The sequence below is a fragment of the Hippocampus bargibanti genome, linkage group LG08, assembly GCF_051943395.1.
Source record: "Hippocampus bargibanti isolate YZ-2025 linkage group LG08, ASM5194339v1, whole genome shotgun sequence".
Taxonomy (NCBI): Eukaryota; Metazoa; Chordata; class Actinopteri; order Syngnathiformes; family Syngnathidae; genus Hippocampus; species Hippocampus bargibanti.
This window is the reverse complement of record NC_142741.1, coordinates 9,395,774-9,453,050: the sequence shown is the minus strand read 5'-3', so window position 1 is coordinate 9,453,050 and position 57,277 is coordinate 9,395,774. Positions and strand designations below refer to the sequence as shown.

The window sequence follows — 57,277 nt, the reverse complement described above, 5'->3', positions numbered from 1 at the left end:
GGGAACAGGAATCCGCCGTCATTCGAACCTAGTAGCGACAACATTTTGTCCATCAGGTCCACTGCTGTTCCGTCGCCGAGTCCGGGAAGAGAAAGAAGCCTGTCTGCTCTCTCAGAGGCCGATAACGTGAACCGTCGGAGCAGCAGGTGTTTGAGCGCTGCGTATTTTTCGCTCGGTGGAGGGCACGCAAGAGAGGCAGCACACGACGAGTCTCTGGCGTCTCTTCGTTGAGTGACGCCATGACCAGATAATATTTCGGCTCATCTGTCGTGACGCCTCGTAGGTGGAAAAGCGCTTCCATGTTGGAACCACGAAGCCGGGTCGCTATTCCAAAACTCGGGCAGCTTTGCGGCGTAGGCGGCAGCTGCGAGCTGAGGCGCCGGTCGTGGCGGCATGGCCGTGAAAGATATCTCTTCGTCTGCTGCCATGAAGATTTCGAACGTCGGGGTCACCAGTGTAGCAGTTAAGGAATGAGAACACACGGTCGATTGGAGTATGTCTTTATTCCAACTGCTAACAAGTAGAAAGAGAGCCAAAACGGAAACTGCAGTGAAATATATGTGATATAAACCCGCCCCCTCCCGTACACCTGCTGGGTGAGATGTCTGGTCCTAGTGCCCGCCACAAAACAATGAATAAGACATTAAGTTCAGAAAACGTGTTTCTCTTCCTCTGAAAATGCGTTTCAGGCAATAAAAAGTTCATATGATCCTCACAGCTAAACAAAAGGCTGAATCTTCATGTTTTCACTTGTATAAGTGTCAGGTGAGCACTCTGCAGCCTATATAGACACTAATTTCATCAAAAAAAGTTAAAACAATGAATAAAACATTAAGTTCAGAAAACGTGTTTCTCTTGCTCTGAAAATGCGTTTAAAGCAATAAAAAGTTCAGATGATCCTCACAGCTAAACAAAAGGCTGAATATTCATGTTTTCACTTGTATAAGTGTCAGATTAGCACCCTTCAGCCAAAATAGAGACTAATTTCATCATAAAAATTAAAACCATTAAGAAAACATTAAGTTCATAAAACGTGTTTCTCTTGCTCTGAAAATGCGTTTAAGGCAATCAAAAGTTCATATGATCCTCACAGCTAAACAAAAGGCTGAATCTTGATGTTTTCACTTGTATAAGTGTCAGATGAGCACTCTGCAGCCGATATAGACACTAATTTCATCAAAAAAAAGTTAAAACGATGAATAAAACAATAAGTTCAGAAAAAATGTTTCTCTTCCTCTGAAAATGCGTTTAAGGCAATAAAAAGTTCATATGATCCTCACAGCTAAAAAAAAGCTGAATCTTCATGTTTCACTTGTATAAGTGTCAGATGAGCACTCGCAGCCTATATAGACACTAATTTCATCAAAAAAGTTAAAACAATGAATAAAACATTAAGTTCAGAAAATGTGCTTCTCTTGCTCTGAAAATGCGTTTAAGGCAATAAAAAGTTTCATCATAAAAATTAAAACCATTAAGAAAACATTAAGTTCATAAAACGTGTTTCTCTTGCTCTGAAATTAAGGCAATAAAAAGTTCATATGATCCTCACAGCTAAACAAAAGGCTGAATCTTCATGTTTTCACTTGTATAAGTGTCAGATGAGCACTCTGCAGCCTATATACACACTAATTTCATCATAAAAATTAAAACCATTAAGAAAACATGAAGTTCCGCAAACGTGTTTCTCTTGGTCTGAAAATGCGTTTAAGGCAATAAAAAGTTCATATGATCCTCACAGCTAAACAAAAGGCTGAATCTTCATCTTTTCATTGGTATAAGTGTCAGATTAGAACTCTGCAGCCTAAACAGGCACCAATTTATTCATAAAACTTAAAATCATGAAGAAAACATTAAGTTCAGAAAACGTGTTTCTCTTCCTCTGAAAATGCGTTTAAGGCAATGAAAAGTTCATATGATCCTCACAGCTAAACAAAAGGCTGAAAATTCATGTTTTCACTTGTATATGTAGGGGGTTAGAAACGACCTCCGTTACTGTTTGTTATTCGGTTAGACTACCGAGTCAGGAGAGGGCGTCACTACTCACTCATCCCATGGCCTAGAAGGCCGTAGGCGGACATGATGGACGTCTGGGCAGTCAGAGATCTCCAGCGCTCTCGGTCTTCAGCAATTTGTAGCAGGGTGTGGAAGCTGCAGCCTGTCCATTCCTTAATGTTGTCCATCCAGCACTTCCTCTGTCTTCCTCTTCTCCGCTTCCCTTCCACTGTCCACTCCAGGATGGTTTTGGATAGTGAGGTATGCTTATAACGTGGCCAAACAGGCCATTTTACGACGTTTCACCATTGACAGTACAGGCTCTTGTTCTCCAGAAAGGGTGGTGACTAGCTGTCTGACGTAGTTATTTGTCCGGTGTTCCCTGTAGGATAAATTGAGCATTCTTCTGTAGCTCTTATACTCAAACGCCTTGATCCTGCGCTCCATATCTGCTGTAAGTGTCCAGCTCTCACAGCCGTATAACAAGGTGGAGAGTACTAAAGACTTGTACAGCCTGACCTTTACTGCAAAACCGATCGTAATGCTCCTCCAAATTCTGGCCAGTCTTGTCATGGCTGATGTTGCTACTGCAATTCGTGATTTAATCTCCTTTGTGGAGCTGCCATCCTCACTCACAAAGAACCCAAGGTATTTGAAATCCTTCACCACTTCTACGGTTTGCCCGTTCATTGTGATTTTTGTTGGTGTTGTTTTATTGTAGCTATTGACCAGTATCTTGCTTTTCTCTGCGCTTATTTGCATATCGTAACCCCTCGCTACCTTTTCCAGTCTGGTGGTAAGCTCCTGGAGTTCGGCTTCACTTTTTCCCATCAGAATTATGTCATCAGCGAACCGGAGGTTACAGATGGGTCTTCCTCCAATGGATATGGAGGTGTGAAACTCTTCCAGGGCCTCATCCATGATGTTTTCCAGAAAGATGTTGAATAGGACGGGGGACAGAAGACAGCCTTGTCGGACACCAATAGATGTTTTGACAAGTTCCCCCATAGTGTTGTTCGTGAGAACTGCACTGCTTGAGTTGATGTAGAGTGACTGAATGACCTGGATGAGATTCTTGTTGAATCAGAATCAGAATCATAATACCTTTATTCGTCCCGCAATGGGGAAATTTGAAGTTGTAGTTTCGGAGCACTTGCCACTTCCCCTCATGGCACACCCTGTCAAAGGCTTTTTTAAAGTCGATGAAGTTGTGGAACAGGTCATGTTGATGCTGGAGGTGTTTCTCGATAAGTAATCTGATGTTAAAAATCTGCTCTGTGGTACTCATTTTTTGTCGGAATCCTGCTTGCTCATCTTCGATAATTTCCTCTGCCCTACTCTTTAGTCTGTTCAGGATGATCCTTAGCAGCACTTTGGTTGTGTGGCAGATCAGACTGATGGTCCTGTAGTTCTGACACTGCCTTGAGTTCCCCTTCTTAGGGATAGGGATAACCAGAGATTGTGTCCATTTTTGGGGCCATTGCTAGGTTCTCCAAATATTTTGACAAATGTGTGTGAGTGCTTTAATTGTCTCGTGTCCTCCGTGTTTCCAAAATTCAGCCGGGATGTTGTCGATGCCAGGTGACTTGCCGATCTTCAGGTTCCTTACTGCTTCCTCCTCTTCTGCTTGGAGTATCGGCACGTCGTCATCTTCGCTGGTGACCTTTGCGGTGTCAGTGATTACGTTCCAGTTGGGTTTTCTTTTGAGGTTGTAGAGTTCCTGGCAGTACTCTGTCCATCTTCTGATTACTGCTGTCTTTTCGGTTAGCAGAGCACCGTCCGCATCTTCTATTATTCTTGCAGTGTGTTGCTGCGTCTTTGTCAAAGCCTTCAATGTGGCTACGGGCGTGTGAATGGAACAGAGGAAGTTGATGTAGGCTAAGCTCACGCATGTACGAATGTGGAGGATATATACAATGTATAGATGTTGAATGTATAGATCTACACATGAATGTATTCTGATATTAAAATTGCTGAATTGATGTTTTGATGAGTAAATGAGTTAGTCATAAATGCCGCTGTGTGAAGCTGATTAGAGATATTCACATATGAACACTTGGGTCATCCATCATACCAGCCCTGGAGACCTGGGGCAAATGTCTTGTATACTTGCATGCCTTACCCCACGACTCATTATCTAGTGCGACCTGAACCCTATTACTACCCTACCCCGACGGTATAGACTTATTAGACAGCAGACTTGCATTTGAATGTGACTGACACCACCCTTGGGAGACCAGACAGATGACTGTGCTTCTACGGGTACTTGACTACTTGTTGTTGGTATAGTCAAGATGTCGGGGGACATCTTTTAAAGCAGGGGAGAGGGTAGGGGGTTAGAAACGACCTCCGTTACTGTATGGTATTCGATTAGACTACCAAGTCAGGAGAGGGCGCTACGCGCCTGTGAATGGAACAGAGGAGGACGATGTAGGCTCAGCTCACGCATGCGCAGTTAGTCATAAATGCCGCTGTGTGAAGCTGATTAACACGGTTGTCTCGTGTCGTCTTTTCCTCGTCGTTCACAGGTATTCAAAATAATAAGTGTTAGACATCCTCAAGATGTTAAAGTAATTGGGGACTTGTTGGGCGATGCTATATATGAAACCTTGTGTTGTGGCTTTGATGAATGTTTTGTGGCTTTGATGAATTTGGATTTTTGGATTTCAATTGTAGTTCCCAGTACAACACCATGCGCGTGCAGACGTGCATAAGCATGTACGAATGTGGAGGATATATACAATGTATAGACGTTGAATGTATAGATCTACACATGAATGTATTCTGATATTGAAATTGCTCAATTGATGTTTTGATGAGTAAATGAGTTAGTCATAAATGCCGCTGTGTGAAGCTGATTAACACGGTTGTCTCGTGTCATCTTTTCCTCGTCGTTCACAGTTCTACCTGCCTGTGACGCCTTTGGACCGACCCAGGTATCCCCTAGGCCTGAGGCCGGTTACAATTGGGCGTCACAGGCAGGTAGCACTTTGAACGACGAGGAAAAGACGACACGAGACAACCGTGTTAGAGGTATCTGCAGCGAATGGCACAGCGGTTCCCTTTGATGGATTAATGTTGGGTTGCAGATACGGAGTGGAAACCATGGACATGCTGACATACAAGTTCCAATACTAATCAGTACGAGTTGTGTTAACTATCCTCTTGTAGGAAGCAATGTGATTGCAGAAATGATCAAAGAGAACAATGAACAGGTGGACATTGTAGCTTCTTCATTCTGCTTCTTTGTCTGTCTGTCTAGCTGTTTTTTCTGTTTATTTGGCTGTTCAACTGGCAAATCATTGACAGACATTAGGAGATTACGGTGCAACACACGGGTAGTTTTGTCTCCGTTTTCTGCCTGAACCTTGTACACTGGTCCATCTCCCACTCTTTCAGTGACCCTGTGGACTTTTTCCTCCCAGTAAGCCCGGAGCTTGCCAGGTCCTCCCCTCTCAGATAGGTTCCTGACAAGTACACAATCCCCTGGCTGGAGTGCAATACCTTTAACACCACGGTCATAGTATTTCTTCCTTTTTTCAGAGATCTTTTGACTGTTCTCGGAGGCAATTCTGTAAGTATCTTGCATTCGACAGGCCCACTTACGTGCATATTCCTGTCGGCTTTTTACTTCTTCGTCCGCTGTCAGACCAAAAACTAAGTCAATGGGCAACCGGGGAGACCTTCCATAGAGAAGGAAGAACGGTGAATAGCCAGTGGACTCATGTCTTGTACAGTTGTACGCATGAACTACATGAGGCAAATAGTCTTTCCACTCAGCTTTCCTTTCTTCTTGGAGAGTGCGTAGCATCTGTAACAATGTTCTATTCAGACGTTCTACAGGGTTGCTCTGCGGATAGTATGGGGTGGTTCGGGAATGCGCAATGCCAGGCAACTGTTGAAGCCGCTGGAATAGACTGTTTTCAAACGCCCGACCTTGATCATGATGTAGTCTCTCTGGATAAGCGAACCGTGGAATAAAATCACTAAAGATTTTCTTAGCAGCAACCTTGCCTGACTTACTCTTAATCGGGTAGGCTTGTGCAAAACGAGTAAAGTGGTCTACCAGGACTAGAATATACTCATAGCCTCCTTTACTTGGCTCCAGATGGAGATAATCAATCGAAATGAGCTCAAATGGGGCACTAGTAGTGATGTTGCCTATGGGTGCTTTTTCCGGAATGGTGGGGCGTTTCTGTTTAATGCAGGAACACTGGCGAATGACGTAGTTTTCTATTTCGTGCTGCATGAATGGCCAATAGAACCTCTGCCTTGCAAGGTTGATCACCTTGTCAGCTCCAACATGACCCATGTCATCATGCAGGTGTTTAAGCACCGTCGACTTCAGCTTACTAGGGAGAACGAGCTGTTTCCATTTCCCCGCCTGTCTGTATAAAATCCCCTTGTCCAGTTTCAGTCTATTCCATTCGTGTACTAGTCTCCTTGCCTCTGGTCCCATTTGTCTTTTATCTTTGTCATTGGGGTTCCATCCCCTCCTCTTCAGTGTCATTACCTCATAGATTGACACATCCTCTTCCTGAGCAGCTCTGATATCATCTTGAGTGATAACGGGGACTGTCACCGGAAGAAAATCCTCACCATCAGAGGTGAGTTGCAACGCCGCCATCCATGGCACATCCTCCTCAGCCACAGCCTTGTCCCCCTGCCATATGGTGGAAACCACGTCTGGGGGCAAAGTTTCAGTGTACTCCTCTTTGTGTCCCTCCAGCTTAACTGGATAACGCGACAGTGTGTCGGCGTCAGCATTCGCCTTGCCTGGCCTGTACTTTATTGTGAAGTGGAAATCCGCCAATTCACCCACCCAGCGATGTCCGGCAGCATTGAGTTTGGCCGTGCTTAGAACGTACGCGAGAGGGTTATTGTCCGTGTACACAGTGAATGTGGGTGCATAGTAGAGATAATCTCGAAATTTGTCGCAGATTGCCCACTTCAACGCCAGAAACTCAAGCTTTCCAGAATGGAGATGATAATTTTTCTCTGAAGGTGAGAGTGTTCTGGATCCATAAGCAACAACGCGAAGTTTATCTCCCTGCTGCTGATAAAGCATCGCCCCCAGACCTTCATTGGATGCGTCCATATTTACACAAAGGACAGATTAAAGTCTGGGTAGGCTAAAATAGGTGGACCAGTCAATACATCTACCAGGCGGGAGACCACAGCACTGTGTTCGGGGCCCCACTGAACAGGGTTACCAGAGGGAAGCTGGCCTAACTTGGTGACTTTCCTTTGGCGTGCAGCGGTGTTGTGAACTGGCCTCTGGTCAGGCTGAGTGGCCCCCTCTACCAGTTTAAACAGCGGCCGTGCAATCCTGGCAAAGTCCTGTACGAAGGATCTATAGTAGCCCAAGAACCCCAATAGAGCTCTGACTTCCCCTACATTGCGTGGTTCTCTCTCTTTTAACTGCAAAATGGCTTCCAGGTCTTTAGGGTCTATGCGGACACCATCACTTGACACAAGACGACCCAAGTACCTCACTTGTCGTCTGAACAGTTCACATTTATTCGGACGTAGCTTTATGCCATGCTCCCGCAGCCGGTTAAGCACTTTCCTCAGGTCCTCTACGTGTTCATGAAATGATTTTGAAAAGCAGAGCACGTCATCCAGATAAGGAGAGCAGCATTCGTCCCTCAGGCCATCAAGAACGTCCTCCATACATCTTTGAAAGGCTGCTGGCGCATTAGTTAGGCCAAATGGGAGGCGGAGCCACTCGTACAGCCCCCAAGGGGTGCTGAAAGCCGTTAGATGCCTGGAACTGTCATCAACAAAGCCCTGGTGGTAAGCGCTGCCTTGGTCAAGTATTGAGAACCAAGAGTAGCCCCCCAGGTTATCTAGCAGATCTTGAATGCGTGGGAGTGGGTGACGATCAGGGACAGTTTTGCGATTTAGCTCCCTAAAGTCAACGCACAGGCGCAAGCTTTTATCTTTTTTCCTAACACAGGCGACAGGAGATGAGTATGCTGAAGTGGATTTTCTTATCCAACCATGGTGAAGTAGGTTTTGCACATAGTCTTTCACCTCTTGATAAAGGGGTTTTGGAATGGCATTGTAACGCTTTTGCACCGGCGTGTTGTCAGTGAGTTGGATCTTGAGTTGCAGGTTTGGAATGAAACCTATATCAGCATCACCTCTTGCAAAGACATCTGACTCTTCATACAGCATGTCTCTGGCAATCCCCTGTTCTTCCTCTTTAAGATGTGACAAGTCAACCGGAGGATGCCACTTGTCTGTGGTCAGAGCCGCGCAGCTTTGAACGGTGGGACTGTTTAGTGGCTTTGGATTGTCAGAGCACTCCTTAAAGGGCACGACCCCAGTAACTTCCTCAATTGAGCCGAGAACAGTTCTCTGTGGAAGATAAATGTCATGTTTACTAACATTCTGAATGGGAATTTTTACCATTTTTGTCGGCCTACTGGGTACATGTACTAACGAGGAGACCGGCTCTAGCCCCTCAGGGCAGCTGTTCCCTATACTGGGCTCAAATAGCATTGTTCCCCCCTTGGCCCATGCTCTTACTCTGCACTTCACCTCCCATACCTTGCCCGCAGGAATAATGAGTCCCTTCTTCCCAACACACACAGGGTACTGGAGGAATGTCTGATCAGGGCCCGACTTCTGAAGCACAGAAATCAAGGTCTCTACTGTGCGTTCACTGACACTCATGGCTTCTTTCAGTATGGCTCCAATGTCCACCTGTTCATTATTCTCTTTGATCATTTCTGCAATCACATTGCTTCCTAAGAGAGGACAATTCACACAACTCGTACTGATTAGTATGGGCACTTGTATGTCAGCATGTCCATGGCTTCCACTCCGTATCTGCAACCCCACATTTACCCATCCATCAAAGGGAACCGCTGTGCCATTCGCTGCAGATACCCCAAACGGTTGGTCCGGAAATAGGGATGAAAGTGGCTGAATGGTTACGTTGGGCAGTGCTTCCTCTACCCACGCCCTACTCACCACGGTCACTTGAGACCCTGAGTCAAGCAGCATTTGGAGTGGGACCCCTTTGAGTGCACAGGAGACCATACATCGCTTGCCAATTAGTTGTGCTACATGTTTTTTTGATGTTGACTGACACTGCGTCGTCAGACTTATGGATGTTACTGGTTCAACCAAGTTGCTTTGTACTGGAGGCTTATCATTGGCATTGATCACTGGAAGCCTCACTCCAGTGACCTTTCCTCGTTTCCCAGTGCCTTTCTTCGCAGACAGCCCACAGCTCTATGTCCTTCCTGACCACAAATGAAACAGTGAGGGCAGCTCTTAATGTTCTTCCGCACACAGGCCTGACACCTGCCCCTCGTCTCATTCGTTGGTGTCTGGGGTCGCGTCGAGGATCGAGTCAGGGACGGACCTGGATCTACCTGAGGCGCCGATTCTGTAGGTTTAACAACTTGGGCAAAGTGTTTGGTCAGTGCGGTCACTTGTGCCGTCAGCTCGAGAATGGCAGCACGGTTAGCCTGTAATTCAGAGTCAACTTTGGTCTGGTTAATCTGGTCAGCTTGATTAGTTTGAGCAGAATGGACATTCACAAATCGATTTTTAGTCCCCTTGATAGAGTGTGTGCAGAAATGTACCTTGGACAAGTTTTTGATCGTAACCAAAATCTGCACCTGGTTGTTGTGACTCAAACATAATTATTTGCTTCAAACCAATCAGTCTATATAAAAATTGCTGTGGGGACTCACTGTCTCGCTGCTGAGTGGTACTGAGTTCGTTGAAGAGCTCAGAGCTGCTCTTATCTCTGATATGTGATCGTAAAATTGTTTTTAACTGTGACATTGTAAGACCCTCTGTATCACTTAGCATGTCTCGGAATGTTCCAGGTTTAGTTATCTTCGACACAGTGCGGATAACCTCAGACTCGCTAAACCCTTCTTGTAGTCCCTCATCCATTTGTCTACACAGGCTATGGTATGACAGTTCAGACCCGGTGTCAGAAATCTGACCACCATAAATTTTGAACTCCCTCCGTGGAAACAGAGCAGCTACATCTGTGTACTTCACCACCTGCTCCCCCATACCGGAGGATAAACCGGCATGTTCAGGAGGTGCACCACCTGAACTGTTGGCGATGATCCTGCCTGGTGTGTGGATGTCTCTCGGTGGAAGATATGGAACCTCAACTTGTCCTCTCAGGTCAGCTCCTTCCCCAGTAGGTTCCTCCGGGGCATCTAGGAGCTCGCTGATCATGTCATCGAGGTGAAGGAGTTGAGACATGCCTTCATCTTCTATGTGTCTTAATTTGTCACCTCTGACATAGTCAATAATCACATCAAACAGTTCTGGTTCACTAAGGGCCGCAAGGTCCTCAGTATCACTCTCATCCACTGCGCCGGCAACAGTTAGTAGCTGATTGACATTCAAAGCCAACAGTCTCTTTTGGATCTTGAAAATCAATACCCGTCGTGGAGTTGTGGGAGCCATCGTTAGCCCCTGAAGCCTCTACTCTCTGGAGAACGGACAGCACTACAGTCTTCCCTGAAGCTTTAGGCACAGGTTCTCTTCGTAGCAGCTCCCACTCTGCCCACAATCCCGGACGAGCCCCCAATTGTAACCGACCTCAGGCCTAGGGGATACCTGGGTCGGTCCAAAGCGCTTCACAGGCAGGTAGCACTGTGAACGACGAGGAAAGACGACACGAGACAACCGTGTTAATCAGCTTCACACAACGGCATTTATGACCACTTACTCATCAAAACATCAATTTCAATATCAGAATACATTCATGTGTAGATCTATACATTCAACATCTATACATTGTATATATCCTCCACATTCGCACATGCTTATGCACGTCTGCCCGCTCGTGTGTGTTGTACTGGGAACTACAATTGACATCCAAAAATCCAAATACATCAAAGCCACAAAATATTCATCAAAGCCACAAAACAAGGTTTCATATCTAGCATCGCCCAATAAGTCCCCAATTACTTTAACATCTTGAGAATGTCTAACACTTATTATTTTGAATACCTGTAAACGACGAGGAAAGACGACACAAGACAACCGTGTTAATCAGCTTCACACAACGGCATTTATGACAACTGCGCATGCGTGAGCTGAGCCTACATCGCCTTCCTCTGTTCCACTCACAGGCGCGTAGCGCCCTCTCCTGACTTGGTAGTCTAATCGACTAACATACAATAACAGAGGTCGTTTCTAACCCCCTACATTTGCACCGTAATCTCCTACTGTCTGTCAATGATTTGCCAGCTGAACAGCCCCGTAGGGTGAAAAATAAACAGAAAAAACAACTAGACAGTCAGGCTTATTGGGAAGCAGTTAGGCATTAGTCTCGATATTCAGATGAAGAGGAGGGATGTTCATACAATCTCCGAGGGTTACCTGTGTTTACAAGGAAGACAGTCAGTCATCAGGCGTCTCAACCTGAACCTCACAATTTCAGAGCTGTAGCATCAGAATTCCACCCCCAGGCGCAAACTACGGAACCAGAGGCTGCGCAGCAGCTAGAGGAAGCTTTTCCATTGGTCGTACCAGCATCATTACCAAAACCAACACCCTGACACCCTGCCTGCTGAGGGAAGCCCGGAACAACCTGTAATGGATGATAACTACACGTTTTTTTTTATGTTGACTGACACTGCGTCGTCAGACTTATGGATGTTACTGGTTCAACCGGGTTGATTTGTACTGGAGGCTTGTCATTCCCATTGATCACTGGAAGCCTCACTCCAGGACCTTACCCCGTTTCCCGGTGCCTTTCTTCGCAGACAGCCCACAGCTCTATGTCCTTCCTCACCACAAATGAAACAGTGAGGGCAGCTCTTAATGTTCTTTCGCACACAGACCTGACACCTGCCCCTAGTATTATTCGTTGGTGTCTGGGGTCGCGTTGAGGATCGAGTCAGGGACGGACATGGTTCTACCTGAGGCGCCGATTCTGTAGGTTTAACAACTTGGGCAAAGTGTGTGGTCAGTGCGGTCACGTGCAGTCAGCTCGAGAATGGCAGCATAGTTAGCCTGTAATTCAGAGTCAATTTTGTTCTGGTTAATCTGGTCAGTTTGATTAGTTTGAGCAGCATGGACATTCACAGATCGATTTTTAGTGACAGTACCGAGGCGTTTCACCCTCTCAGCCTCTTCACTTGTGGACTTTGTAAATTGTTCTAACATGACATCATCACGAACCTGTAAGGTAAGGAATGGTTTGAGATCACATCTGACATGATAATTCTTCTCATTTAGCCCTTGATAGAGTGTTTGCAGAAATGTACCTTGGACAAGTTCTTGATCGTAACCAAAATATGCACCTGGTTTTTGTGACTGTCTCGGAATATCCCAGGTTTAGTTATCTTCGACACAGAATTGTATAGTGCCTCTTTGCAATGTTTTTGCTGATGATACTAGTGCAGCGTGTTCGACCGGAAACCAATTCCTTGTGTGTTCTACATACTTGGCAATAAAGATGATTCTGATTCTGATTCTGATTCTGACAGTGCGGGTAACCTCAGACTCGCTAAACCCTTCTTGTAGTCCCTCATCCATTTGTCTACACAGGCTACGGTATGACAGTTCAGACCCGGTGTCAGAAATCTGACCACCATAAATTTTGAACTCCCTCCGTGGAAACAGTGCAGCTACATCTGTGTACTTCACCACCTGCTCCCCCATACCGGAGGATAAGCCGGCATGTTCAGGAGGAGCACCACCCAAACTGTTGGTGATGATCCTGAATGGCGATGGAGTGCAGAAGTTCCTGACCGGTGTGGGGATGTCTCTCGATGGAAGAGGTGTGACCTCAACTCCTCCTCTCATGTCAGCTCCTTCCCCAGAGTTCCTCCAGGGCATCTAGGAGCTCACTGATCATGTCATCGAGGTGAAGGAGTTGAGACATGCCTTCATCTTCTATGTGTCTTAATTTGTCACCTCTGACATAGTCAATAATCACATCAAACAGTTCTGGTTCACTAAGGGCCGCAAGGTCCTCAGTGTCACTCTCATACACTGCGCTGGCAACAGTTAGTAGCTAATTGACATCCAAGGCTAATAGTCTCTTTTGGATCTTGACAATCAATACCTGTCGTGGAGTTGTGGGAGCCATCGTTAGCCCCTGAAGCCTCTACTCTCTGGAGAAAGGACATCACGGCACGGATCCCGGACGAGCCCCCAATTGTAACCGGCCTCAGGCCTAGGGTATACCTGGGTGCACTGTAGCACTGTGAACGACGAGGAAAAGACGACACGTGACAAAAGTGTTAACCAGCTTCACACAACGACATTTATGACTGAATGCGTGAGCTGAGCCTACATTGTCTTCCTCTGTTCCATTCACAGGCGTGTAGCGCCCTCTCCTTACTTGGTAGTCTAATCGAATAACATACAGTAACGTAGTTCGTTTCTCACCCCCTACCTCTAGGCTGCATAGTGCTAATCTGACTCTTAAACAAGTGAAAACATGAATATTCAGCCTTTTGTTTAGCGGTGAGGATCATATGAACTATATACTGTCTTAACACATTTACCAGAGCAAGAGAATCCCGTTTTATTAATTTAATGTTTTCTTCATGGTTTTGGGTTTTATGATGAAATAAGCATCTATTTAGGCTGCAGAGTGCTAATCTGACACTTATACATGAAGATTCCTCCTTTTGTTTAGCTGTGAGGATCATATGAACTTTTTGTTGCCTTAAACGCATTTTCAGAGCAAGAGAAACACGTTTTCTGAACAAAATGTTTTCTTCGTGGTTTTAATTTTTATGATGAAGTTAGTGTCTATTTAGGCTGCAGAGTGCTACTATGACTCTTATACAAGTGAAAACATGAAGATTCAGCCTTTTGTTTAGCTGTGAGGATCATATGAACTTTTTATTGCCTTAAACGCATTTTAAGAGCAAGAGAAACATGTTTTCTGAACTTAATGTTTTCTTCATGGTTTGAGGTTTTATGATGAAATTTGTGTGTATTTAGGCTGCAGAGTGCTAATCTGACACTTATACAAGTGAAAAACATGAAGATTCACCCTTCTGTTTAGCTGTGATGATCATGTGAACTTTTTATTGCCTTAAACCAGGGGTCGGGAACCTTTTTGACTAAGAGAGCCATAAAAGTAAAATATTTAGAAATGTTTTTCAGCGAGAGCCACACGCACGCGCGCGAGCACATACAAGCGCTCGCGTGCATACGTGCACGCGCATACGTGCACGCGCGGACACTTTTCAACAAAATATAGAATGCATTATTTAAAATAACTTTGTGATAGTACTCACCGTTAACATGAATGGTTTTCCGTTCCTCGTGTTTGGTAAAATTCCAGGAAAACGATCGGAATGAAATTCAATTTCCCGGTCCAGAGGCGAAGTTACTGCTAGTTAGCCTGCACACGGCTCATAAGCTTCCACACTTGCTATCTGCAATCAACTTCTTGCAGAAGTATGTCGATGCCAACGTTAACATGGGGCTTGTTAAAATGTCACTGACATTCGACTGTTTCATCGATAGTATTTTTTCATTGCAAATTAGAACATTTTCTCTCCTCGCCGTCTTGCTGCAGCTCAAACACTTTGAAAATATTTCAAAAGGAACAGGCCGAGATTCGGTGATCGAAAGCCGGCTTGAAGACCTCCGCAGACGCCCGCTGTCACACTTCCAGGGAGTCTGCGTCACCCCCCAGCTCACTCCCACTCGATGCGGTTCCCCGCACACACACCGGTGTATTCACGCTGAAGTGCACTCGTTGGGCTCAGTTAAAGGGGCGTTTACCTGTTTCAACATGACGGCCACTATCATCCAATCAACATGGCGCTTTCGGCCATTCTAGGTCAGTGTCATCCAATCAAAATTGCGCTTTCTGCCAACTGCAGCCCCAACGGGAAATGAACGGCGAAAAAAAAACGACGAAACGAAAAAGTAAATACATATTTTAGTTTTATCGGCGAGCCATATGCAATCATCAAAAGAGACATAGAAGGCTCGCGAGCCATAGGTTCCCGACCCCTGGTATAGAACAACGTGAGGATTTTGCATTGGTTGCATTTTTGAAAGGAAATAGTCATTAATAAGTGTAAAGACATTTTTATTTTATTCCTAAGTTTACTTTTCACTTCACAACTATACAAAAAGCATTCTAGATACACAATCCATGAACCCAATGATAAAATTAAATGCCATATCAAAGATCCCGCATTTACGTATTGCCCGCCTACCTTTATGCAGTTCGGTGCAGGACGGATATATCGAGAGTACGGTTATATCGACATTTAGTCCGACTCCCGACAATATCGATATAATGAGACTTTACTGTTTTACTTTTTTTTTTTCATTTGATATTTCCACGTGAGGAACGGCTTCACCTGCCTCCCTTGACTGCACGTCACTGTTCATGACGAGGAAAAAATAGGCGGGAGCAACACTCTGGACATGGTATACAATTCCAAATCACAACACAGGGTCCCCTTCACGTATCTGTTGGTACAATTTTTTTTGCATCATTAACATGGGAATTGTTGATCATATAGACCACCATTGTACGTAAACAAGGCATAATACAGCCAATGACAAAGAAAATAAGTAAAAGCACGATCACAACAGTTATGAACAGTCTAAGTAAGGGCGTGTACCAGGACCCCCAAAGAGCATACCAAGACTCCACGGGTGATCAGGCCGTCGATCCTTGGCCATAGCATCTCTGAGATCCCTGATACCAGAAAAGCCATTAATCATTATAGAATTTGCTTCTTTGGGTATATACGTACAACAAGAGTCACCCACCATAGCACAGACACCTCCTTGTGGGGCTGTCAAAAGGTCTAAAACCATTCTATTATGCAACACCATTTGCCTAATTGCTGCAATTTCGGTGTTCTGCATTTCATCCACTTTCAAGTTGGCATTTACAAACTATTTACTATTTACGAAACTATTCCTGCAGCATGTAGCATGCAGGATGTAGGGGAAGGTAGGCCACAGGATGTGCCATGTTTTGGCCTTTATCTGATGTAGCTGGATATATAGTAAGATATATAATTGTGGAGTTTGGCAATCGGGAGGACTAGGGGGGATTTACGTGTGTCATCTGGATGGCCCCCACGAGTCCATACTGGAAGATAATGTTGACCCAGCACATAGCTAGTGAGTAGGATCAAAACTTGCTTCTTCTGTGGGTACGGGTTTGGCACCGTGAACGACCTTGCAATGACTTTGGTGCACCCAGGTGGCCCTTCCGCGATTTTTATGGCAGTTGGCGTTGTGATCAGCACTGTAAATGGCCCCTCCCATTTCGGCGCCGACCATGTCTTTCGCATGATCGTCTTGATCAGGACCTTGTCTCCTGGTCTTAACCTCTCCCGTGGGAGCAAAGAGGACTGTGGCAGTATACATGTGGAATGTACTTCTCTTGTTGTAAACATTTGGCACAAACATTTTGCTCATCGAGCACCTGAATCTGATTCATTTTCTGCCCAAGGTTCACCTTCCCATAATGGGAGGATGAATGGTCTGCCATGCCATATCTCGAATGGTGTTAATCCGTTATTAGTGGGTGTTATTCTCATCTATAATTTTACCAGAAACAGACATTCGGGCCATGGTTTGCCTGTTGTTTCAATCTTTCAAGTCTATTTTTAATTGTCACATTCATTCATTCAACTAGCGCAGTTTTTTTTTTGTGTAATACCTAAATGCTTGGAAATTTGAGTTATGACATACAGTAAAGTCTCGTTATATTGATATCCAAGGGAGTCCAAAAAAATATCGATATAACCGGGACTATCGATATATCCGACCCTGTTTGCATGTAATTTTCTCCGTGCGTGCATAGAAATAGTATCGATATAACCGGGACTATCGATATATCCGATATCGATATAACGAGACTTTACTGTAGTTAACGAAATGTGGTCTATTATCACTCCAAATTATTCTCAGTATACCGTGTTCTGGAATAATATGTTTGCATAATGCTTTTGCTACTGTAAAAGAATCCGATTTTTTTGAAGGCACAATCTCTACCTATTTGCTAAATGAATCAATTAGCACTAAACAGTATTTATAAGGACCACTTGTGTTTAGTTCAATGAAATCCATATGGATCACTTCAAAGAGGTGTGACTCCTGTGGAAATGTTCCTCTTTTTGGTCGCATGTTACCTTGTGGGTTGTGTTTATGACAAATTTAACAATTTCGACAAAGGTTTTTTGCATGTAAGTTGAAACCTTTGCCGAAATGGAATCTCTTTCCTGCTATAAACACCATCCCTCCTGTTTATACATGTGACCTACCATGGTTTAAACGAGCAACCATAGGCAACATATTTCGCAGTAAATATGGTTTCACGCGACTCTAAACTCATAAGATTGAGAGTGGTAAGAGCAGCTTTCTTTGCAGCGGCATCCGCTCTAGCGTGGCCGAAGTTAATCCTGTCTTTAGCCTTTGTGTGGGCTGCACATTTGCATACAGCCACAGTTGTTGGAAGGAGGATAGCATCTAACAACCCTCTCAATAAGTCAGCATGTTCAACCCTTCCCTGTCGATGTAGTCATGCCTCTACATCGCCATTGCGCTGCAAAGCAGTGAAGTGTGAAAAATGCATATTGGCTGTCTGTAAATATCGTCACTGTTTTTTATGTTGCCCATTTGCATGCTTCAGTCAATGCAACAATTTCTGCCGCTTGTGATGAATAAGTGGTTGGCAATGAACCGTCAGCTATAGTTTTGACGTCTGTCACAACGGCATAACCCACCCGGGTTCCCCCTGCATCCGACTTAGATTCAGAGCCGTCAACGTACAGGTGGATGCTGCCAGGTAAGGGTGTGTTTTTCAAGTCCGGTCGCGGCTTGCAGTTCTTGTTTATTCTGTAAACGCATGGATGTGGTTCTCCGTCAACAGGTAGAGATACAAGTGTCGCCGGGTTAATGCTATTGCACCTCATGACAGAGAGGTGTCGTGCTGGTGACAAGGAAGTCATTTTCGTCCCTGTAACTAATAAGTCAACTGAATGTGGCACCATCACAGTTGTGGAATGAAAAAGTACGAGTTCTGCTGACGACTGAACTGCTAACGCTGCAGCACACACCGCTCTAACACACGCTGGAAGGGGTTAAGCTACCGGATCAAGTCTTTTAGAATAAAATGCAACTGGTCTCAGTTTTTCTCTATGTTTTTGTAGTAGGACAGAAGTCATGAATTTGTCTTTGCAGTCGACTGTTTGAACAAAAGGTTTGTCATAGTCAGGCATACCCAAAACGCTTGTATTGGCTATCAGATCTTTTAATTGCGTGAAGGCTTTGTTGCCTTCTTCAGTCCACCGAAAAGGGTCTTTCAGTGACATTTCGTCTTGGTAAATGTTGGATTATTTTTATCGTTTGCCCTAGGTTCATTGCTTCTACGGGTGTTGATGGAGATGGATGGTTAAATCATCAGGGAGCCAGGTCTTGAACAGAAAGTTGATTTAATTTGGAAGAGCGGGGAGGCATCGCGGTGTCGGCCGTGGAGGGAGCATGGGGAGAGAGAGAGAAAAAACGGGCTGCAGGAGTATTTATACGGCGCATAGTATATGACGTGACAGGATGTGACGTAATGAAAATGCAACATCATATAAAGGAAGGCAGGATAGTTTGAAATGTAAACAAAGATTACAGAGCGATGTTTAGAGATGTTTGTATGGCGAATTACCCCAACATCTCCCCCCTGACGAACATTTTTAACATCGGTAGAGGTGAACAGAAAGAAGAAAAAAGAAAATCACAAAATAGGACAATCACAATTGAAACAATCTCAAATTAAAATCATGTCATTCGCTAGCAACAATAGTCAAATCTTCATGGCATCCTGGATGGTTTGTAGCATTTGTCGCAAGCAGGCCCCAGGGTGTGGTACGGATGAGCTGGTGAATGGGAAAAGGTGTGTGATCTGTCGGCTCCAGTGATGTGCATCGGGAATCTTCTTTACGAACGGTGTGGTGTCCTCGCGAGTCCAGATGAAGCTTGTAGCTGCTAAGACGGCTAGCAGCTCCGCAACCGGTCCATCCCACTTTGGCGCGGCCCACGTCATCTTCTTCAGACCGCAGCTCCGTCTTGTGGAGAACAAAAGAAGGTCACATGTCGAAAGGATGGTTTCATTCTGCGCATCACACTTTCTTGGCGTTTCTTTCCCTATCAAAATCTGTCTCATCATTTAGCCTCTGCAATGCATTCTCTCACAGAAATGTCAGACATTGTTATTGTTAGGTGGTAGTTGATTAGTACATGTTATTGGTCAGTGAGTCTGCATTTCTGGAGGGCACCACTTTCTTGGGGAATGACGCTGCAGCCAACATCACTCACCACCAAAAGTGAAAATTTGAGACATGAAAAGTCTCAATTTGCCAATTGGGAATGTGTTTGCGCGGAACACGATCCGTCTTTGACATTGCACAGATCATCAATTTGCATAAAACTGTTTGTCAATCATTAGTCCAAAATTTTGGCATGTCTCTCAACACCTGCATGAGAACCAATTCATGTAGCGTGTATCACAAAAATTTTGTACATTGAGCACAGCTTCTCCTGCTGTTACTCCTTTTCTGGCACTCAAGCAAATCATCTCTGCAAAAATGTGTTTTTGGTGGACATTTGCATGTCGCCAAATTGTATGCGTGAAGGACCGCCTTCTACAATTTGCACAAGTTGACATGGTCGTCAACATTATGGCGATCTGTGTAAATGGTCATCATACTCGCCTTTTGTCATTCAGTTGGAGGGCACCAGTTGACAGTCAGTTTCGCTCCTGCGTAGGACATCCATTCGCACAACCCAGCTTCACCTGCGGCCACCCTGGCACGGATTCCGCAGGAGTCCTCCCCTTCTGAAGGATCTCCTTCTCCCAATTCTGAAAGAAGCTGGTTAGCGGGGAAGCCCTACACAATATATCTGATTCCGCCTGAATCTCTGACTGACATCGGTGCCCACTCAACTCATAAGCCAATTTCATTCTTACCGGCGAGAAATTACTTTAATGAGCACTGCAGTCAATTACTTTAATGTGCACTGCAACCAATTCATAATAATAATAATTCGCAATCATATCAATCTTGGCAGGTTATCCTGCACTTTTAGTCGTAACTATAAATTACTTTAGAAATGACAAATGTCATCACTGGACGCAAAGGCAGGCATGATAAATTAGCATCTGCATGCTGTCTTAATAAACGTTCCTCCATCGCATCTCCAACGTTGAATACTTTTCATTCAATCAAGCCTAATTGTAACAATTCGTTGCTCGCCAGATGGTTGAATGAGAAATATGTGCAATAAAAATTGTCATGCATTACAATAAATGCCACACATTATGCTTTTGGAAATCAAAACTATTCTCAATATGGGCTTTATGGGCTGAGAGGTCAACACATTGGAATATGGACCTTTGGGTGTTAAACCCCTCTTTGAAGCTCTGTGCTGACAAAAACCCTTGATAAGAGGCATCGTAAATAACTCTGGCTTGTTGCAAATGCCCTAATCAAGCCATATGCAGAACAAGGTTTAGCTTTGTCTAACAAAACTAATCCTACTATTTTATAATTTCACTCTTTGATTTTATACAATTTCCATTTCATTTCGCATTTGCCCAAATCAGGATTTCAAAACAATTTGTCTTTCATGGAAAAGGGCATGTAGCTTCAAAAGAGTGAATTAATCATAAACATTTATCATCGAATCTAGCAACATCTATCTTGCTGATTTCAGTTCAATTTGAGATAAATATCCTTATTTCCTCAATTGAATCGTGATAGAGGAAAAAACGAGCAAAAACATACACGATTGTTATCCTGAGGAATGCAATGGTCTCACTGCTTAAACACCATCCCCCAGTTTTTGACACACAGCGGGCCCCAAACAGATCCCAGCAGTCATAAATAACTCTAAAACGCAAACGGCCAATGTTCAAATCGCTCTTGAGAACAATGTGGCACAATTTCAACGCTGATAATTTTACAAATTCACTGTAGTTCGGCTTCAGTCTATTCATTTGTCCGCTGTCTTATTTATTTGCTCACTTAGTCTAATTTGCTTGTCTATTAATTCAGTTTTTGTTTCAAGAAGACGGCATTCGTCAAAAAGCTATGGAAAAAAGAAACAGTGTTATGTCAGGACGTCGAGCGCAGGTGAAAGTCTCCTCGCTGCATGGTTGGATAGGTCATGGATGAGACAGGATAGCAGACTCCATGGCACCTGGTCGAGTCGTCTTGTAACGACAAGGCAGCCTCTGTTCTGTGGAGAAGAGAGGCCTCGCGGCAGAATCACATTCGGCAGGAAGAATGTCTTTTATACACAACATGTTTATGAATGTTAACGCAACCCTTTATTAATTTTATTTTCGTTTATTAACTTATTCTCGAATGAATCAATTTGCCGATCTCAGAATGTGGCTGTGAATTCACCCCCTACCCCTCTCTTACGGGTAGAGAAAGAAAGAGGATGAATGGAGGTGGTCTGTCCGCATTCCTTGCCGGCAGACCACCCACCCCCCTCCTACGGGTAGAGAAAGAAGGATGGGGAGGTGGTCTGTCCGCATTCTTTGCGGGCAGACCACCCACCCCCTCTTTTTTCCCCCTTAGCGAAGTTTAGACAACACGCGTACATACACAACAATACATAAAAACACACAATGCATGCACAAAAAGATGAAAGACAAAACACGAAAAGGGAAGACAAAAAAACACACAAAGACTGCTCCCCCCAACGCCCCCCTCCTCCAGCCGACCACCCTCTGCCCCTGGACAATGAAACTCCCTGGGAAACCCCGTAGCAACGGCTAGCATTGTTGATCACATGCTAGTGTTGGATTGGATTGGATTGGATATGCCTTTATTAGTCTCACAGTGGAGAAATTTACATTTCACAGCAGCAAAGTGACGAAAGGAATGATGATGAATGAATTGAAATTACGGTAATCCACAATATCGCCACTCAACAAGCAGGCATCACAGAGGGAACAACCCCCCGTCTTTTGTGGGCAACCCAGAAGCAGAACCCATAATTTGAACCGGGCTATAATCAGATGATAACTTCCAATAAAGTCGCGTTACTAGCCCTCGATACGTGGATTACGCGCATAGAAATCCTTCTGGCCACAAAGAATTCCACATTCATTCACCCAACATAGCAGCATGCTAGCGGCACTCACCCATGAATCATTCCTGAGAGACGCACACCAGAAGGGAGGGGCTGCCCACTCGAACACTCGCAAAGGAAAAAGAGACACACCACCTCCCCTCCAGAAGCCATCAGCTAGGACCCGGGCATTTCGGCGCCAAAATGTTGGATTATTTTTATCGTTCGCTCTTGGTTCATTGCTTCTACGGGTGTTGATGGATATGGATGGTTAAATCATCAGGGAGCCAGGTCTTGAACAGAAAGTTGATTTAATTTGGGAGAGCGGGAAGGCATCGTGGTGTCGGCCGTGGAGGGAGCATGGAGAGAGAGAGAGAAAAAAAACGGGCTGCAGGAGTATTTATACGGCGTATTTATATGACGCGACAGGATGTGACGTAATGAAAATGTGACATCATATAAAGGAAGGCAGGATATGATGTATCAGGAAGTTTAAAATGTAAACAAAGATTACAGAGCGATGTTTAGAGATGTTTGTATGGCGAATTACCCCAACAGTAAATGTGTGTCAATAATGGTTGGGTGACTTGTGCATCATGCGGAATCCAAGTTTTGCAGTAATTACAAAGTCCCCAAAATGTCATCATCTGTTTTCTCAGCTTCGGTCTGGGTACCTGCAAAATTACCTGTAATATGTTGGTTGTCAGCGCTCGTCCTGACCAAAGGTATCCTAGAAACCCAACTTCTTTTTGGCAAAACTGTAACTTTTCCAAACACGCTTTGTTACCCGGACTCTCTAGATATTGGAACAAAGCGTTTCATACAGTCTTGTTTTAAGATGTCGTCAACGTACAAAAGAATCTCAGAAGTCTCAGGATGTTTAAAGTCAGCAAATCATGAAGACATTTCCTGTGAAAAAAAAATTGGGGTTATGACTGATTCCGCCTAATAGGAGAAGTGAGTGCCTCACTCTGCTCCTTTTTTTTGAAAGCACATCTGGTTTTCCACAAGCAGCAAAGGGTGAGAGGGAGGGATGGGGGCAGAGAGGGTAGCCGCAAGAAGGAGGAGAAGATCTGCGCAAAAATCCCCCTCTGACCTCTGACCCCACAGAACCCCTCTGGCCCCAGCCCACAGAACGCCCCCCCTTCTTGCTGTGATTAAAGTTTGTCTCCCCTAGTAATGTCGATTTCAAGACCACATGCTCCTTTGTCTTTGCAAGCGGAGGAGATCGATGAGAAGGTTTCTTCAGCCGTCATCTGTACAAAAGTGAAGGTTTCGGACGTTTCGCCTCCTATCCAAGAGGCTTCGTCAGCGAACTAAAGTCTGACTGGTCGTATCGGCCCCATTTATATATCCCTAATGTCCAGACCTGGTGGCGCCGGACACAGCTATGATAGGTCCCTACTCTCAGGTTGGGGGGGCGCGGGACCCCCCCCTGTGGCCCCACTGATTGTTCCTACATTCCTGACTAACGATTGGCCTATTACACCCACTCCCCCCGGTATCACCTCATCAGCATAACGACCCTCATCAGCATTGCGAAAGTTGCCTAACCTGTTTTGCCTGAGCAGGCTATTGTATGAACGATCCAAATTGAACCTCACACCACCAGACCGGTTTAATGAAGGATTTTGTTGTTTTATAAGAATCGCCTCTTTTACCCACCTTTCAAACCATCTATGTTCTTTCGCTAAGATTTTAACCTCATTGTCGTCAAATGAGTGGTTGCTAGCTTTTAGGTGCAAATATACTGCCGATTGAGGCCCACTAGTATTATCCCTGCGATGTTGATAAAGTCTTTTTTTGAGAATTTGTTGAGTCTCCCCAATGTACTGCTCTTTACAATTTTCATTCTTACAATGTATGGAATAAACTACATTACTTTGTTTTTCATTTGGTAGCCTATCTTTTGGATGCACTAATTTTTGCCTTAACGTGTTTATCGGTTTGAAATAAGTAGGAATTTTATGTTGCCAAAGGACTCTTTGTAATTTTTCAGAAACTCCTGCAATGTACGGTACTGCTACTCCTCTCCTTTTAGAATCTTGAGAATTATTGGTTTCGTTCGCTATTCTTTCTTTCTGACATTTGTTGAATGACCACTGAGGGTACCCACAGTTAGTGAGTGCTCTCCTGATATGTTTTGACTCCTTTTCTCTACCTTCAGTGCTAGTTGGTATTAGTTTAGCCCTATGCTGGAGGGTTCTGATAACTCCTAGTTTATGTTGTAAAGGGTGGTTAGAGTCAAAAAGTAAGTATTGGTCAGTGTGCGTAGCCTTCCTAAAGACTTCTGTTTTTAGCGCTCTGTCCTCTTTTATAATTACTTTACAATCCAAGAAGGCTAGTTGGTTCTCTTGAATGTCCTCCCGAGTAAATTTAATGTTGAAGTCTACAGAGTTGAGATGATCTGTGAAGGATTGAATTTCTTGTTTCTTAATTATGACAAAAGTATCGTCCACATATCTAAACCAGTGTCTAGGTTTTGTCCCTGGGAAGGATGTGAGGGCCTGTTTCTCCATCTCTTCCATGTAAAGATTAGCCACTATGGGTGAAACTGGTGAGCCCATAGCACAACCATGGATTTGTTTATAAAATTTTTCCCGAAATTGAAAATACGTAGTATTAAGGCAGATTTCTAATAATTGGCAGATGTGATCCGGTTTCAGTTTGGTTCTTTCATGCAGAGAAACATCCGCCAGCAGCCTCGTCCTCACCACTGAGACTGCTGCTGGGGTTGGGACAGATGTAAAGAGAGAAGTCACATCGTATGATGCCAAAGTTTCCTCAGGTTCCAATATGAGGTCTTTGATCCTCTCTACAAACCCTGTGGTGTTCTCTACGTGGTATTCTGTGTTACCAACCAACGGAGCTAAAATAGTTTTTAAATATTTGGCTACATTGTATGTAGAGGAGTCAATGCTACAAACAATGGGTCGGAGGGGGAACCCTTCTTTATGTATTTTTGGCAGGCCATAGATACATGGCGTGGCCTCTCCCGGGTATAATCTAAAATACATCTGTTTGTCTATATGTTTTCCTTTCTCTAGCTTTTGGAGACAGTCAATCATTTCTTTCTTGTATCTATTGGAAGGGTCCCTTTTTAGTTGCTCATACGTGTTAGAATCACTGATTAACCTATTTATTTTGTCTTCATAATCCAATGTGTTGAGCAGCACTGTGCATCTGCCCTTGTCTGCTGGCAAAATAGTAATATTTTTGTCTTTTTGTAGAGTAGTTAACGCCTTTCTCTCTTCTAATGTTATGTTGGACGGAGGAAGTTTGGCACTACTGAGAAGAGCTGATATTTTAATGCGTAGATCATCTGCCTCTGCATACGAAAGTTTGTTATTTTTAATAGCCGATTCAGTAGCTGTGATATAATCTATTGTAGGTATAGTTTTAGGAGTCACTGAGAAATTTAAACCTTTGGTAAGTACCGCCTTTTCTGTCTCTGAGAGATCTCTGTCTGACAAATTTTTGATCCAATTCTCCCTTGCAAACTGTTCATACCTAATTTTACGCGTGTTTACCAGTAGCTGAGATTGTTTCAGTAAAAGTAATTTTTGAAATTTACCCTTTTGTCTCTCTTTGGTTTTGCTGTGGTGCCTCATATAACCGGATTTAGTAAATTCACACACTTCCTGATAGATTTTGTGGGTAAGATTAGTTTGTAATCGCTGATAATAAGTTTCTATTTCTGACTGTTTGTTTTTTATCTCTATGTTAAGTCTCCTAATTCGCAAATTTAGAATTTTCCTAGTATAATTTTGTTGCATTTTATCGGCTAAGTATCCGGGTTCCAGGGGTGCTTGCTTCAAGCATTTAGGAATTAACCGGCTCTGTCTACATCTAAGATTGAATCTGAGGTGGTTCTTTAAATCAGCTAATTTAAAGGTGGCCTTTTCTAAGTTACGTACCAGCAGAAGGATGTCTCTCCCAAAGTTGGCAGCAATACGTCTGTGTAAGCTCTCAGTCGTACAGGAGTGGTCCATCGATGAGAAGGTTTCTTCAGCCGTCATCTGTACAAAAGTGAAGGTTTCGGACGTTTCGCCTCCTATCCAAGAGGCTTCGTCAGCGAACTAAAGTCTGACTGGTCGTATCGGCCCCATTTATATATCCCTAATGTCCAGACCTGGTGGCGCCGGACACAGCTAAGCGGAGGAGATTCATTATCAGAGGCCATCTTTGAAGACATAGCTTTTTCATTTTTCCTAGAATGCTTATCTAAAAGGTCATTTTCTCTCTTACGTGCTTGTTCTAACCATTTCTCGCAAGCATGAAGTTCTGCACAAATTATTTCCAGAGCTCTGCCAGCAGCAGAATATTCTTTCATTTTTAATCGCAGCCATATTTCCTTAAGAGACTCAACATTCAGAGTGCCATCAAATCCACAAGTTTGCATCCATCTTTCACAATAAATCTCAGTGTCAGGGAATGTTTAATCATAAATTAAGTATCGCGATGGGTTGTGGTTTTCGAACACGCTTGGACCATTGCTTTTCCCACAACTGCCAAAGATGTTCGCAAAAAAGAAAGAAAGAAATATATCTTGCGAACTACACTAAACTATCTCAAAAGATCACAAATTGCAAGAGAAAAGAACTTTTCCTGAAACTTCCAAGGGTAAGACAGAGACAGCCCCTTCTAATTTATTGCTCGTCCAAGCTGCTGCCACACACGCATGCACACGCACTAAACACACACACACACACACACACACGCACCCCTTTGCTCCCTTGGCTGGCGAAAAAAAATTCAACCCCCTCCTCTTTTGCTTTTTTTCAGTCTGAGGCTAGATTTCAGACTTATTTGTCAATAGTATACGAAGAGATGAATAAAAAAATTGTCGTTTTATCCTCTTCTGACAAATCCACAGCTTCAGCTGCTTTTGTTCAGCCAATTAATTCATATTAATTAGCCTTCGGCTGAATGCAATGCAATGCATTGCACCCACTACGGAACTTTAGCTTCTAGATTCAAAAAAAATGGAAGCCCCCCACAATAACTATGTGTCCTCCGTGACAATTATGACTTTAGTTCCTCCTTGAACTTGAGTTTTTTTTGTAAAAGCACAGGTTTCTTCAGGATTGTCAAAAAGTTGGATAAATAAAAGCATTCCTGGCCATATATATGCTTTTATATATATATATATATATATATATATATATATATATATATATATATATATATATATATATATATATATATATATATATATATATATATATATATATATATATATATATATATATATTGGCCTGTGGTATACCGTAGTTACTTGTAGCTGTTTTCCCTCAGGGAGTGAGACCCCTTCAGTGTGGACTACCTTGCCCCTCTTAGTCACCATCCAACTACATTTCTCCAGCCCGAATGACATCCCGATGTCACAGGGTGTAAGATGCTGGCAGGGAAAGCCTCCATGGAGCGCTATAACCAGGTGGCTGGCATACTCTACCGAAACAACTTTGCGGAGTATGGACTGGAAACCCCCCAAGGTCAAAATGGGTAACACCTCCCAAGGTAGTCGAGAATGCCCGAGCAAAGATCCTGTGGGATTTCCAGATACAGACTGATAAGATGGTAATGGCCAACCAACCAGATATCGCGGTCATAGATAAAAGGCAAAGGAAAGCCGTTGTCGTGGATGTAGCGGTCCCGAATGATGGAAACATCAGAAAGAAGGAACATGAGAAAATCGAGAAATACCAAGTGCTCAGAGAGGAGCTGGAGAGAGCCTGGAAGGGTAAGGTGACAGTCGTGCCTGTGGTGGTCGGAGCACTCGGGGCAGTGACCCCCAAACTCAATGAGTGGTTGCAACAGATCCCGGGAACTACATCAGATGTCTCGGCTCGGAAAAGCGCACGGCTTGGAACAGCACGGATACTGCGCAGAACCCTCAAGCTTCCTGGCCTCTGGTAGAGGACCCGAGCTAAAAAAATGGGGGACAGACACCACCCAAGGTGGGTGAGATGAGGATTTATATATATTATGATATCATGAGAGGCTAGCTCTCAGCGGGACGGGACAAGAAGTGCAATGGACGACAGGTTTGGATACAAACAAAAGGTTTTAATCAAGGGTTCCAGGGGGAATTCACAAGCAACAAAGGTTTGAATAGTGTCTCGTCCAATACTTATCAAAATAAAGTCTCTTCTGATACTTAAATCCAAATAAAGTCTCTTCTGCTACTTAAATCCAAATAAAGGCTCTTCTGATACTTAAATCCAAATAAAGTCTCTTCTGAGGTAAAACTGAAGGCGGAGTTCTTTTCAAGAGTCTCTAGGCCTCACCCCTCTTGACGTCCTCGTCATGTAGCCTAGCCACCTTAGCTAGGTTCAAATCCAGTGTCCAGTCGTGTGGTCCCAACTGGCAATGAGTTCCACGCAGCAATCAACTTCTCCACAGAGCACAGCAATCGAGCTTGTCTTTCCCCAAGCTCCACACTCACAGGCTCTCTGCCTTAAGAGCCCTGCTTTCCAATCAAGCCCTGATCATCTGCAGGTGTGTGGGTTTAATTGCTGCCTTCCAACAGGTGGGGCCAAGACTCTCTCTGGGTGGAGCCATCTTAAGGGGATGTATTTGCCCTCCAGGACACAGCCTCTCGTGACATCACAATATATATATATATATATATATATATATATATATATATATATATATATATATATATATATATATATATAAAACTGGCGGGTATTTTCTCATTGGTTGCCATGAAAACAAAGATATAATTTATTTGGACTTGTTGTTCTGTAACGTTTCTATGCAAACCTTTATATAAGTGTTTTCTTAAAATCGTCTTCGATACTTTTTAATGTTTTGTCATTATCACTTCCGCTTCCGTTTCATGTGTTTTTGATAAATGAGAGCAAGGCGAGACAGACAGAACGAGACTGATGCTAGAGAGAGACAGAAGCAGAGCAACTGCTAGATAGAGAATGACAGTCTATAGTCTATGTCAACGTTTATCTACATTCGGTTAGTAAGGTGCACACATTTTCACGGTGTTCCAAGTGTTTCACAATAAACGTTCTGACATCAGTACGAAGCGTCATTCTTGACCGCGGTAGATACAGTGAAAACGTGCTCACACAAGTGGAAATATGCTCACAACAGTGAAAACGTGCTCACAACAGTGAAAACGTGCTCACAAAAGTGAAAACGTCCTCATCAACATTATGGCACGTCCACAGGTGCTTTCTACCCCAACAGCAAGCTATCGGCTTCGGCGAACTCGCGTAGCAAGGTACGAGCTACATCGAGCGTCGTCGCACTCAACCACGTGTCACGGAGCTAGCCACGAGCTACTTGGAACACCGTCGCACCCAACCCGCAGCAAGCTACAGGCCTCAGCGTGCATTGTCACAATCAGCCTTCGTAAGACAGAGAAAGGTTTCAACACGTGACGTTGCTTCTTATCCTGCAGCAGCTAAAGGTTTTGATGGACGTTTCCAGTAGCTCACAAATTGGATAGATATAACATACAAATTCACCACAATAACATAGAGAATGTTTTAAATTTTTATTTTCATTTATAATTTTTGAATGAAATTATATGAATCTATAAACGTAATTTGAGGTTCTGAACTATTAAAATGTCTCAAACTAGCATTTAAGTTAAGAGGGCCGAAATAGTGGCTCTACTGGCAGCAAAACAAGCTGAGATTGAAAAGGAAGAGGCGGTTGAAACACAACGTCAGCAGTTGAAAAAACTTGAAAATCTGAGAGACATCAAAGTGATGAAGGCAAAGTTACGTTTGTATGAGGAAGAAGTAATGAAAGCAAAGTTACGTGACTTTGAGAAAGTGGTGAAGGCAAAGTTAGGTGTGTTTGAGGAAGAACAAATGAAGGAACTGCATGTCACCAGCATCCCCATACACACCAAAGAGAATGATACATTGCCTTTCTACCACCATGACTCATGCCATAAACCGCTAACTGAGAAATTGGTTGAATCATTACAGGAATCACTAGTTCCGAGTAATCTTCCAAACCCAGAGCCTGCCATATTCTCAGGTGATCCTTTGAACTCTGTTGAGTGGAGGACAGGCTTCGGGGCTCTGGCATAGAGCCGATGCTCGAATCCTGCTGGTGGACTGTATTTTTTGGAAAGGTACGTGGCATCGGAGGTAACATCTTCTTTGGAAGGCAGCCTTTATTGAGAAGATGATGAAGCCTATCAGCAAGCTTGGGATCGACTCGATGACAGATATGGTCATCCCTTAATTGTACAGACAGCTTTCAGAGTAAAACTTAATGGATGGCCAATGATTGGTGGGAGGGAATTCCTCAAATTAAGAGAATTCAGTGATTGCCTGCAAACTAGTAACAATGCTATGCCTCAAGTAAAAGGTCTGCTAGCTATGAATGGCTGTGAGAAGAACCTCGAAATGCCACTTCCTTTCAAAGTGCGACCTCACCTCCTGGCCAATAAGATGCGAGCTTTGGCAAGACTGAACCAACTTAGAAACACATTGAACAGAGAACGCGAATGCAAATGCAGCCGTTTAGATAAGGAAATCAAAGTTAGGAAAAAAGGAAGGGCACCTCAAGCCTTCCATCGTTCAAAGATCCATACATCACACTGGTAAAATTACTGTTGATTATTTGAAGTGCATAAGTCATTTTGTTTAGGAATGTTATTTCAACAGTAATTTGGTGGGAGTGTAACTGGCAGGTATCTTGTCATTGGTTGCCATGACAACAAAAAAATCTAATTTATTTGAACTTGTTTTGTAAAAGTATTTAATGTTTCAATGCAAACCTTTATGTTTGTTTTCTTAAAATCGTCTTCGATACTTTATAATGTTTTGTCATTATAACTTTCGCTTCCGTGTCATGTGTTTTCGATAAACGAGAGCAAGGCGAGACAGACATAACGAGACTGATGCTAAAGAGAGACAGAAGCAGAGCAACTGCTAGATAGAGAACGACAGTCTAAAGAACGACAGTCTAAAGTCTACGTCAACGTTTATCTACTTTCGGTTAGTAAGGTGCACACGACTTCACGATGTTCCAAGTGTTTCACAATAAACGTGACATCAGTACGAAGCGTCATCCTTGACCGGGGTAGATATATATATATATATATATATATATATATATATATATAAATCCGCGTCTCACCCACCATCGGTGGTGTCTGTCCCCCATTTTAGCTCGGGTCCTCTACCAGAGGCCAGGAAGCTTGAGGGTTCTGCGCAGTATCAGTGCTGTTCCCAGCACTGCGCTTTTCTGGACCGAGATATTCGATGTTGTTCCCGGGATCTGTTGCAACCACTCGTCGAGTTTGGGGGTCACTGCCCCGAATGCTCCGACCACCACAGGCACGACTGTCACCTTTACCTTCCAGGCTCTCTCCAGCTCCTCTCTGAGCCCTTGGTATTTCTCGATTTTCTCATGTACCTTCTTTCTGATGTTTCCATCACTCGGGACCGCTACATCCACGACAACGGCTTTCTTTTCCCCTTTATCTATGACCACGATATCTGGTTGGTTGGCCATTACCATCTTGTCGGTCTGTATCTGGAAGTCCCACAGGATCTTTGCTCGGTCATTCTCCACCACCTTGGGAGGTATTTCCCATTTTGATCCTGGGGTTTCCAGTCCATACTCCGCACAGATGTTTCGGTAGACTATGCCAGCCACCTGGTTATGGCGCTCCATGTAGGCTTTCCCTGCCAGCATCTTACACCCTGCAGTTATGTGTTGGATTGTCTCAGGTGCCTCTTTGCACAACCTACACCTTGGGTCTTGTCTGGTGTGGTATATCCCTGCCTCTATGGCTCTGGTGTTCAGGGCCTGCTCTTGGGCAGCCAGGATTAGTGCCTCTGTGTTGTTCTTTAGGCCAGCCCTCTCTAGCCACTGATAGGAATTATTGAGATCAGCCACTTCTGCTATGGTTCGGTGGTACATCCCATGTAGGGGCTTTTCCTCCCATGATTGTCCCTCTTCCATTACCTCATCCTCTGTTCCCCATTGTCTGAGACATTCTCTGAGTACATCAGCCGTTGGAGCTTTCTCTTTGATGTATTCATGGAGCTTGGATGTTTCATCCTGGAAAGTGGCTCTCACACTCACTCGTCCCCGGCCTCCTTCCTTGCGGCTTGTGTACAGTCTCAGGGTGCTGAACTTGGGATGGAACCATGGTGAGGAGTTTTCGGGTCTTAACATCCGTGGTCTGAATCTCGTCCTTTGGCCACCTTATTATTCCTGCAGGGTATCTGATCACTGGCAGGGCATAGCTGTTTATTGCCCAGGTCTTGTTCTTGCCATTGAGCTGGCTTCTGAGGACTTGCCTCACTCGCTGGAGGTATTTGGTCTTTCCTTGTTGCTAGTTCGAGGTTGCCATTGGCCTGTGGTATACCGAGGTACTTGTAGCTGTTTTCAATGTCTGCTATTGTTCCTTCAGGGAGTGAGACCCCTTCAGTGTGGAGTACCTTGCCCCTCTTAGTCACCATCCGACTACATTTCTCCAGCCCGAATGACATTCCGATGTCACTGCTGTAGATCCTGGTTGTGTGGATCAGGGAGTCTATGTCCCTTTCACTCTTAGCATACAGCTTTATGTCATCCATGTAGAGGAGGTGACTGATCGTAGCTCCATTTCTGAGGCGGTATCCATAGCCTGTCTTGGCGATTATCTGGCTGAGGGGGTTCAGTCCTATGCAGAACAGCAGTGGGGAGAGTGCATCACCTTGATATATGCCATATTTGATGGACACTTGCGTTAGTGGCTTGCCATTGGCTTCAAGTGTGGTTTTCCACATCCTCATCGAGTTTGCAACAAAGACTCTCAGGGTCCTGTTGACCTTATACAACTCCAACATTCAGTGATCCATGTGTGTGGCATCGAGTCATATGCTTTCTTGTAATCATCCAGGCTGTGCACAGGTTGGTATGTCGGAACCTGCAGTCTTGAGCGACTGTTCTGTCAACCAGCAGCTGATGTTTGGCACCTCTTGTATCTCTACTAATGCCTTTCTGTGCTTTGCTCATGTATTGATCCATGTGTCCACTTATCTTAGCCGCAATGATGCCTGACATGAGCTTCCATGTTGTGGAGAGACAGGTTATTGGCCGATAGTTGTAAGGAACTGCACCCTTTGAGGAATCCTTCATGATCAGGATTGTTCGCCCTTCGGTTAACCATCCTGGGTGAGTCCCATCCATCAGCAACTGGTTCATTTGTGCTGCTAGGCGCCCGTGGAGAGCTGTGAGTTTCTTTAGCCAGTAGGTGTGGACCATATCCGGGCCTGGTGCCATCCAGTTTTTCATACCTGAGACTCTTCCTTGTATATCTGCCGCTGTGATGGTAACTGGGTTCTGTTCAGGGAGGTTGCTGTGGTCCTCTTTCAGAGTCACCAACCATTGTGCACTGCTGATATGTGCGACCTCCTTCTCCCATATGCCTTTCCAGTATCTTTCAGTTTCCAGCCTTGGAGGGTCTGCTCTGCTGTTAGAACCCTGCCACTTTCGCAGGTTGTGTTGCGAACAGCCTGTTTATTCTTCTGACCTCATTCTCTTTCGTGTACCTCTTTAGGCGAGTGGACAAGGTCTGGAGCCTTTGTTTGGCAGTTTCGAGTGCTTCAGGTATGGTTATCTGCATGTACCTCTTGGGTATTTGCCTTTTATTCACACCTCTCTGGATCTCTGTCAATTGACTCACATCTTTCCCAGCCGCCTTGATCTTGGCCTCCAACCGTCTTTTCCATGGTGGGTAATGAATCTCGTGGCTCTCATGGTTGCTCTTGTAGCCGAGCATCTCTAGGATCACTGATGCTGAGGTGTATATCAGCTCATTGGTTTCCGTGATCGTTCTGGTCGGGATCGTTCTCAGTGCTGCATTCACAGTTTCCATGAGACTTTCAGATGGTACTTCACATAGCCGTTGTAATCGGTTTCTTAGTTGCCCAGTTTTCATTCTTGCCATGATCTTATCTCTCAGGTCAGTTGCTGACTCGCTCAGCATTTCATTCATTGGGGCTGGCTTCCCAATCTCATCATTCATTGGGGCTCTGATGTGGCAGCCTGGGGCCCTTCACCTCGGAATTTGTGTTGTTCCGCATCAATCTCAAGTTGTGATAGCAATTGCCGTTTGTGGATATTGGAACACTGAGCTACTAGTTGTTTCGTGGTCAACCGTGACTGTGTGTTTCGAAGTAACCATTCAGCCCCCATTCTCCGCATGTAACCCTCTGCATGTAACCCCTCCGACGAGGGTTGCTTGAGTAGTAGCATTCCAACAGAGCCATGTTATCGCATCTCGTCCATCTCCGCTTTGTTCCAGTAGTTTCATCAGGGTGCTCTGATTCCCCAGCACCTGACGCAGACCTTGTTTGGCCGGGCGACGTCTGAGCCGGCATGTCATTCCATTTATTGTCTCTCATCATTTTTATGAGGTATTCATTAGCATGAAGGGTCTTGCCCAAGGACCCACACTGGATGATGCTTTTTGTGCTCATTACCCTGCCACAAGTTGGACTCGAACCCTCATCTCCCATATACCAAACTGATGCCTTATCAACTGAGCTATCCAGCCGCTTGTATATATATATATATATATATATATATATATATATATATATATATATATATATATATATATATATATATATATATATATATATATATATATATATATATATGTGACGAGTGTCACAACAGTGACTGTCTTCATCTCCACGATGCTGCCGTCTTAATAAGACCAGACGCGTGAAAGTGTCTTTTTATTTCTTTTGTTTCTGCAACACAGTATGGCAGAAGGGATGGGTGAAGTCACATGGGTTTCGTATTGTGATTAACATTAATCTCCTCCAGATTGTTCTCAATATGAAAAACATTGTAGATAACAAAACAGAATGAACAACGTGTGATCGTCTAGTGGTTATTTACAGAAAAAGAGAATACAACACAAGTTCAATGTTATTTACATGATGTCCCTGAACGCATCATACGCGGAGACTCGGCAGAACACGCGGTGCGCTTGCAAGGGCGCACAGTTCAACCCGCCACGAACATTCACGGGCAAATGAAACACAACACAAGAAACTAAATATTGTACAATAAAAACGAAATGAAGCAATTATTACCTGCAACACAGTATGGCAGAAGGGATGGGTGAAGTCGCATGGGTTTTGTCTTGTGATTAACTGCGCAATAGAAAAGCACTATGAAGTACATGTGCTTCAAAGTTCCACTCGACAAAACGTGAAGTAAATAATGACACAAAAAGGAATCTGGACTCGAAATGAATAAGGGAACTATTAGATAACACTAGACAGTATAAAACGGGAAACAAAATAAGATATTGTCATGAAAATGCGCGTTAATCGAGACCAACAGAAAATTGCGACTCACCATTAATCTCCTCCAGATTGTTCTATTGTTCTGGAACTATGGGCGGGACATGGTCCCACACTGTGCGCCGTTGCGTCACTTCCTTCATAATTTAATAATCTAAGTGCACAACTCTGTTTTATATATATATATATATATATATATTATCTACCCCGGTCAAGGATGACGATATTTGTCAAGGAATTTGGTCACAAAACAGTATGCAATCCTATAAAGTCAGTGTGAGGAGGAAGAGATTGCGGTCCCAACACGGAATTATTCATCTGCGCCAGCATATAACGCGAGTCCATGCGTCCAACACGCATCCAAATTTTACGTACGCACAGGGTTATCAGCTGCAAGCCAAAAGGCAACAGCTTAGCATTGCAAGTTGATTCCAAACTGCCTCTCCCGGACTGTATCTTTTTAATAAAATATGTCAGTTTACACGAGTTTCATCATTAACAGAGGCATACAAGCATAAAGCAACCCGATTGGTTGGCACATTTTTATACCTTGTGGTCAGCTTGATCGTTCACACGGTCGCCTTGACAATCATATTTGTTCAAACAGAGCAGTGTGAACCTTGCAAGCAATAGCAAACATGTAACCCATTAATCAAACAACTACTACAAACTACATTACTTTGTTTTTCATTTGGCAGCCTATCTTTTGGACCATAGATTGGCTGCCACATGAAAAAACAAAGTAATGTAGTTTATCTCGAGGTCCAAAAGATAGGCTGCCAAATAAAAAACAAAGTATTGTAGTTTATTCAATACATTGTAAAAATGAAAATTGTAAAGAGCAATACATTGTGGAGACTAAACAAATTCTCCAAAAAAGACTTTATCAACATCGCAGGGATAATACGAGTGGGCCTCAATCGGCAGTACATATGCACCTAAATGCTAGCAACCACTCATTTGATGACAATGAGATTAAAATCTTAGCGAAAGAAAATAGATGGTTTGAAAGGGGAGTAAAAGAAGCTATTTTCATAAAACAGCAAAATCCTTTCCTTAACCGTAATGGGGGGTGAGGTTCAATTTGGATCGTTCGTACAATAGACTGCTTAGGCAACATAGGATTAGTCATGCTGATGAGGTGATACCAGGGCAAATTGGGCAATCAGGCCAGTCATCAGTCAGGACAAGAAGCTATCAGTGGAGTCGCAGGGATTAGTCCTCTGCTCCCCCCAACCTGAGAGCAGGGACCGATCATAGCAGCGTCCGACACCGCCATGTCTGGACAATAGGGATATATATATAGGGCCGAAACTACCAGTAAGACTTTAGTTTGCTGACGAAGCTTCTCGGATGGGAAGCGAAACGTCCGACACCTTTAAAGAAGTACAGATGATGGCTGAAGAAACCTTTTCACCCTTTTACTATCGCAATTTGGAGTAATATGGCCCCTAGTGGTTGTGAGTCATCCAGTGGATCCATCGCCAATAGGGACCATTTTTCCTTTGTCCCGGCTTTCCCGGGAAAACCCTTCGGGAAATGCACCAATACAATATCCTTCAAACTTTTTACATGAGCCGGTGTTCCGGCTCCCTCCTCGAATTGGTGGTTGTCTTGGCAAACTACAAATATGGCCGAAGCTGTCGTCCAATGATGAGTGTCTTGGCAAACTACAAATATGGCCGAAGCTGTAGTCCAAAGATGAGTTTGGCACCATGTTTCCCCCAGAGGCGAGAACTGGAATAAAAACAAATGTGACAGCACCTGAAAGCCATTCAGTAATCAGGAAGGCTCTCACCAGAAGAAACCACTCCTTAAAATAGTCAGTTGCTACACTGGTCAGCGTTCGGTTCGGTTCAAGTACTGCACTAGGAGTTTGCCTGGTGCAGTGGAGTTCAACTGTGTAAAGACCAGGGTGGCTGACGGTGAGAGAACCTGTTATTGTGACCGTTTATTTGATGATTTGATTTGGTGGTTTAATGTCAAAACCAGCCTGTTAAGAGACTGCCTTCAAATGTAAACATTATTGCCGTTTGTGTTTTTACCTTCTTCAAAGGTTTTTCACCTTGCAATCAGCAATTGTCTTTTCAATGAGAAAAGAGACGATTAAGTCCAAATTAAAAGAGGAAGAAGAAAGGAGAAATCTGTCTCATCATTGGAGTTAAAGAGTGAAGTCCCAGTGTAATCCCGGTCAACAAAGTCAAAAGCCTTTTCAAGTTAGGGGAAGAGCTCAAAAAACAACATAACTTGACAGTGGTACTGTTGGATTTCCAACTTGGTGTCTATACTTAGAGTTTTTCCCAGGACCCCCATAGATGAGAAGGGAATTTGGATTGATTGTGGAGCATTCCCCGGAGGTAGGCAAATACAAAACGATATTTGTTTTGCTGACATTATTGAAAACTCAAAAGAGTGACATGGTAGGGGCTGTAATAACCCTTTTGTGTTATGTTTCTTCTTCTTCTCCGAGGACCAAATTCTGTGTCTGCCATTGAGGGTTGGACCACTTATCTCCAATTAGGTCTAAATTTACACTTTTCACGGAGCGACCAGATTGCAAAGGGCCCATTTCTTCTCGGCTTTATGTGGACCCCAAATGGAAATGCAATCCTTACATTAGGTCTGTGTAAGCTCTCAGTTGTACATGAGTGGTCCATCGATGAAAAGGTTTCATCAGCCGTCATCTGTACTTTTTTTGAAGGTGTCGGACGTTTCACTTCTTATCCAAGATGCTTCTTCAGCAAACTAAAGTCTTACTGGTAGTATCGGCCCTATATATATATATATATATATATATATATATATATATATATCCCTAATGTCCTGCTATGAGTCTCAGAGTTGGGGTGAGCAGAGGACCACTCCTTGCTGCCCCACCGATTGTTCCTACATTCCTGACTAACGACTGTCCTTATTGCCCCACTCCCTGCGGTATCCCCTCATTAGCATTACGAATGTTGCCTAACCTATGTTGCCTAAGCAGGCTATTGTATGAACGATCCAAATTGAACCTCACCCCAACCGGTTTAATGAATGATTGAGTTGTTGTATGAAAATCGCTTCTTTTACTCCCCTTTCAAACCATCTATGTTCATTCGCAAAGATTTTAACATCATTGTCGTCAAATGAGTGGTTGCTAGCTTTTAGGTGCATATGTACTGCCGATTGAGGCCCACTAGTATTATCCCTGCGATGTTGATAAAGTATATTTTTAGAATGTTTTTGGTTTTCCCAATGTACTGCTCTTTACAATTATCATTCTTACAATGTATTGAATAAACTACATTACTTTGTTTTTCATTTGGTAGCCCATCTTTTGGATGTACTAATTTTTGCCTTAAAGTGTTTATCGGTTTGAAATAAGTAGGAATTTTGTGTTGCCAAAGGACTCTTTGTAGTTTTTCTGAAACTCCTGCTATGTAAGGTTCTGCTACTCCTCTCCTTTTTGTATCTTCAGAATTTTTGGTTTCATTCCCTATTCTTTCTTTCTGACATTTGTTAAACGACCACTGAGGGTACCCACAGTTAGTGAGCGCTCTCCTGATATGTTTTGACTCCTTTTCTCTGCCTTCGACGCTTGTTGGTATTAGTTTAGCCCTATGCTGGAGGGTTCTGATAACTCCTAGTTTGTGTTGTAAAGGGCGGTGAGAATCGAAAAGTAAGTATTGGTCAGTGTGTGTAGCCTTCCTAAAGACTTCTCTTTTTAGCGCTCTGTCCTCTTTCATAATTACTTTACAATCCAAAAAGGCTAGTTGGTTCTCTTTAATGTCCTCACGAGTAAATTTAATGTTGATGTGTACCAAGTTGAGGTGATCTGTGAAGCATTGAATTTTCTGTTTTTTAATTATGAAAGTATCGTCCACATATATAAACCAGTGTCTAGGTTTTGTACAGATTAGCCAATATGGGTGTTGGATTCTAATTCTTGTATCTCTTCTGGTTCGGAGTTCAACGGAGTTTTATGATGAAATACCAGCGGGGACCATAGATGGTGAACAGAAAAGACTACTTTATTCTCGTAAACAATAGAAAAACATCTCTATTCGGAGCGGGAATCCAAGAGTGCGAGACCGCCCCTTTCGCCTAGTTTTTATCACACAGCAGCGATGACATCGTCTCGACCAGTCCTATCAGCAACGGGGAGGGGTTGGGAGAACATGAGACTGGAAATGAATACTTGTTGCATCCTATTGATCCAACAAGTTATCTAATAAACTACATACATCCATATAGACTAAACTAAACATGAAATAACAGATGCATAAAAAACTCTATCATTGCCCCCATTTGCACATTTAAACATCAGTACATACATTTCCAAAACGGTTTTCATGTATGAACGTCATAACTAACGGCACAGGGGACCATTCTATACCATGGAGAAGATGAAAAAACTAGCTTTACTGCTGTGATATGCAACCTCTCCATTTGCGAGAGTCTTGAAGGTAAATCCATTTCAATCAAATATTGACGAGGAAAATACCTTCTCGGCCCTCCGTTTTGGCAGGAGCAACCACACTCTGGCCATGGTTTACAATTCCAAGCTACAACACAGGGTCCCCTTCACGCATTTGTTGATACAAAACCTTTGCGTAATTCACCTGAGAATTAATTATCTTTGAATTTAGCGTTGCTCGTAAGCATGGAATGATACAACCAATGACTAAGAAAATAAGTACAATCCCAAACGCGAGAGGCACAAACAGTCTAGGCAAAGTCGTATACCAAGCGCCCTCGAAAAGCATGGCAAAGCTCCACGGGTGATCAGGCCGTCGATCGTTGGCCATAGCATCTTTGAGATCCCTGATAACAGACAAAGCATTAGTCATATTTATGGAATTTGCTTCTTCGGGTATGCACGTACAAAGAGTGTCACCCACCATAGCACAGACGCCCCCTTGTGGGGATGTCAAAAGGTCCAAAACCATTTTATTTTGCAGCACCATTTGTCTAATTGCTGCAATTTCTGTGTTCTGCATTTCATCCACTTTCAAGCTGGCATTTACAAACACTTGAAATCTGTAATCAATAGTTTCAATTCGTAGCATGTTTTTAGCCACTCCAATTTGTGGAAAAAGAGCTACCATTACCTTACTACCCGTGCTATGGTGTTTGCATTGTTCTGGAACATCAGTTCCCCAGATCGAATCATGGGGCTTAAATGATACTCTTCTCTTTACATGATGGTGCCCTGGGCGACTGGTAACGATGAAAGTATTGTCAGTTACAGTAACAGGTGCACACAAACCGTAGGCTCGCGGAGGAATAAAAGAATATACTTTCCAAACGCATAACCACCAAAGATGTAAAAATATGGGCAAAACAGTGACATTAGTGTTTAGCGGTAGCCCATATAAACAACTATGCTCGTCTATAAAACCCAAATTTTGACCCGTAGTGTACATAGTAACGCATACTGGTAATCGCAACCCGCTCTCGGTCATAATGGTATCTAAACCTGGAACAATCTCTCCTCTCGAAGCATTACGAAGAACCGGAAAATGTTGATCAGGTCTATGCAAAGATATTAACAAATATGCAGCTCTAGCCATTCTCTCTCCGAATACTTTCGAATGCTTGCGTTGTTGTGTCACAGAATGAGGCATATAAGAGCATACAGAACAATTACTTTTCCTATTTTGCTTAGCAATTAGTATGGCGGGCAGCCCGGTAGTCGAGTGGTTAGCATACCGGCTTAACTGTGCAGAGGTCGCCGGTTCGCGTCCCCGTCCGGTCTCCCTGTGTGGAGTTTGCATGTTCTCGGGCCCGCGTGGGGTTTCTCCGGGTCCTCCTGATATAATGCGTCCATGACACCTGGACTTTGGGCCGTTTTGTCAGGTGCTTCCACCCAGACTGACAGTCTGATGTGTGGTTTATGGTGGAAAGGCGATGTCACGACAGGTGATGCCACAGATGACATCATGCATATAGTTACGGGAAAACCAATGTGATGTTCACAAAACTCAGGACAGAGTCTCAAGTCCATGCATCCTGCAACATTGTGGGTTACGATAGCAAGTTGGATATCTGTCATCGTGCCAGTTCCAGTTCCCAACCAGTTCCCCCGAGCTATCTTGAGGACAATTCGTGCTGCTTCTTGGGCACAGCTGTCTCGAACCCATTTTGTGTTGGGCTTGGAATGAACCACAACGGAATCCCAACCAGTGGTCCAAGCCTTCCCTAACTTGACACGAGGTGTGATGTCACGAGAGGCTGGGTTCTGGAGGGCAAATACATCCCCCTAAGATGGCTTCATGCAGAGAGAGTTTTGGCCCCATCTGGTGGAAGGCAGCAATTCAAACCCCACACCTGTGGCTGATCACGGCTTGATTGGCAGGCAAGGCTTTTAAGGCGGAGAGCCTCCAAGTGTGCGGGCGGGGGAAGACAAGCTCCATTGCTGTGCGCTGTGGAGAAACTGATTGCTGCATGGAACTCATCGCCAGTTGGGACCATACGACAGAACACTGGATTTGGACCCTTGCTAAAGGTGGCTAGGCTACCTGAGAAGGACATCAAGAGGGGTGAGGCCTAGAAACCCATGGAAAAGAACTCTGTCTTCAGTTTCACCTCAGAAGAGACTTGATTATGATTTAAGTATTGGAAGAGACACTATTCTTGCCTTTGTTACTTGTGAATTTCCCCTGAAACCCTTTATTAAAACCTTTGTTTGTATTCAAACCTTTCGCCCATTGCGCTCCTTGTCCTGTCCCGCTGAGAGCTAGCCTCTCATGACATCACAGAGCGTACCAAGAATCGTGAGGATAATCACTTCCATTTTGTCGTGCTTTGTTCACGAGGACGCTCAGGGGAAATGAGACTATTCCTGCAGTCTGTAGTGGCAAGCAGGCTACAGGATGTGCCATGTTTGGGCACTTATCTGACGTCATTGGATATAATAGTGGAACTTCGCAGGCTGAAGGAGTGGGGGGGGCTTCACGTGTGTCATCTGGATTGCCCCCACGCGTCCGTACAGCAAGATGATGTGGACCAAACCCATGGCTAGTGAGTAGTTTGGCTCGCCCGTCTTCCACCTGCTCAGGATCCAGTTGGTGAACGATCTTCCAATGTCTTTGATGCACCCAGGTGGCTATTTCGGCGATCTTGATGGCAGTTGGCGTTGTGATCAGCACGGTGAATGGCCCCTCCGACTTTGTTGCAGACCAGGGCTTCCTCTTCATTGCCTTGATCAGCACTGCGTCTCCGGGGCGCAGCCTCTGTTCCTGTGGAGGGAACAAAGAGGACTGCGGCAGTACACATGCTGACTGGACCTCTTTTGTTGTAAACATTTCACACAACGATTTTGCCAACAAAGCACCTGGATCTGATTCATTCTCTTGCCAGGGCACACCTTCCCATAATGGGAAGATGAAAGGTCTGCCATGCAAGATCTCAAAGGCGTTAAGCCGTTCTGAGTGGGTGTTATTCTCATATATAATTTAACCAAAAACAGACATTCTGGCAATCTTGTATTGGTATATTTTTTTCCATTAAATGTAAATCTGAACTAATGACGTGAATTTTTGTGCAACAGAATGGAGAAAAAAAACATTGCTCAAATCAATTACAATAAACCATTTTGTCAGGTTTTAAACAGTTCAATAAATGTGTGTGGGTCTGGCATACACGGAGCACGTGATTGTATGGATTTATTCATCTGTCGCAAATCATGCACCATTCTCCAAACCCCAGATTCAACTCTTTTAACAGGAAATATTACACTCACAAGTTGGGTCAAAATACCAGCCTTCACCATATCCCGTATTACAGGAGTGATGCCAATAATAGTATCCTGTTTTAATGGATATTGTTTAAGTCTGGGTCAATAAGTCATTTTAGGGAATACTTCAACTGGTTTTGCTGTTTTAAGTAAGCCCACATCTGTTTTTCCCGATGACCAAAGGGTGGCAGGGACTTCTGGAAAGTTCTCAGCCACTAGAGTGGCCATTAGTCATGATTGTAATGAATAAACCTTTACTGGGTCTCCCATAGCGTCAACTACCAACAACTCCAGAATGTTAACTTTTCTGGGTTTGTACCCTGCTTCTGTTGGTATTAAAGCTATTTGTAGTTGTAAAAGGTCTCTTCCCAACAAATTTATAGGACAATCTCCACTCAAGACCATAGTGACCTTGTATGGAATTAGTCCCTCATCTAAAATTTTTATTGACTTAGAAATAGGTAACAATGTCACTTTCCGATCTGCTGATACCACAGAAATTTGTTGTCGACTCTGAGTGACACCTGGAATGGTGTCTCTTAACACTGATCTGCATGCACCACTATCACAAAGAAATTTGACATCCTTTTTCCCAATTTTTAGCCAATAATAAGGTTTTTCGTTTTCTGGCAAGTCAAGGCAAATACATTTGTCAAATCCAAGATTTCAACTGATTTCATTGATCCCCCTTTCCCACTGTCGTGACTGTTGTCATCAGTTTAGAAATGGGGTTCCTGACGTCAATCTAAATGTTTTGTGCTTTGTCCTTCACCATATCGTGTGTTGTCTGGTCTGTAAGATTTCCCACGTTTCCTTTGCAGTGTATTTTTTCTTTTGCAGTGTCGAGCAATATGCCCTGCACCGCCAAAATTATAGCATTGATCGTCGGACGGCAAATGATTCTTTACCCGATCTTGGTACAACACGTTCTCCATTATGTCACCCATGGCACAGGCCATCACTTGTTTCATCGGCGATACTACACCATTTCCCCACTTTTTTCTCACCACTTCTAGGGCATGTATAGCCCACTCCATGAGATCAACCAACCTTCCAGTTCGGTGTTGGACATAATGTTTGCGAATGAAATCCCCAATTTCCGGCATCAAATTCTGGAGAAATGTTTGCTTAAATTGGTTAACGTTTATGGAATCCTCATCGGCAGATTCAGGAATACAGCTGTGGTTTCTGAAAACATTTTCAAGGTGTCCCCTGAAAGTGTTAACATCTTCGCCACATTGCTCTCTACATTGCTGAATCATGACAAAGTTTGGTGATTTTTTTTCCCACAGTTTTCTGATGTTCTCACACACTGATCTGCGTTGCGATGTCAGCTCCTCATAAGTCATGTTTTGACCTGTTGAAGTTTTCCCAGTATAACACCCTTTCACTCGATTCCAATTATGCCCCAGACATCTCCTGAGAACCTTCAGTGTCTCTTGCCCATTTAGCTGACAAGAAGCACACAAATCCTCAAAATTCTCAGTCCAGCTTTCCGCATTCACAACAAAATCACCTAATCCTTTGTACGCTTCAGCTACGTCACTGTCACACCAGTGGTGGGCCGTCAGGGCCAGCAAGGCCTTCTCTGCTGGCCTAACATAATCAGACATCATTATCATAATTATAATAAAAGTCAATTTCATTAAAAAAAGTATTTTTTCTAAATATATAATTATTCTACATACTGTTTTCTTGATGTTATATTATATCCATTTGGTTATGCTCCTTTCAGTGTTGTAGTTTTAGGTCAGTTTTTATTCCAATCAGAATTCAGCTAGTTTGTGTCGCCAGGCTGTATGAAATCTGACCGACGCCTTCAGAATCAACAGTGCGCTGTGCATGAACGGGCACCTGTAGTTGATATACAGTTGTGATAGCCAATCAGATCACGAGTTGGCACAATAAGGCCAGCTAGAGGGCCTCGCGTTGAACATGACGTACGCGTCGTGTGATTGGATACTCACTTTACCTCAGCCCTCAGCGGAGGCAGCGCTATGCAAATCAACCAAGCTGACAACATATCAGACACAATGGCTGAAGGAGAGGACAACTCGCTGTCGCATGTAGGTAAGCCTATTCTCAAGAACAAATGAAAAAGATTTGTTTACTTTCATTTTCAACAAATAGTTCGTTTTATGAACGTCTTGTTGTTTTTCTTATATTAAACTGACATTTTGTAATTTAGCGTAAAATCTTGTTAAAGATTGCATATTCTTGGTGGACTTCATAAAACTTTTTAGACAAATGATTTTAAATTTCCTTTTATTTTTAAGTGTTTGCAGTATCACGTATAGTGACAAGTTCTAATTGCTGATGCAGATATATTGATGTGTAATTGCTCCGGAAAATAGCCTGTGTTGTAGACAATTAAGGTGATGCCACGCCCAGTACTGCGTGCGGGTGCTTTTGTAAATGATATCTCCATCCATTGTGTCATATATTATAGTATTACTAGGAGCTTCTTGTCTCTTGTCGACAACCATTATAGCTGCAGCTATTTAAAACAATAAACCTCCGGAGTGAAATAAAAAAATCTTTCAATTTCCCAATTTCACTTCCGGCCCTCGCGCACAGTAAATTCCAAAAATCCACCCCTTGTGAATATTATAATTAGAATTATTCTGGTTTTACAGTACAGGCGCGGCAAACCAGACATCTCTCGACCAGTATTAGCATCGATCAGTCGCGTCTATTTTAAAAAATACACCTAAGGCCCGACTTAATGGGGACCCGACTTGGCCCGATCATCAGAAATAGAACCCATAGTTTGAACATGGGCTATAATCGGACGATATCTTCCAATAAAGTCGCGTTACTAGCCTCGATACGTGGATTACGCGCAAAGAAATCCTTCTGGCCACAAAGGATTCCACATTCATTCACCCAACATAGCAGCCTGCTAGCGGCACTCACCCGTGAAAACTCAACCGTGTGGTCAGGTCAGAATGAAGAGGCGCTTCCACCACACACCCCTCAACCGCTTCGGACCCAACCGGCGCGGGTTTTGGCACCAGAATGTTGGGTTATTTTTATCGTTCGCCCTTGGTTCATTGCTTCGACGGGTGTAGATGGAGATCGATGGTTAAATCATCAGGGAGCCAGGTCTTGAACAGAAAGTTGATTTAATTGGGAGAGCACAGGACATCGTGGTATCGGCCGCGGAGGGAGCAGGAGAGAGAGAGACGAACGGGCTGCAGGAGTATTTATGTGGCGCATAGTAATGACGCGACAGGATGTGACGTAATGAAAATGCAACATAGTGTAGGAAGACAGGATATGACGTATGAGGAAGTTCAAAATGTAAACAAAGACGACAGAGCGATGTTTAGAGATGTTTGTATGGCGAATTACCCTAACAGAAACGTCCAATAGATACAAGAAAGAAATGATACACTGTCTCCAGAAGTTAGAGAAAGGTAAACTGTTCGGTTAAAACTTCTTGTTTGTCTTTCCTGGTTCGCGCATTGTCTGGAGTTCACTTGATAAAAATATCAGCAAGTACGATAGATGGTGAACAAAAAAACTACTTTATTCTAATGAGACAGAGAAGGCACTTCTCGTCTCGGTGGGACGAAGACATGAGCACACGAGCAAGGAGAACAAAAAAGACAAAGAGACAAAGAGCAAAAGAGACCGAGCTCCCGCTCTGACAAGTTTTTAAACATACACAGTGGCGATCTGTTGCCCAATCAGTTGCGGACAAGTCGACCTTTCCCGTCCAATCGGTTACGAACAACTCAGCGTTGGGCGGGTCTCAGATTGAAGTTGGAGCTGTTGCTTTTTTCTCCAACGACTATTGAGCTAATAAGGCTGATAGTTTTATTTAACTAAATTAGACTGAAATTAAACGTGCACAATTCATAATATATACTATGCTAAACATGAAAAAACATATGTTTACTTAATCTAAACATGAAATAACGTAATATGTTTACTAATGTGCATAAACACTCTATCATAAACATATAGACAAACAGATGTATTTTAGATTATACCCGGGAGAGGCCACGCCATGCATCTATGGTCTGCCAAAAATACATAAAGAAGGCTTGTCCCTTAGACCCATTGTTTTTAGCATTGACTCCTCTGCTTACAATGTAGCCAAATATCTAAAAACTATCTTAGCTCCGTTGTTTGGGAAGACAGAATGTCACATAGAGAACACCACAAGGTTTGTAATAATAATAATAATACATTTAATTTACAAGCGCCTTTCTGAACACTCAAGGACACTTTACAACAAAGACAACACACAAAACAGTAAAATAATGCATAAAACAATAAATAATAAAACAGCATAATAAATTAGACCATGTAAGCAAGTTTAAACAGGTGGGTTTTCAGGTGAGATTTGAAAGTAGGAAGGGAGTCAATGTTGCGGATGTTGGGTGGAAGTGAGTTCCAGAGTTTAGGAGCGGAGCGGCTGAAAGCTCTGCACCCCATCGTTGTGAGACGGGCAGAGGGCGTGTAGAGGTGGAGGGAGGAAGAGGATCTGAGGGCCCGAGTAGGAACGGAGATTTGAATTAGGTCAGACAGATAGGGGGGGGCAAGGTTATGGATGGCTTTAAATGTAAACAGAAGTATCTTGAATTCAATACGGAGTTTAACAGGGAACCAGTGGAGCTGTTGGAGGACAGGAGTGATGTGGTGAAATGAGGGGGTTTTTGTGATGATCCGGGCTAAGGAATTTTGGACTAGTTGGAGTTTATGGAGACATTTTTGATTGACCCTGAAAAGAAGTGAATTACAATAATCGATACGGGAGGTGACGAGACTGTGGACGAGGATAGCAGTGGTGTGAGGGGTGAGAGAGGGACGGAGACGATTGATATTGCGGAGGTGAAAATATGCAGACCGGGTTATGTTATTTATGTGGGAGTGAAAAGATAGTGTGCTATCAAGGATGACACCCAGGCTCTTAACCTGAAGGGCGGGGGACACGGTAGAATTGTCAATGGTGAGCGAGAAACTGTTTGCTTGTACCGACAAGGAGAAGTTCAGTTTTTTTCGCTGTTTAGTTTGAGAACGTTATGAGAAAACCAGGATTTGATTTCTGAGAGGCAAAGTGTAAGGGATGCAGGTGGAAGAGAGGCGTCGGGTTTACTGGAGAGGTAGAGCTGGGTGTCATCCGCGAAGCAGTGAAAATGAATTCCAAATTTGCGGAAGATATCACCAATGGGAAGAAGGTATATAATAAAGAGAAGGGGCCTCAGGACCGAACCTTGGGGCACACCAGAAGACACAGGGGAGGACCGTGAAGTGAATGAGGTAATTTGGATAAACTGTGAGCGGCCAGTGAGGTAGGAGTGAAACCAACTAAGTGGGGTGTGTGTCACACCTAGAGTGGAGAGTCGGTTGAGCAGGATGGGGTGAGAAATGGTGTCAAAGGCCGCAGATAGATCAAGAAGGATGAGAATAGAGAGGGAGCCGGTATCTGCTGCTATGAGAAGGTCGTTCGTGATTTTTATGAGGGCTGATTCAGTGCTGTGGCGGGGACGGAAACCAGACTGGAATTGTTCGTAGAGGTTATTGTGAGTGAGGTGAGAGTGGAGTTGACAGGCGACGGTTTTTTCGAGAATTTTAGCGATAAATGGAAGATGCGAAATTGGACGTAGGTTATTGAAATCATTGGGATCTGAACCAAGTTTTTTCAGGATTGGTGTTACAGCTGCGGTTTTAAGAGGGACAGGAACAATTCCAGTGGACAGTGAGGAGTGAATAATAGCTGAAATAAAAAGGAGGAGAGCGGGTAGACAAGATTTGATAAGGACAGTAGGGAGGGGGTCAAGTTGACAGGTGGAATTCTTGGACTTGGTGATGAGGTCAGAAAGTAAGGAGGGATGAGGGAGTTCAAAAGACGACAGCAGTTGATAGGGAGTAGGAAGGTTGGGGGAGGGGGGGGGTACAGAGGAGCCGAGGTGCTGGTGGATCTTGTTGATCTTTTCAGTGAAAAACAGAAGTAGTGCGTTGCAGGTGTCTGAGGAGTGAAAGTGTGAGGGGAGAGAGATAGGAGGTTGAATGATTTTGTTGTATAGGGAAAACAGAGTCTGTGGATTCCCACTGTTAGCATCAATCAGTCCAGAATAGTATTCTGATTTTGCGCGTGTGATAGAGTCCTTGTAGTGGGTGAGGTGAGCTGTGTACATGTCCTGGTGGGTGGTGAGGCCGGTCTTTCTGTAAAGCCTTTCCAGGTGCCGAGTTTTCGTCTTGGTGGAGCGGAGTTGGGCGGTGAACCAAGGGGCGGATCGAGTGAATTGGATTGACCGGGATTTAACAGGAGCAAGGGTGTTGAGCATGTGTGCAAGGCCCGTGTTGTATTGGGAAACAAGTTCATCAGGGGGGGAGTTGTAGTCCGGATTGAGGTTGGCAGCCATTGCAGTGAGGGTGACAGTGTCAATGTGTTGGATGTTCCGATAAGTGATGATGCGCGGTGGCTTGGGGAGAGAGAGTGTGATGGGAACGTTAAATGAGATGAGGAAATGGTCCGTTACAGGCAGTTCGTTTGCTGTGCAGTTGGCGGGGGTAAAACCACAGCAGCATATTAAGTCCAGGGTATGCCCTTTTATATGCGTGGGGAAATCAGAGAATTGGTGTAAGCCAAAACTCTCCAATGAGGAAATGAAGTTTTGTGTATGTTGAAGTCCCCAAGGATAATAATATTTGGTGACAGAGTGGAGAGGTGTGTGTGAGGACGGCTGAGAAGTCTTTTAAAAAGTCACGATGTGGTTTAGGGGGACGATATACAGTGGCTATAACTGTGGGAGATGGACCAGAAATTTGACACGCAAGGCATTCAAATGAGAGAGTTTCCGGGACTGGTACTTCCAGATCTCGCGGTAAAATATCGCGAGACCGCCTCTGCGGCCCGAGAGGCGGGGTTTTGAGAGGTAAACAAACCCAGGTGGCGTCGTGTCGTTCAACTCGGAAAAGTCCCCCGCCGTTTGCCAGGTCTCATTCAAACAGAAGAAGTCCAGCTTACGGTCATTAAGGATGTCTTGGATAAGACAACCCTTATCCGTAAGCGAGCGGATGTTCAGGAGGCCTAAGGTGACGCTGGTGGTGTCATTTTGAAAGGCATTGGCCGACCTAGCCAGGCCGGCCAACACACGGTGTTGCACAGAGCGGCTGTAACCTCTGCGTGGCCGGCGGAAAGATGACCACAGGGAGGTGATATCCTTGGAGTCGTCAAGGTGAAAGTCTCAACGTGATCCGCGGTGGATATACCTCCGGGAAGGGCGGCGAGCGATTTCCGGGAATCGGAAAATCGCCTGTGGCACGCTCGTCCACCGGGAGCGGAGTTCAAGCAGCTCTGACGCCGAATACTGCAGCCGTCCAACGGGTCGTTGGAGGAGCGACATGATAGCAACCAGCAACGTCCAGAGACAGGCAGCGTCCAGGTTAGCCCTCAACAGCGGGTACAGGTGGGTGGAGATGGTACGTGTTCTTGTCCGTGTTTTCGTTCGCGGTCCGGATAGACGACCAGAATCACGAGACGATCTGACAGCCAAAGCGGATTGGAGTTCGACCATAAGTTCCTCTGGTGACTGTCGAGTATTTCCAGTGGTTACAGGAATCGTAAAAACCAAAAAGAAGCCAAAATGTTTGCGGGCGAACAGCGGCAGCCAAAAGCGCGCCAGCGTACACTCGACCCGGAAGTGATACACCAAATACCAAATTGTAGAGAGTATCAAAGACATAATATTGGAACCTGAGGAAACATTGGCATCTTACGATGTGACTTCTCTCTTTACATCTGTCCCAACCCCAGCAGCAGTCTCAGTGGTGAGGATGAGACTGCTGGCGGACGTTTTTTCTGCATGAAAGAACCAAACTTAAACCGGACCACATCTGCCAATTATTGGTAATACTACGTATTTTCAATTTAGGGAGAAATTTTACAAACAAATTCATGGTTGTGCTATGGGCTCACCAGTTTTACCCATCGTGGCTAATCTGTACATGGAAGAGATGGGGAAACAGGCCCTCACATCCTTCCCGGGGACAAAACCTAGACACTAGTTTAGAAATGTGGACGATACTTTCGTCATAATTAAAAAACAAGAAATTCAATCCTTCACAGATCACCTCAACTCGGTAGACATCAACATTAAATTTACTCGTGAGGACATTAAAGAGAACCAACTAGCCTTTTTGGATTGTTAAGTAATTATGAAAGAGGACAGAGCGCTAAAAAGAGAAGTCTTTAGGAAGGCTACACACACTGACCAATACTTACTTTTCAATTCTAACCACCCTTTACAACACAAACTAGGAGTTATTAGAACCCTCCAGCATAGGGCTAAACTAATACCAACAAGCGTCGAAGGCAGAGAAAAGGAGTCAAAACATATCAGGAGAGCACTCACTAACTGTGGGTACCCTCAGTGGTCGTTTAACAAATGTCAGAAAGAAAGAATAGGGAATGAAACCAAAAATTCTGAAGATACAAAAAGGAGAGGAGTAGCAGAACCTTACATAGCAGGAGTTTCAGAAAAACTACAAAGAGTCCTTTGGCAACACAAAATTCCTACTTATTTCAAACCGATAGACACTTTAAGGCAAAAATTAGTACATCCAAAAGATAGGCTGCCAAATGAAAAACAAAGTAATGTAGTTTATTCAATACATTGTAAGAATGATAATTGTAAAGAGCAGTACATTGGGAAAACCAAAAAAATTCTAAAAAAAAGACTTTATCAACATCGCAGGGATAATACTAGTGGGCCTCAATCGGCAGTACATATGTACCTAAAAGCTAGCAACCACACATTTGACGACAATGAGGTTAAAATCTTAGCGAAAGAACATAGATGGTTTGAAAGGGGAGTAAAAGAAGCAATTTTCATAAAACAACTACATCATTCATTAAACCGGTTTGGTGGGGTGAGGTTCATATTGGATCGTTCATACAATAGCCTGCTTAAGCAACATAGGTTAGGCAACATTCCTAATGCTGATGAGGGGATAGTGGAGGGAGTGGGGCAATCCGGCCAGTCGTTATTCAGGAATGTAGTAACAATCAGTGGGGCAGCAGGGAGTGGTCCTCTGCTCACCCCAACCTGAGAATAGGGACCTATCATAGCAGTGTCCGGCGCCGCTATGTCTGGACATTAGGGATATATACATATATAGGGCCGATACTACCAGTAAGACTTTAGTTAGCTGAAGAATCATCTTAGATAAGAAGCGAAACGTCCGATACCTTCAAAAAAAGTACAGATGACGGCTGAAGAAACCTTTTCATCAATCCTTACATTATCTCTTACTTGGCGTCCCATTGTAATGATAGTTTTATCCGCATTTTCGTTCACTGGCTTTAATATCCATTCTGAGCCGCAATGTATAAATGTTGAATGTTTGTTCCTTAATCTATAGTGGTGTATGCTATAATCTTGGGACAATTCATCTGGTAAGGCACAAGATACTTTTTCAGGACCTTTAACAGGTGTACCACATTCTTGTTGTAAAACAGCTAATGTACCCCCAAAACTTGCGATGAAGGATGTGATTAAGATGAAAGTCTTGTTTTGAGGGTGCTTCATCAACTTTGTTTTTTTTTCCTTTTTCAACTTAAAATAATTCTTAGGGATGTCTCAGGGGAAAATCGGTCTCAAGAAAAAAGGTCTCAGGAAGAAGTAGGCAATTGGTGATGAGCACTAGGCTATAAAAACACCTTGTTTTCAAATGTAGCGGTGGCTTGTGAGCAACTTTTACCAGACTACCGTTGTCGTCACTGCTATGCAAATGAAGTCCTCGTCTAGGAGTTCTGGGTATCCTCAGCAAGCTCTGTCAGGTTTCTGTTTTTGCAGTGTGACTGGTGGATCCAGGTGTTTTTTCCTTGTACTTTGACTGGAGTTGGTGTTGAAAAGATGACCTTGTATGGACCGACCCAGCGAGGGCTCGTCCAATTCTTTTGCTTGATGACTTTGATGAAGACTTGATCATCTGGGGTCAATTGCTTGTCTTGCTGAAATAGTTTTTCCTATGGTAATTTATTGATTTTCATACAATCTCTCTGTCCCAAAGTTTCTTTTATGTAGTAGAACAAGTCATATACTGAATCTGGTTGTTTTTTTGTCCGAAGTTTCAAGTCTGGTATGTGAAAAGGTCTCCCATAAAGGATCTCAAATAGTGTCGTTAGTCAATGTCTGTCCGTCAGTCGGTAGAATATGCATACTCATTTTTACTAGATCTCTATAATCTAGCCATGGCCTACCGGTTTCTTCAGTGCACTTGACCAATTTGTTTTTAATCACTTCGTTTGTTCGCTCTATTAGCCCCAGAGATTTTGGATGATAAGCGCTGAGTCGCTTCCTATGTTGACTTAACCTTTCAATGACGTCATTCACGAGTGTATTCCATTATCAGATCTGATTATTTCTGGGATCCCAAATATCGGAATTATTGTTTTGCACAACGCCTTTGCTACCGTCAATGGATCTGGTTTGGCTGTTGGAAAGAGTTCAACCCATTTACAAAATGCATCTATAATCACCAGGCAATACTCCACCCCTTTAACCTCTGTTAATTGGATGAAATCCATGTGTATTGCTTGAAAATGGTATGTTGGCTGAGGAAATGCCCCCCTTTTTGGGCTTACCTGCCCCCGAGGGTTGTTTCTAATACATCTTAAAAACTGTCTGCAAAAAAAAATGTGAATATGAATTAAAGCCGTAGTGTCAATTTACCAACTCACACATCCCCCTGCCAGTCCCGTACTTGGTCCCACATCTCCCTGGATTTCGTCACAGGCCTTCCCCCGTCCCGTGCCAAGACGGTCATCCTCACTGTGGTGGACCGCTTCTCCAAGTCGGCCCACTTCATCCCTTTGTTGTTAGAGATGTGATGTAGTCGGGAGTCCGATCATAGGCTGTAGGTCTATGGCGCAGTCATACGGTCGGTGAGGTTGCAGAGATTGTGTGCGGTCTTTGCTGAACGCCTCCCGCAGATCGTGGTAACAACGCGGCACGCCCTCGAGACAAATCATCTCGGGCGAGCCGCCACGGGAGAGGTTGCGCCCTGCTGTGGCCGACCGCAGAAAGTTTGCATAACAGTGGGGGCTCCAACCCTGTATGGTGGGACCCTCCCAAGAGATGGAAGGGTCATGGGTGCTGAGCCAGGGGAGGCCCAGAACGAGCGCTACGTTGCGGGAGGGCATGAGAAGGATATGGCGATGCTCGACGTAGTTGCCCGAAAGCCGGAGTTTGTGATGTGCGGTGACTCGGGTAACCCTGGCTAATAATCGGCCATCCTGGTCGAGAATCACTTTGGGGACCGTTAGCTTCTCAATGCCGCAGCCCAACGATGACGCCAAACTGGGGTCGATAAAGCACCCATCTGCCCCTGAATCCACTAACGCCCGTATTGCGAGGGAATGGAAGGACCAATCAACTCCCCGTCCAACTCCAACCGCTTAACTGGCTCGATGACTCAGACGGGAACTGCTGTCGCCGTTTGGAACGGGACTCACCGGCGCTGGGGTCTTCGTTGGGGGGCCTTGAGTACGATGTCCTCCAGGGTTAGCATGATTGCTTCCGCCCCCCATCTGCATCGGCTCGTGGCTCCCCTCCTGACGCCGGGCCCGCTCGCTGATGCTGGGTGAGGACGAACGCCGCCAGATCCCGGGTTCGCCTGCCCGCTTGCCGCCTTGCTCACGCATCCTCTCCTGGAGATGATTGTCGAGGCAGAGGACGACGCCGATCAGTTCATTGAGAGTTGTGCCCGCCTCGCGGGTTGCCAACTCGTCCTTGAGAGCGGCGGTGAGTCCACGGCGGAACACTCCTCTCAGCGCCCGATCATTGTACCCGCTCCGGGCGGCCAGGATGAGGAAGTCGATGGAGTATTCGGCGGCCGAACGCATACCTTGCATGCAGTCCAGGAGTAGTCCCTGTGCCTGGCACTCTTTTATTGGGTGGTGGAACACCTGGTGGAGCTCTGCCACAAAGTCCTGGTAAGACGCATCGAATTCGGGTTGGAAATCCCGGACTGCCAACACCCAGGATGCCGCCTGGTCTGTGAGTAGGCTTGTTACAAATGCTACCTTAGCTTCGTTGCTGGCATATGCGGAGGGTTGTTGGTGGAACACCAACGAGAACTGCATGAGAAATTGGGCGCAGTGCCCGGTCTCACCTCCGTAACGTGCTGGGTGTGGTAAGTGGACACCGCGACTGCTTACTGAGGGGGTGGGGGGGGGGGGGGGGGGGCGTCAAGGTCGTGGCGTGTTTCTCAACCTCTTCAAAGCATTGAACCAGCATGGACATCATACCGCGTATCTCCGTGATATCTTGTTCCAGCTGGTTCTAACACTCCGCCTGTTGAACTAGTGCGGACATGAACATGTCTCCATCGGCGGGATCCATTGTGGCCGGTGTATTCTGTCATGTCCGCACGAGGTGTGGGAACAGGTCTCGTCGGACAAAAAGGGAGCTGGATCAAAAATACTCGATGGAGACAGTAATTGGTTCAAAAAGAGACTTTACTTGAGACACGCAGGGGGAGAACAGAAAATAACAGGACAAAATAGCGAGGCAGCAACAACCGAGCGAGACCAACCTGGCATATGGTGAGGCAAAAAGTCACAATGGGGAAATACACCAGTGAATACCGAGCCTAACCGGGTGACTTTTATAGTCAGAAGGCACAATCAGTGGGATTGGAATCAGGTGTGCGAGCCCGGAGGAGCAGGGAGGGGAGGGGTGCGCACCTGACGCCAATCAGGATGTGACACAGCAATTGACTGTTTAAAACAAACTGTTATTTTTCCTTGAGAGGTTTTAACTTTCTGCTTTCTAACTTTCATGGTCGCCAAAACATGTCAGGTATTTGAACACCTACACTGTCTGTCTATTTTGGTTTATTTCAATCAGTTTTGTATACTTCAGCAACCTTGTAAATTTGGGCCCCATGCATTTTAGAATTTGGCCCCCTTTTCAGACACAAGGGGGCCAAATGGTCCCCTTTTTAAATTTGTGAGATGCATCCCTGTGTGTGGTCCATTTGGTAGTCAGTGAAAAAAGCTGTTCAACTTTGTTAGCAGCAAAACACCTAGTTAACATGTTTGATTTTTGTCTTGGTTATTCCATCTGCAATCCCCCTCCTATCGCAAAAAGACTCGAAAATCTTCGTTCAGGGAGTTTGGCCCGAATGGGACGACGATTGTGACCAACTTCTCCAATCTGCTGATTTGCAGTTTGCAAATCGAGAAAAGCCGTCGGTCATGTCGTTCTTATTCTGGAGAAGGTACTAAACGTGCTGTTATTTTTCTGCATGTAACAATGTGTCTTGCCTGTGATTGGATCATTATGAATCCCAAACTCTTCCTCTTAATTGGGCCGAGCTTTCAGAAGAAGATATAATTTATTCTATTATGTCAATGCACTGTGTGAAATCAGTCATCAGGACTATGCCATTATCTTTCTTTAGAAGTAGCATCAGTCCGGCTTGAAGCTTGGTGTGGACCCCAAGAATACATTTTATCTTCTAGACCAGGGGTGGCAAACTCATTTCGCATCGCGGGCCACATACAGCCTATGGAGATGTCAAGTGGGCCGGACCATTAAAATTATACCATACTCTGCTAAAAATGGCAAAAATATCATGTCTTTCCTTTGTTTTGGTGTAAAGAAGCACAAGAACATTAGGAAAATATTGACATTTAATGAACTATCCTTTTACAAAACATTTCATGAAACACCTCATACCTTAGACAAATGTGCAATTTACTTTTATCATTCACAAATATGCATTGCAACTGATCCCACTGATTGTACAAAGGCACAAAACTTTAATTGGTACTGAAAATATAGTAATGCACTTTAAGATTAAATGAGACTTTCAAAGAATTGAACTTTTTAAACCACTAGTACACCTTACACACTAAGGAGAGTGATTTTAATTGTGTAATGAAGAAAGTGTTCACCTGTCCTGTAAATCTGTAAACTTCATACATGAAACATACATACACATACAATACATACTGAAAATGTATGGAGTTGTATGAACAGTAGAATTCCATCACATAACTTTTGTTTTGAAGCTGCTGACTAACATTAAAGTGTGGTATGGCAGGCTGTGGGTAATGTTGCTGTCGCTGAGAAGTTTGTCAAACTGAAGATGGTTCAGACTTCTGGACCGGATGAAATTTACAGTGCGAACAACCACCTCCATGACGTGGTCCATTGTCAGCGAC

At 44.1% G+C, this 57,277-nt stretch overlaps 1 protein-coding gene across 1 annotated transcript; it reads right to left on the bottom strand.

Moving 5' to 3' along the window:
• Nucleotides 1–18,434: 18,434 nt before the first annotated feature.
• Nucleotides 18,435–55,448, bottom strand: LOC148894524 (uncharacterized). The gene is made up of 5 exons (XM_089002140.1): nt 55,394–55,448; nt 55,130–55,230; nt 54,560–55,036; nt 19,695–25,601; nt 18,435–19,049 (listed from the first exon to the last, which is right to left on the bottom strand). Exons 1-4 carry the CDS (start codon nt 55,446–55,448, stop codon nt 23,454–23,456), a joined length of 2,781 nt encoding a protein of 926 aa, XP_088858266.1. The 3' UTR covers nt 18,435–19,049; nt 19,695–23,453.
• Between the last annotated feature and the right edge of the window lie 1,829 nt (nt 55,449–57,277).

Excerpts from the sequence above, each read along its gene's own strand:
- LOC148894524 (XM_089002140.1), bottom strand. The coding sequence starts at position 55,448 with ATGGATCCCGCCGATGGAGACATGTTCATGTCCGCACTAGTTCAACAG. Across the intron at positions 55,231-55,393 it reads ACTAGTTCAACAGGCGGAGT|CACGTTACGGAGGTGAGACC; the intron begins GTTAGAACCAGC and ends TACCACACCCAG. Across the intron at positions 25,602-54,559 it reads CAACGAAGACCCCAGCGCCG|CTACTGGTAAACACGCGTAA; the intron begins GTGAGTCCCGTT and ends AAACAATCTCAG.